This window comes from Hevea brasiliensis, unplaced genomic scaffold, assembly GCF_030052815.1.
Source record: "Hevea brasiliensis isolate MT/VB/25A 57/8 unplaced genomic scaffold, ASM3005281v1 Scaf289, whole genome shotgun sequence".
NCBI classification, from domain to species: domain Eukaryota; kingdom Viridiplantae; phylum Streptophyta; class Magnoliopsida; order Malpighiales; family Euphorbiaceae; genus Hevea; species Hevea brasiliensis.
In genome coordinates, this window is record NW_026614794.1 from 1 (window position 1) to 72089 (window position 72089).

The 72089-nt window shown below is 33.5% G+C and overlaps 1 protein-coding gene across 2 annotated transcripts; it reads right to left on the reverse strand.

The window, feature by feature from the left end:
• Window positions 1–6241: 6241 nt before the first annotated feature.
• LOC110657266 (LEAF RUST 10 DISEASE-RESISTANCE LOCUS RECEPTOR-LIKE PROTEIN KINASE-like 2.4) lies at window positions 6242–26241 on the reverse strand. Of its 2 annotated transcripts, none has more exons than XM_058141963.1 (5): window positions 25426–26241; window positions 19783–19860; window positions 17639–17665; window positions 7849–7899; window positions 6242–7500 (listed from the first exon to the last, which is right to left on the reverse strand). In XM_058141963.1, exons 1-5 carry the CDS (start codon window positions 26186–26188, stop codon window positions 6359–6361), a joined length of 2061 nt encoding a protein of 686 aa, XP_057997946.1. In that variant the 5' UTR covers window positions 26189–26241; the 3' UTR covers window positions 6242–6358. The 2 variants fall into 2 exon arrangements, with proteins under 2 accessions (XP_057997946.1, XP_057997945.1); XM_058141962.1 differs by having other exon boundaries at window positions 19783–19866.
• Window positions 26242–72089: the final 45848 nt, after the last annotated feature.

Genomic DNA, 72089 nt, shown 5'->3' on the forward strand with positions numbered 1-72089 from the left:
TTTATAAGGGTTTGGAGAGGGAGAGGGAGAAGGTTCTAAAGTGTAAAGGAACTTGGGTTATAGAAAATATCTAAAGTTCTATCCCCTTTTATACTTCTATCTCTCCATGTTTGGCAACCAAAGTTAAGTTCTTTGGTAGCCAAAGGTGCCTTATTACTAAATACTCTAAAGTCCCTACTCAGTTACAATTTCAGTTAGTGTTTTAGTTACTCTTTTACCTTGTCATTAGTGAAACTAGGTTCCTAGTGTAACATCCTAAGAATTTCGAGCTCTGAATAGTGCTATTTTTGATTTGTGAATAGTATTATTCAAAGCCAACTCGAGGACTAAAAATGAGATAGAAATTAATCAAGATGAGCAAAATAAAAACCGAAGTGACTATTGGGTTATGGACTTAATTGGTATTATTGAAAAAGATGGGCCATAACCCGATGAAGGGCATTTTGGTCAATTCACTTGAAGAGTTGACTTTTGACCGAAATGTCAATTAAATTAAGTGAGATTGATGTATTAGAATGAGATTTAATTAATTAAAAGAAGTATGAAAATTTAATGGGGACATAGAAGGAATTATTAAATTGTAATAATTATAATTAAAATTATAATTATAATTAATTTGGATATTTTGTATATAAGACAAAATTTATTAATTAAAGTAAAAATCTCATTTAAATACATCATCCTCTCATCATCTTCATCATCTTCTCCTTCTTTTTTCATTGTGTTATCCCTTTCTCTCTCTCCATCCTCTATTGATGCTTAATTCCAAGCTTCAAAATCTGTGAAATCTTCCATATATTTTCTACAAAATCAGGAAAAACCCTTGAATTAAGCCCTAATTTGAAGAAAGCAAATAAGGAATACAAGGAATTTGGAAGATTTGTGAAGAGGGAAAGTTAACCAATTGAGGTAAGTGATGATTCAAGTTTAATTAGTTGTAAATTTATGGATTTCAAGTTTAATTGTGGAAGTTTTTATGGAAATTGATTGAAATTATGTATGTTACAAAGGAAGAGAATTTAGGTTATGGAGGAAGGAGTTAGGGTTTTGAGTTTTGATGTGATTAACTTGATTTCTAGTCTTGAATGAAGTAGTAAACATGGTTTATGAACTAGAAATTGATGAAAATTAGAAGATGGGAGTTAGGGTTTTTATGCAATTAGGGTTTTCATGGTAGAAAGCTTACTTAATGCTATTATGGTTATAATATAATTATTGGATGTGCATTTTTTGAGAAATAGTAATTATTTGATGAAGAAATTGAAAGAATTGATGTTGTGCATTAAGAGTTGAATCTGGACAGCTTTAGTCCAGTGAGGTTAAATGTTCATAACTTGAGCTTCATAACTCCAATTGATGTGAAACCAATGGGAAATGAAAGCTAAGATAATATACTAAAACTTTCATGAAAACACTTGCCCTGAAACTGATCAGAAGATATCTAAATTAGGGCTAGAATTCGACAATGCAAAATTGGAACCTTGCAAACTGACCAAATAAATGGTACGTACTAAATTGAGCATAACTCACTCTACAAAACTCCAAATTGAGTAATTCTTGAACTTGATTAATCCTGAGACATAGGGGAATAATTCATGTGGGGACCATGATGCTAAATTATTATTGTAACCTATTCAAATTTGCTTGACAAAGTGAGTCCAGAATGCCTGGATTCTGGAATATACCTGAAACCTGAAAATTTGTCACCTGAACAATTTTTGCAAAATGACCATAACTCAAGCTACACAAATGCAAATTGAATGATTCCAAAGCCGAAATAAACCTAAGACATAGACCTAGAATTTCTATGTTTTGAGCCGGACCAAATTCTTAGGGCAAAGTGGTTGAAATTTTAGAGAAATTAGGAATTGCAAAACTAGAATTCCTGCAATTAAGCAATTTAGCCCTGTGATCTCCGTGTAGTAAATAGGGCATATCTTCCTTTGTACATCTCTAATTGAGGTGCGATTTAGAAATTTAAGATAAAGGCCTAAAACTTTGCTTTAGAGACCTTGTACAAATTCTAGGAGTAAAGTGCTAGGATATTGAGTGCAATTTCAGGTAAAAATCTAGAAAACCTGAAAAATCTTAGGATAAGTCACCCAGGAATAGTACATGGTATTTTGGCTATAACTAATGACCTAGACCTCCAAATTCAGTGATTCAAAATGATAATTAAAGCTAAGGCATAGAGGAACAACTTTTATGAAGATCAATTTGACTAATTATGATTGGAACTAGATTGAAATTGAGTTCTAAGGACATGCTCAAATTCTGCCCTGTAATTTGGAATAGTTAGAATGTGTAGTTATTTTAGAAATTCACTAGGAATTTATTTGATTAGTTATTGATGACAGTTAGAACAAGTATTGAGACTATTGAAATTGTGCATTTCAGTGGAAAAGAGAAAAAGGGGAAATAAGTCAAAGAAAGGAGACTAAGATAAGGTTTGTGCATAACTCTAATTTTCTTGTGTTTTAAAATTTCAAATGTGAAATTCTTTTGCCTTTGAGAATTATTTATGTTGTTTTGAGAATCTTTTTAATCTTGAAAAGAATTTATTATTGTGATGAAAAGGCAAACATTTGATCATTTATTTTATTGTAGCACGGGAGTGGCCGGATGTATGTGATTTAGAAGTGTTTGTGAAATTGATGTATTGTCAATCATATATGATTATTTGTGATAATTTGAAATATTCATTTGTGTGAATGGAAATTGTTTTAAAATTTTTTTAAAATGACAATTGGCATGATAAACTTTAATTGCTTCCCTCATTTTATGAGGTTGAGATTGGATATGTTCCTCCTCCACGTGAGGGGTTGAGTTGGTTATATTATCCTCCCTCCTTGGCTTATCAGTTGAGGTTGAGATCAGATGGGTGCACTCATATTTGCTAGCTAGCTTTGCTTCCCTCATTAGTTTTGACTAGATGGGGTTGAAATAGCTTTATCGTGGTATACAATATGGCATTGATCGAAAATTTTATGTCATTGCTTAAACTGTGAGATGTTGGCAACACTGGTTATTCTAAATGTGTTGTTGAAAATAAATGATTTGTTGATGATTGTTAATATTGTTATTTCCATATTTCATTGAAAATTTGAACATATTAAATACTTGGCTATGGTTTAAACATCTTATGTTTTATGTGGTTTTACAAATTAATGGTTATGCACCACTGAGTATTTGTACTCAGCAATAATTTTTATGATGTCGCAGGTAGAGGAAAGGAAAAGACTGTCGAGGGAAAGTAATAGAAGTCATATTCTTTTTGGCAAGCAGGGTATACTTCTAGGTTACCCTTTTGAAATTTGTTTCTGATATAAATTTGGACTATATGTATGTAAGAATCATTTGAGCAGTTATATAAAAGCGATGTAATATTATTTTATTGATATCAAATGAATGTAAATTTGTAAGAATATATTTCTTTGGGTTATGAATGAAGAAAAACATTTGATGAAATGTTGATTTGATGAATTTGTGATATACAATTATTGCTACAGGTTTTGTTTAACATGTTTAAAATTTTTTAGTAATTGAATTTTTAGCTGTCATCACGCTGAATTTTTATCAAATTTTCTTTAAGTTTTAAAAATGCTTATTTTTTTTTCTTAATTAATTTCAAGGTATTTTTCTTAAACCTTAGAGAAACTGTTAAACCTTTTATCGACAATTTTAATTAGAAATTGAATTTGAAATCGTTAAATCCCTTATAATATATTTAATGGATTATCAGTAGAGGGTGTTTTGGTAATTCATTAGGCATATTTTGGGAACATGTCATATCTTATGAAGGGTTAAGGTGTGACACCTAGTCACCCAATCTAGAGAGGACATTTTGTTCCATCAAGGAATATTTTGATATACATATTCATTAGTCAAGTAGATAGTTTTTAATTCAATAATTTAAATAATAATAGGATTAATGTGTGTTTTTAGTAGTTAATACAGAATTCTCATGGAAATGATACTATACTCATCATTTTATCACTCAAGCAATTTCGTATACGTGCAAATTGGCTATCAACTATGTTGAGAGTTGTTACTCTTGTACGTTATGAAGGGGACTAGGAATAAAATTTGCATATTCTAAAGGATTGGAAATTGATAAAATTTAGGAGCAACACATTGTGAATTATTTTATATAAATGTTGTTATGGATATAAGTAAAGAGTAGAGGACGGATGGGCATTAAATGAATTGCCCATAAAAAATTTGATGAATGGCTTGCTGATCCCTAGATGACAATGGAGTATACTATCAGTGGTATAGCTGGAGAATAATTTGTTTGTAGTAATTAATATAGATTATCCTGAGAATATATTTAATAATTTATCAATTCCATGAAATGTTGTGCTCGCTTATGAACTATAGATTTATAGTTGCAAATATGTAGCAGAGGAAACATTGAATTGCATTAATGGTTGATAAGATTAATTTTATAGATATTATGTGTATCATTTAATTAATATATGCTCACAAGTTGAATGCTCACCCATTCAATTATTTTTCCCAGATTTTTGAATGATGTTGATTTCCACACATAAGCTACATATTAGAATATTTTACAAAATATTGGCTAAATAATTTCAGCTTGTGTAAGTATTAAATAAGCAACTAAATTTATTGGATAATGTGAGAATAATTTGGTAGATGATCATATCGCCCACAAAAATGATAAAAGTTGTTTTGTCACCATTTTGATGAAATATTTTGGGATTGAATTTCTTGTGTTTTATACAAAAGCTAAGAATTTTTTTAATTAAAATTGGCATTGATCTATTAATATTGCAGAGGAAATTTCAGTGAAAATTATGCTATAAAACGATTATTATGGGTTTTAATAACCTTAAACTTACCTAAATTTTAGTGTCAATGTATGATCCCTTAAATGGATTGTGATAGTTTTATCCATTACTTGACTTATTTTTTGACCACGCCACTCCAATAAAGAGCCAGCTAATAAGCACTTAAATATAAACTGTTTGGAATAGGTATAGGTTTATCTCTTCAGATTTGTATTTGTTAGGAAAAAATATGAGATTCTCTCTCAAATATTAGGGTCTAGCTCTTCCTATTAGTTTTGTTTTCTTCCCCTCAGCAAAGTTTTATTTTGACTTTGACTCTTTGGCAATTTAAAATATAATATGGATCGTTGAGTCATTTTAGTTAGAGACTTTGGATCTTTAAGTATGAGTAATGATCTTCTAGTCATAGAGCTGATAATGTGAATTATTCCTCTATTAATATTTAGTTATTTAAACTGCGAAATATAGAGATAGCAAGTTTCAAAAATTACAATATTGCATAAGATTTTTTTGATCGTCCAAAAAAAATGACTAGTTACTACTCAAAAGATTATTCTCTTCTCTCCAGATCATTTCTGAATAAAAATTTTTAATTATTTATGTTTGTATTTTTTTTTTTGTCTATTATGAGAAAGTTATGTTGTGCTTAAGTTATTATGTCTATTAATGAATTTCTAAATTTTTTATCTCAAAAGAAAAGAAAAAATAAATTATGCATTTTTATTATTTGCAATATTAGTAAAAATAAATTATTATTTTTTCTATATTTTCTATACTTTCAAGAAGTACTTAGGTAGTCGTGCTATTTTTTTCTTGATAGTTAATTGCTCAATGTTATTGATTTGTTATAAAGGAAAAGTTTTAGTAAAACAAAATTAGCTATTATTAGTAGTAAAATAGAAATCATCTTATTAATATAATTTGTAGGTTTTAAATTTACATAATTATAATCCCTTAAATTGAATAATTTATTATTAATGTTATAGTTTAAGTTAAAATTAATAAAATTAAAAGAATATGATAAATTTAGGAAAATACGAAGTCAAGATTTTTTATGAGTTATATTAATTGTTATAAAGATTAGAATATTTAACTTTAGCTCCAAAAAAATCATATCGTGTCATTCCCTAAAAAGCTTTATCACTTAAAACAAAATATTTTATCAAATAATCATCTTAATAATTTAATTATCATTAAGAACACTTTGCTTAGATTTCTCCAAGGTAAATTCAATCAGGCACCTAACAATATTATGTTCTTATATTGTTATGTATATTACAAATTAATATAAATTATGAAGTCAGAATGAACAATTCAATAAAACTTTGGAAATTTCACAGCCATGTACATGTAGAAAAGAAAAGAGAAAAAAAGTTCATATATATGAGAATTTTGAAATAAACATTCTCCATTGAGATTTAATGTAATATAATAAAGGGAGCTATATATCACTCTCATTTCAAATACAAATAAAATATAAATATCAATAAAATTTTGTTTTGCTAATAAAATTCTATTGCTAATATTTATGAAAAATACACAATTCAACGTCCATTCAACATCCAACTAATAGAATTTAAATAACTCTGTGGTATATTGGTTAACTCTTTGCTTGCTTTGATTTCAAAATCTTCTTTTGGCATCTCTTGTGGATAGAAAGTAGGTTTTGGAGGCATTTCTATGCATTCAATTTCACTTTCAAGCATTTCTACAACTTTGTTCATTGAAGGACGATCACTAGGCTTCAATTGAATACACCACAATGCTACTACAATCATCTTTTTTGTTATTTTCCTTTCCTCTTCTGTCGCATCTCCAATTTCTATGTCCTTTCCTTCATTGAATTGGTCATAAACCCATGAAGGATAGTATATTTGGCTCCAATGCTCATCAGATGCATTGAAATTCTTCCTTCTACCAGCCATTTCCATCAATAACTTTCCAAAACTATAGACATCTGCTTTGTAAGAGATGCTTCCAATACTTTTATATATCAACTCCGGAGCCATGTAACCTAATGTTCCTCTTGCCGCTGTGAGAGACACAATACTATTATCTGTTGGATATAACTTTGCCAATCCAAAATCTGAAACTTTTGGAATGAAATTTTCATCAAGAAGAATGTTGTGTGGTTTGATATCGAAATGCAAAATTTGCATGTTACAACCTCGATGTAGATATTCAATGCCACGAGCTACTCCGAGAGAAATATCATACATTTTCTCAATGCTTATTGTAGTGCCAACATCATGAGAAAATATATACTTATCTAGAGATCCGTTAGGCATGAATTCATATATAAGAGCTCGTTTAGATCCTTCAACACAAAATCCAATGAGCCTCACTATATTCACATGATGAATTCTTCCAATTGTAGCCACTTCATTGATGAATTCTTGACCATTAGCTTTAGATTTGCCCAACATTTTTATTGCTGCAAAATAGCCACTACGAAGTTTTCCTTTATATACAGAGCCATAACCTCCTTCACCCAACTTGTATTTGAAACAATTGGTAATCTTTTTAATATCTGAGTAAGTATATCTAACAGGCATAAGATTATTATGACTTTGCAAAAATTCTTCAACTATGCCATATTCAGATAAATGCCTCCTTCTCCATCTATTAATAAAAAATAGGATAGTCCAAATAACCCCACCCAGGAATAAGGGACCACGATACAACACTGTGCAGAAAAATATATAAAACAAAAGTGAGTGGAAACATCAATTGTTACAATTTAGCTATTAGCATCTTGTTCAAAGGAAGATGAGCATTAATTGTACTTATTTTCATGCATATTGGGCTTATTTATAAGAGTATGTATAGCATAAATAAATTTCATTAAATTTTAGATTTCATTTGATAAATGAAGATTAAAAATGAAGACATATTTTTTGATGATTTAAAATGAATGGTTATTTGAATGTCACATTATATTCTATTTGAATATAAATTTAAATCCGCCTTCAATTCATGGCATAATATAATAGAAAAATTCTTCAATTGTCAGTAGAGAAATTGAACATCTTACCAAAAAGAAGAACAACATAATGAAGGAGGGCCAGTACACAACCCTTAAAATCTGTACGAAGGAAAATAATGTAATAAGTAATACATATAAAGGTATTATTATTCTTAATTAATCATGACTAATTTTAATTAAATGAACATAATTACAATTAATCTTAATTATACTAAATTAAAATTAAAAAGATGAAATTATAAAAACACAAACAAATTTGGAATTTCAGGCCTTGTTGTTTCTTACGCCATTATGAATTTGTACTTTGTTACTTATCATCATCACAACCTTTATCTACTATTGAAGTAACAAGCTGACAAAAAAATTAAAATAGAGAGAAGCAAGTTTTCCCTATTTTTTTTAGAAGATGTGGCATATGAGCATAGCTATGATAGGGTGAAGTGGAACTTCTTAAGTTTGATTATGGAGAAAATGAGTTTTGATTCGTATTAGGTGGAACTGGTTATGTCATATATTTCTTCGATGCAGTATCTTGTCTCACATGGAAGGCAGGAATTTGGTCCTGTTTGTCGAGAAAGGGTGCTGAGACAAGGTGACCTGCTATCGCCATATCTCTTCCTCTTATGCCCTGAGGGTCTGTCCTCTTTATTAAGAAAATTTTAGGATCAACAGTTAATACATAGTTGTTGAGTTTTTAGGAGAGCTCCTTTGGTTTCACATCTTTTTCTCGCCGATGATAGCCTACTATTTCTTAAGGCTAACAAGGAGGAATATGGCAGAATCAAAGAGTGTCTAAATCTTTATAAGGCAACATTGGGTCAAATTATCAATTACCAAAAATCTTCAGTCACTTCACTATATTATTGGTAATAAGGCAGATGTGTGTCAAGGGAGAAGAAGGATGATTATGGAATGAATCTTGGACTCTTATCATGTATTGGTAGAAATAAAAAAGAGATTTTTGAGTTCATAAAGGATCGGGGTGGAAGCGGCTCTAGGGCTTTCAATAGTAGGTAAAGAAGTGCTATTGAAACAGTTGCTCAAGTAATTCCAAACTTTTGTCACAAGTGTGTTTAAGACCCCTGTGATGGTATTGAAAAAATGACGATTAGTTTTTGGTGGGGCATTGGAGGGAATCAATCTTCGGGCATCGGGTTGACGTTGTGGGATAGGTTATGCAGGAGCAAGAATTTTGGTGGAATTGGTTTTAGAAGTTCAAACAAATTTAATATTACTCTACTTGGCAAGCAAGCATGGAGACTTATGCCGCATCCTAATTCTTAAGTAGCAAAATTGTTTTCAGCTAGATACTATCCCAATCATTCTTTCTTTAATGTTCATTTAGGTACCAACCCTTGCTATGTATGGATAAGTGTGTTAGCTGCGCAGGACCTGTTGAAGAAGAATTGTTTTTGGCGTGTGGGTGATGGGAAGGATATTAGAATTTGGGTAGACCCTTAGCTCCCTAATTTAAATGGACCTTGCATTGAAAGAAATAAGTTAAAGGAGTAGGTTGATATTACAGTTCAGAATATGATGAAGATTTATCAATTAGGCTAGGATGAGGAAGTTAGTATTAAATTTTTTTTCGCAAAGAGATACTAATTTGATTATGCACATTGCGCTAGACCTAAACGTTAGAAGGGACGTGCTAGTTTGGATAGAAGATAGGAAAGGCATGTATACAGTGAAAAATGGATACTGGAAGTTGCATAATATGGGTGATTCATCTATTCCTTCAGTTTGAGAGGTGTGGAGAAAGATGTGGAAGTATCAAGTACCCTTGAAAGTTAAGAATTTCATTTGGAAATCAAGTTCAAATTTGCTTCTTACTTTGTCGAATTTGAGGGCTAGAAGAGTGGATGTCAATGATTTGTCCCCTTTCTATAATGTAGATAATAAAACTATAGAACATGTGCTCTCCATATGCCATATGCCCAAGATTGTTTGAGAGCTTCTAGTGTTGGGTTTTGGGGAGGGAATGTCTAATATGTCATGGATTGGTTAAAGGACTTGTTTAAGGCCTCATCTCCAGGAGAGAGTTACATTTCTTTATAGCTAGCCCAGAGTATTTGGGAAAGTAGGAACAAGTTGGTTTAGAGGCAATCTAATCTTACTTCGAATCAAGTGGTCTCAAATTTTACTCGCTTACTTTTGCAGTGGAAGGATGCTCAACAATTATAGTCCATGAGTTCCCAAATATCCAAGTTAGTGCATTAGGTAAGGTGGCAGCTGCCTCAATCTAATAGAATTAAAAATAACTTTGATATTGCCTGTTATGTTCAGAGTGGGCCTTGGTTGGATCATCGAAGATGCAGTTGGGCATTTGGTAGCAACAAAAATGAGGCCCTCAATTGGTAATAATAATATGATCTCTTTGTAGGCAAAGGCTCTAAGCTTCGTGGAAACTCTAAGTTGGGTCAAATCTAGTTGTTAGAGAGCAATAAATTTTGAATCAAATTCTTTGTTGCTTGTCCAAGCAATCTCCAAACAGGAGCAAGATTTTTATTATGTTGGTTTTTTATTAAATTAGTAAGTTGGATTAAATTTTATGTTAGGTTACATATGTTTAATGGAAAGAATGCAAGTAAATTGTGAAGCTACATAATTTATTGTATGAGTTGTTGCTTATAGTGGTGATTAAAGTTTGGCTTTTTGATATAGACAAGGATTTTTGTAGTAAGCAAGTATTCAAATTTAAGGATCCATTGGATTATTTATGTTCCCAATGATATATTCTTGCGTATCAAATAATTATTTAGCTGCCAATTGATTTTTTATTTGTTTTATCGATAAGGTGGCTTGATATTTATTAGGTGCAATGCTTATTAGCTTTTAAATTCATACTATGCCAAAACTAATAAAATCTATTCATATTAAATATATGGAGTAAAATTATGAAACTTGTGGAGCTATGGAATTGATTGAATATATGGCATAAATGGAGAATGATTGTAATAACCCACACCTAGGGTAGTCAAAATCCATAACCAGAGAGGGAATGTCTCACAAAATTTCAAGGAGAAGAAGGCTTGAAAGAAGTGGGGAGTTAGAAGAAAGAAGGAAAAAAGAGGGATTTAAGTGTACTAAGATGGTCCAGGCAACTTCAATCGCTGAAGTTGCTAAGGACAGAATATAAAACTTGAAGGGTTTAGTGTCCCACAAACCCTCTCCCTCATTTTCTCCACTTCTCTCCCTTTTTTCTCCCTCTCCCTTTGCTCTCTCTATCCCCTAGCCCTAATAAATTCTACTCTAGTGATGTTGTGGCGTGCTTCTTTGGATCATCAAATGATGGATATCGGGTCCTTGGGTTGCCTAAAACCAAAGAACAAGGTGATGTTTGGTGGCTATCGAACAGCCACTCTGACACTTAAGTCAGTAATGGGATTTTGGAATAGTAGTAATGAAATGGTGAATTATTTAGAGAGTATGTTAAAATGTACCTAAGTAGATATTTGAAACCTATTTATACTGTGGTGAGAGACAGTCAATGTGAATCACGGCTAGATATCTCTTGCAAACTCCTTATCTGTATGTAACGACACATACATTCATCAGTGCACTTAACTCCAGCTAAACGTTATGGAACCATGTTGCCCATGTCATTCCAATCTCATACCAAGAGCACCTATCTCTTATGCTATTGATTTATCACAGTCTGATCTCACATGAATAGAAGATACATTTTTGCTCTGGATCGCCTCGGACACAGCTGTTACAGATCGATCCATGGAAATCGAGCATGGATATGGCTGCTCCAACTCAAAGAGTTTAGTTCAAATTTTGGGGCTAAACTATATTACCTAGCCCCATTCATGAAAGAGAATCACCTTCAAGCCTTTAATAAGGATAGAGACACTCTTTCCTCTCTCATATCAAGTGATTTGAAGAACAAGTGGAAGGAATCCTCTTTTTAACCCTAACTAGAAGAGGTAAGCCCTAGTCTCCTTTCTCTTAAGTTATTTGAAGTTTTAGGCTTAGTATTTGTAAAGAAAGTTGGTGTAGGTTTTGGTTAAGGATGTTTTAGGGTTTAGTATAAAGGTTATGAAATTTGTTTATAAATCTAAAGAATTATGCAAATAAATAATGTTCTTAGTTGTTTTAAATTAAAATTATCTAATGAACCTAGACTTAGAAAGTTAGTACTCATATTATGATTTAAAGGTTGAAACCTTAAACTTTTACACTATGGGTGACAAATTCTAGGTAAACCCAAGTCCGGCAGCCGAACCATCAATGTTTGGCAACTGATTCATGTGAACAATCATGTAAATAATGCACGGTCAACTTCGGCCGTCGAAGCTTAAGACTTTGGCAGCTAAACATGCCTTGATTAAAAAACCTAAGTCTAATCAATTATGATTAAATCCTAAACTAAAACATCTCTAACTCTTTCTTGTAGGTTGGAAAATAGGACACAAAACCTAGATAATTGGACTATGGAGCAATTAGAAGCTCTAATTGAAGCATTGAGCTACTAAACATGGAATTAGGTTTCTGTAGGCCCAAGAAGGGCTTTGTGATATAAATGTGGGATTGAGGTCTTGTGTTGAGTTGATTTGCAAGGAAGGTAGGTTTAGTTACAAGGGAGACTCTACCGAATTTCTGAAAAGATAATTAATTTCATTAAGTTAATTCTGTAAATACAGTTACTAGATGACTAGTGCCTAATAAACTATTAGCATATTTTTGTAGGTCAATCTAGCCAACATTGTTAACCGTTAACTAGTACTGTGAGTAGAACTTACTTAAAATTTTTAACTATTTTATTACATTTCATGCACATTCATGCATCATTAAAGTCATGACACACACATAAATATATATATATATATATATATATATATATATATATATATATATATATATATATAATCCATATCATGAAGATGTTGCATAATTAATTATGATGTGTAGGTAGTTTATGGATGACCCACTGGTTCTCATTAGGAAAGAAAAGCAAAGGAAATGCATGCATGCTAAATGGACTCGTAGACTCCTTGAGGACAATGGGCATACTCCAAGATGGGGGTGTGAGATCTATATGCTTATAAAGGAAAAGGGATGTCGGGTAAGAAAATTTTGTGTCTCTGACATCCAAGTATTACAGATAGCAAGATCCACTTCAAGTAAGTCATGACTTCTGTGTCTCTAGTATCCATTATGTGTTATATTAAGAGAAAGTCCTAAGAAGCTTCTTTAATGGGCCAGGCACATTGGACTAATGATTATGATGTGGTTGGGGAACCATTGGTGACATAAGTATGTTGTTGTGAATTATTTGTGTTGTGGTAACATCATTTGGCTATTGCATTTACATCTGCCTGATTATAACTGTCTTATTTTATGTTTTCTTTCCTAAGTATACTTCTACTCACTAAGCCCCTAACTCACTCCCTTTTTCTCTCTTTAATAAGCATAGAATATACAATCGTCAATTTTGGTTAGCTAAGTTCCAGAGGCAACCGCCTCAATTTTGCTTAAATGTAGAGGTACAATTTGTGGAACTCTATTTTGGAATGACATGTAAGTTTTATTATTTTGACATTGTGCTTAATATTTTGTAATATAAAAGAAATTGTGATTATGTTTTATATTGAACAAAATATTCATATAAACTATATGGATTTAAAGTGAGATTTTGATGTAAAATAGGCTTGGGTTTTGATGGCCTTATGCCTTTTAGTGCCCTAGCGCTAGTAATGGTCCGGATTTGGGTTGTTACAACGGTAGACATAATTTACATATTGTGTAGGTTATGAATGGGCATTTTATTAGTACTTGATGTGTTGCTTTGTGAGGCACTTTGGAGCAATGTTAAAATTGGGAAAACATCTAGTTTATGTTGGAAAGTTGTTGAATTTTCTCTAGAATCTATAAGGCACATTTCATGCATTATAGGCATCCTTGTAGCATTCTACAATTCTAGTATCGTTCCTAAACTCCTATTTCCTACTATATTGTTTGTAGGAGATCTAGATCCAGATGAAGAACCTAGAGATACCTTTAAATACTAGTTTGCTTCCTCTTTGATTTATTTTGTTTTTGTACCAAGTAAGTGGATAAATTTATAACATTCGATATTTTCTGAAATATGTATACATTATGTATGCTATGTTTTATGTAGAAAATTGGAAAAAATAATGGTATATTTATTTATTTAATAAAATAAGACTAAGATTAGCATAACTAAATAAACGACTTGAATACACTTTTGCACCCAACTCAACAATGGTTCAATCGGAGAAAGGCAACATGCCTTAAATTTCTAAAGGGAATGCATTTCAATGATTTTAAGAAGTTAAATTTAGCATGCCTAGCTAAACAAGGGTGGTGTCTTATTTCAAATCCTATAAGCTTGTGGGCAAAAGTGATTAAAGGATTATATTTTTTTCCCCATTCCATGTTCTGGCAAGCTTTAAATCTTAGAGAACTTTTTGAGTTTGGCAAAGTTTTCTAGCAGGGAGAGATGTTCTAAAGGGGGATATTCGTTATAATATTAGGAATGGGAGTATCACTTTTAGGATTACCTTTGGATTTCATCAATCCCAAACTTCAAATCCAACCCAGACCATTGTCCTTTAACCACTAATTTGGTTGCAAATATGATAGACCATGATAGATTAGAATGGAAATCAAATCTTGTTTCGGATTTGCTCAATCTATGGGTGGCTAAAGCTATTTTATATATTTCGATGGCATTTTCAGAATTTTGGTTAGTACTAGTTAGTGTGATCGAGCTATAGACTTCTAGCTAGCAAATTCTCGACAGCACCACTAAATAGGCTATGCACTCTTCTAGCTCAGATTTGGAAGAAATTGGAGCCTCCTAATTATGCCAAAAATAAATGTTTTACTTAGAAGGCCATGCTAAATGCTTTGTCAGTCTGAGACAATTTGATTAAGAGAGGGGTATCTGTAAACCCAGCTTGCCCAATCTACAGTGTGGAGAAGGAATCTATTGAGCATACTTTGTTCTAGTGTAACAATGCTAGAGCAACATGGTTCATGAGTTCTTATGCTTACAAACCCAATTCGATTGGCTTTTCTTCCTTCTCTAGATGGTGGACCACGTTAGTGTGCACAAGAGATAATGGTTGGTAATATGCACCAAGATTCTCCAAACTCCACTGCCATTACAAGCTTGTATATTTGGAAGAAGGGGAATAGAGCTATTTTCAATTGTTGTGAACCCAATCCTCTGGCCACTTTCCATCATACATCCAAAATCTTGGCTAAATTCTATTTGGTTGCCCCTGTAAATGACCTAATTAGATTTGATTCTCTACCTGTTATGTTGTAATAACTACCATAGATTTAGTTCCCTATTTGCTTAAGTAGAATTTTCTCATGTTAGTAGAAAGGGTGACTCTACTACTTATTGCCTAACTAAGCTTAATTTTAAAAATCAGCTTCTTTGTAATTGGCTCAATACCATCCTTGAATCGTTCAGTTCTATCTATTGTATTGATGCCCTCAAGGCCTTGCATTGCAATTTTGCAATATTAAAAAAAAAGTTCAAGTAGCTTTAAATTTTTATATACTAAAAAATTCCTTCTAACTTTAGATAATTACAATTTTTCCACTATAAATATACAATTTTTTTTCTCATATCTAGCTGAAGGATTGTGTGAACGTTAGACACTAGATAGAGAGAAAAACAATTAAGGAAATCGGAGGAGAAAGGGCAATGAATTAGCCCAAATTCAGTGTTTTCTTTTCTTTTGGAGAAGAGATATAAGTAGATTATTAAGGTTGTGTGACTTCTTAGTAGTAGAAAGTAGTCAAAGAAAACTTCTTAAATGACTATAAAGAACTAATAAAATGAAGGAAGGATCAAGATTTTAAAAGCTTGATCTAGCCAAATCAACCCAAGTTGGAAAGGATGGAGGCCATCTTTAGAGTTTGTTGACCAAGGCGCAATAAGTGGTAGTGTCAAATCCACAAATTGCTATCGAATGCAATAACAGGTGTCAACCATGCTCCAGGATACAATAGAGCACTTAGTGGCAACAACAATATTGATTTCTTTCATTAATGTCTTCAAACTTAGAGGTGAGCATAATTCAGCTTAAAAAAAAACGATTGAATTGAATCAAATTAGAAATTTAGTTTGGTTTGTTTGGTAATTCATTTTAATCGATTTTAATTTTTTATAATTATTTAAAATAAAATAAGTAATTACTTAAATATAAAATTTAGATGTATGGACTATTTTGCTAATAAAACTAAAACTTCAAGGATTAAATTATTTAAAATTGAAAAGTAGCTAATGGCATGGACTAATTTGTTAACATAATTTAAATTTAAGGACTAAATTGTTACCAAAAAACAAACTAGGGACTAACTTGTGAGTTTTACCATACCTCAAGGAGTCAGTTGTAAATTACCCCTTTTTTTTATATATATAACGTTAACCCTTCATTAAATCTTAGATGTCCATTTTCAAATGATCTCAACCGTTGAAATCATGATGTAAATTCATAACTTTCACTCCTAAACCATAGCCTTCCTCCTCCTTTTCCACTCATCTTCTTCAACATCTTCATTTATCTTCCCTTCTTTTTCTCTCTCAATTTCTTCCCTTCTTCAGTGTCTTAAAAATTCTTTAATGTATTATTGTCCTCTTTCGAATTCATTCTTCCCTTCTTTTTATCCTTCTCCATTCTTATTACAGTGTGGTGATTATTGAAACCTTAGAGAACTAACTGATCAAAGAATAAGATGGGAACCTAGGCAAAGATATATTCTCCATCAGATTCTAGATTCGTGAGACAAGTAGTGCCTAAGCATGGAATTATGTAAGCATGGAATTATGTACAACATAAGAAAGAAGTGCCTAGGAATTATTTACAACATGTTGCTCATTATATTCTTCTTCTTATTCCTCTTCTTCTTCCTTCAGATTTTGGATTCATGAGACAAGTAGCGCCACAACATTAAAAAGAAGACATAAAAAAGAAGTGCTTGAGAGTTATTTACACTATGTTGTTCATTATATTTGTTATTTATATAGCTTGAATTTTGGATATATTTTTCATGGACTTAAATTGTGACCTGATGCGAAAGCTTCGCTTTGTGACCCAATTAGAATAAAAAGTGAAGTTCGTGATGATATGGACGAGTATTAATATTGTATTTTTTGCCTACCACAGTAATATTTTTAAAAATTTGGGAAATACACTAGAGTGAGGGTTTGAGCGTTCTGAGTGATTGTGTATTGCTCTTTTTATCATGGTGAAATTTTTTTTTCTTGTTTTGCTTGTGAACGTTGACTTTACAATCAAAGTAGATAAATTTTGTGTTCATTCTTCTTCTCTTCTATTTACTGTGTGATTGTGTGATTGTGTGTCTATTATTATTATTATTATTATTATTATTATTATTATTGAACCCAATATGTAAACATGTTAAAAAAAAAAAACTAATAGTATACTTATGATTATATATTCGTTTTAGATATTTTGGTTATAACATTATTTTAAAGGGAAGTTTTAACTAAATAAATAATAAATTATTTTTTCTTAACAATAATTTTTGCATTTTATCATCAAATAGGTAAAGTATATTTCAAAATAATAATTTAGCGATTACTATTTTCTAAAGCAACAATAACATAAATGCAACAATAATACTAAACAAATCCTCACTACTAATGTTCGATAAGTCCTAACTATTAATGTTAAACATTGCGTTTTCACTGCTCTCTAATCTATATAGTTTATAAGTTTATTGATTCCTATCTATTATTATCATCCTAAATAAAACGATTATTTGCGAGTTAAAAGCCATTATATAAATAAATAAACAAAGCAGATTAAAAAGAAAAATTACTCACCCAAATCAGCATAGAGAGCCGGTTGCCCTATATCGACAAAAACAACTTCTATGTTAGCGATAAACCCTAACAAAAATGCCAGATGAACTACAATATGGTTATCTAATAAATTTCAGAATTTTTCAAGAATTTGTATGGCATGAAAAGTCAAAACATTATTTGAAATTCTATATTTCTAGTTTGAGTTAAATTAAGGTACAACTTTAAAATATATATATATATATATATATACACACACACACGTACATACATACTCTGACACTCAAACCCACTAATCATCATGACCAAAACAACCAAAATTTAAGAATTTTGTAAATTCTTTTCCATAAAAATCACCCTATAAACCTACAAATTATACACAGTTGAGCAAATTTGTAAATAAAATTTCAATTTATCTTATTAGAATAAAAAAATAAAATAAAATAAGTTTGGTTTCATTTTTACATAACAAATTTTTTTCAATATGTTTCAATTTGATTCAGTATGATTCTCTTTGATTGAGTTTACACTTCATTACAGTCACTTCCATCATTAACATATTTACTTTTTTTTTTTCTTTCATTAAGTAGATTTTTCTTCATTGTTTTCTTTTCCCCGATTTACAAGGAATTGATTTCTTTGTATATTTATCTTTTTATATCATTTTCATTATAAGAGCGAAAACATAAAAATAATTTAAGAGCTATGCAAAACGGATCATATTTAATGTTTTATTAGATTTATATTATTTTGTAAGGTTAGATTATAATTTTTTCCATATCAACTATTGATTGTATCAATTATTGATTGCAGAAATTCTCTTTTATATTAAAAAAAAGGAACAATTCAATTTATCGATCTCGCTTGACTTTTTTTTTGTTGAATTGTTGAAATCCATTAATTGATGATTAATTGATTTGTTTTTTTAATTTTTATTTGCAGATCTCGATTAACTTAATAATTTATTTTTTAATAAATTTAATCCAATTATATTAATTTATTCATAATTAAATTTTACTAAAAATTTTTTTAATAATTATTATAAAGTAAATGTAAATATATACATTTATGCTTTTTTTAAAATTAATTATATGATGTGTTCAAGTTAACATATAAATTTATCAAATATATATATATATATATATATGCACACGCACGTATTGAAAAGTATTTCTCAAACTCTCAATTTTCATCTTTACTATTTGCATGTTAGTTAAATAAATGAATTTGAGTTTAAATTACATTGTAAATTATGGGTGGATTCTGATTATTTATGGGACTTCAATAATTATAGTGTTTGATTTGTTTACTTACTTTCAACTTTTAGCTTAAGATATAATATATGAATCAAATTAAAAATAAATAGTTAATTATTTGATAAAATTATTTAAAAATAACTTTTAAATAGTTTAAATGTTTAGTTAAATGGGGTTTAAAAATAATTTAATTTATTAAAATTATCAAAAAAAAGATATATAATAGAGTATTTTAGTTATTAAAGCATAGATAAAATGTTGATATTTCTGAAAATTATTAGAATATTATAATATTTTACTTGATTAAAAATTAGTTTTAAAATAAATAGACAAGTTATAAATAAGATATTATTACTTATGATTTAAACGCTAATTTACTTATCAGTTAGTTTTATCAATTTATAAGTTAAACCAAATACTATTTAAAATATTTTTTAATTTGAATTGTGATGTTGTGTGATATAAATTATAGAGTTGATTTTTAATTTTATAAATTATTTAGACCGAGAATAAATTTAAAAATTATGAATACTTTAAATTAAAAAAAATTTACAGGTTAAATTAAAAAAAAATAAATTAAAATAAAAAGCTACCTCTACGTAGAACAATCATCCATCACACAGCTCGCAAAAGGACAACTTTCAATATTCTTAAAGGATTGGTGTGATTGTGTCACAGATCAGGAGATTAAAAAAAACAAAAAAAAAAAAAAAAAAAAAAAAAACAACTAGCTTAAAACTGTTTAATTTTCATGGATTTACTGAAATTTTAAAAACTTTAAAAAAATTGTTATTCAGCTTTTTTATTTTAAAAATTTGTTTTGTCTATTTTTAAGCTTTTATTTAGGAAACTGTATACTGATAATCTGCAAATACTTCCACGCAAAGTAGATAAGTAATAAGTTCTCACATTTGAGTCGCCTGAGTAGACGACCAAGTGCACTTTCTTCCAGTTTAACAAGAAGAGGACGTAGATTACTAGGCCGTCCTGAAAAATAAAAATAAAAATAAAAAATCTTGAATAATGGATAAATTGTAATGCCTAAAGACAGATAAATTGTAAAAATAATAATAATAATAATAATAATAATAATAATAATAATAATGGATGATTTAATAACATTAATTATGCTCTTAGATGCATTAATTAAGGTCAGGTTAATTTTGTGACTTGCTTCCAAAATTTCTCTTGTGTTCGATCTAACATCAAAACACTAAGATTACGTTTGATAGAACGTAATATGATGTAATGTAAGTATCTATGTAATGCAATTAAAACTATAATGTAATATAATTATCATTACATTCCTCTGTTTTGTTGTAAAATAAAAATATAAATAGCGTAATATAATAATAATTTTTATTTTAATATTTAATTTATTTATAGTATTAATAATAAGTGATAATTATTGTTATAATTGATAGTCGAGTGGTAGTGGTAGTTAAGTAGTGGTGTTTGTGGCAACAACAGTACTTAAATGGTAGTGGTGGTAGCGAGGTGAGATAGTAGTGGTGGTAGTGGCCAATTAGTGGTAAAGATGACAACAACTAAATGGTGATAATCATGATCAAGTGATAGTGATAGCAATAGTGATAATAAGATAGTGGTTGTAGTGGTGGTGGTTGTGGTGATAGAGTAGAAATAATGGTAATAGTAACAGTGATGGCCTAATAATGGTAGTGATAGTATAGACAATAGATAAAAAAATCAAAATAAGTAATTATGACTATATCTATTTTTCTCTATAATGATCATTACGTTGTCTTAAGTATAATTAATTACGTTACATAATTGTCATTTCACTATATCAATTTTTTTTTACCAAACAATGTAATTAACTATACAATATAATCATGATTATATTACAATTTTATTATGCCATATTAAACATGGCCTATCATTAATTGAATTCACACAATTTTATGATATGATCTCATATTTAATTTTAATATTTTAATTTAATTTAATCAAATTCTTGTAAAATTTGAGATTGAATAGTTAATCACCATTTTCATCAAATTAGAATATCATTAATACAATAATTTTTTAATTAAAACACACAATAGAAGTACAGAAATTAGAAAAAATATATCTAAATTTTAAATATCAAACATAATTTAGAAATTTTTATTTTGTATATCTTCAATAAGTCTTCTAGACATTGGATGTTATATTAGACCAAAACTCATATAGTTTACTTACTAATCATATTTTAATAGCAAATTTTATAAGAATTTGATCAAATCAAATCAAAATATAATCCTTTGTTGGGGGGCTTAGCTTCCAAAATTAGAAGATATTTAGAGCCTGTTCGGTTATAGAGCCAAGATTTATTTTTAGGGATCAACGTAACAATTAATATGTATTTATATTGATAAATTTTGTTATTCATAAAAATGCATGCGATATATTAAATATAAAAAATAAATAACATAAAGATATTAATATTAATTTGTATGTAATTATATCAATAAGATAAGAAAAAAATTTTAAAAAAATTAAAATAAGAGTATTCAATTTTTTTTTCTTTTAAAAAATGCATTTATTATAGTGAAATTTTTCATGTAAAACTTGAGATTGAATTTTTATATTTCATAAATTACCTAATATGCATCATAATATCAAATAAATCATATATCCTCATGTCAATTTATTTTACTAATTTGCTTCAAATTATAAAGTCATTGAACATAGTTTTCAAATATAAATAAAAAAAAATAAAAAAAAAACTAAATTCTAACCTAATGTCTAAAAATTAACTAAAAATGGTTTCACAATTTAGATTTTTTTTTATCACTTCATAATTTATGCATTAGATATTGAGAGGGATATTATGTTAGCAATTCAAGAAAATTAATAGAATTATTTCAAAATTTAATAAAATTAAATTTATAAAATGCCATATGAATATAAACATAAAAATAGATGGATATCTTAAATTAGAAATTAAAAAGAGAAAGATAATATTGAAGAGTTAATAAAATTAAAAAGACAAAAAAAAGAAAGACCCTGAAATTGAAAGCTTGGATTTGAAAAGTCAAGTTTCTATTTTTTTTTAATTAAAAAATGTGTAGCTTTTTGTGAGAGAGGATAAACTTCAGATTTCCTTTCAAAGTTTTTACTTTAAAAATAAAGATAAGATAAATTTTTTTTAATGAATTATTCAATTATAGATTATAATACAAATGAAACTTATTTGACCCACTCAAATTATAACTTATAATTAAAATAAAAGTAATATTTTAGAAAAAAACATTATAAATTTAAATAGGTAAATAATTTATACAGAGTTGCTCAAACTATAGGGGAATTAAACTCATGAGCCATAATATGAAGTTGTGGGAGAGAGTTGTGGAGCATCGACTAGGTCATGATACTTCTATCTCTCTCAATCAATTTGGTTTCATGCCCGGTCGTTCAACTATGGAAGCGATCTTTCTCATTAGAAACTTGATGGAGAAATATAGAGATGTGAAGAAAGATTTACATATGGTTTTTATTGATTTGGAGAAGGCTTATGATAGTATTTCAAGAGATGTCTTATGGAACGTGTTAGAACAAAAGAGGATATCTATTAGGTACATACAAGTGTTGAAAGATATGTATGAAGGAGCAACTACTATTGTGAGCACAGTGGAAGGGGACACAAGAAATTTTCCGATCTCAATTGGATTACACCAAGGATCAGCCATAAGCCCTTACCTTTTTACATTAGTTTTAGATGAATTGACAAAACATATACAAGAGAGTATTCCTTAGTGCATGATGTTTGCGGATGATATTGTTCTGATAGATGAGACACGAGAAGGAGTCAATAAAAAGCTAGAGCTTTGGAGAAATACTCTAGAGTCAAAGGATTTTAAGTTAAGTAGAACGAAAACAAAATACATACATTGCAAGTTCAGTAAAGGCCAAATTGGTGATAGGGAAGGAGTTAGTTTGAATGGAGTGGTACTATCACAAAGTAATCACTTTAAATATCTAGGCTGAATCCTTCAAGTAGATGGGGGATGTAAGGAGGATGTTAGTCATAGGATTAAAGCCGGATGGTTGAAGTGGAGACGTGCCACGGGAGTTTTATGTGATCGTAAGATTCCCAATAAGTTAAAAGAAAAATTTTACCGTACAGCCATACGACTAGCTATGTTACATGGTAGTGAGTGTTGGGCATTGAAAGAGTCGTATGCGTCTAAGATAAGAGTTGCAGAGATGAGAATGTTAAGGTGGATGAGTGGCCATACTAGACTAGATAAAGTCCATAATGAGAGTATTAGAGAAAAGGTAGGAGTGGTACCAATTGAAGATAAGTTGAGAGAAGGGAAATTGAGGTGGTTTGGTAATGTGACGCGTAGACATACGAAGACTCCAGTTAGACAAGTAGAGCATATTAGGTTAGAGGATAAAAAGAAAAAAAGGGGCAGACCTAAATTGACTTGGAGGAGAGTAGTACAACATGACCTAGAAGCATTACACATTTCTGAGGATTTAACCCAAAATCGTTTAAAGTGGAGAAAGCGAATCTATATAGCCGACCCCAAATTTTTTGGATAAAGGCTTAGTTGAGTTGAGTTTGAGTTGAAAAGTAAAAAAAAATATAAAAAACATATTCAATTTTTAATAAGAAAATAATTTTTTTAATTTAAAAATTAAACAATTCATATTTTCATTAATAAAAATAAGGGAAAAATATATATAAAAAAAAAATATCATGCGGTCTCACGCTATGACAAATAAGGGATTATGGTTTAGTTTTTGTCAATTTGATATCTTATATTTTTTTTCTATTAGCAAATGTGACATAAATAATTAATTATCTTTAAATGACATTAATGTGACAAAATATGTGGTGCTTTTACGGCAATATATGACAAATGTGGTGTTTACTTGCTATTTCAGCGTCACTTGTTCGCCATTTTAGCATCATTTAATAGTAACTAATAATTTAAACCATATTTATTAATGGAGAAAAACATGGAGTATCAAATTGATAAAAATTAAATTATGATATCTCATGTGCCAAAGAGCAAAACCATAAGATATTTATTTTACTTTTCTTCAAAAATTATTATAAAATATATTTAAAAACGTTACATTTTAAAAATTTTTAATACGTGATATTTATTTGTTTTATAATAATATAATTAATTTCTATCATTGTACATAGATATTAATTTAAATAATTATTTAATTTTAATTATAAAAAAGTTATAATAGTATAATTTTAATTATAGAAAATTCTTTGTTTTCTATTTGAAATAATGCAAACGATGAAAACAAATTCAAACTTAATTAATTTTTGAAAAATTAAAAAATTAGTTTTTTACCTGTTTACTCATGGAAAATTAGAGTAATTTTTTAAAAAAATTTCTAAGAAAACTGAAAAATAAAGTTTTATATTCACATATGCCGGCTTTCCAAATTGAGAGCTGGAAAAATAATTTTCCAAAACAATTTTACATTATTTTCCCTTGTTTTCTTTTATAACAAAGATTTTATTTTTTAACTTTTTGAGAAAAATTATGCTATAAATATTAAAAAATTGAATAATTATTTAGAAAAATATTTATTTATAATGGTAAAAAATTAATCAGATTATTATAAAATAAATAAATAACAGACGTTAAAAATTTAAAATACAAGTTTTAAATAAGTTTTGCAATGATTTATTTTTTTAATTATAAAAGATATAAATAATTTTTTAAAATTTTTTAAATTAGAAAATTATTTTCTATTATTTACAGGTAAAAATATTTTTCATATTTTCCCTTATTTTTTATAAAAAATAAGAAAATGAAAAAGGGACAACAGAAAGCTGTTTTCCATAAATAAACAAATCCAATTTTTATTTTAAAAACTGACACATGGTAATGCAAAACTACATTTTCAAATTTTTTTAGAATTAAAAAAAAAACTACTTTAATTTTGTTTATCTTTTTTTTTTAAATATTATTATATATATATTATTTTATTTTATTTTTTTAACTTTTAAAACATTTCGAAAATGTGTCAATTAAAAATATTTTCTCGATCAAAGAAAAAAAAATTAAAGAAAATAACTTCTTTTAAAAAGAAAAAGTTATTTTGTAAACGTTGATCAACTTATTAAAATATAAAAAATATATATATATATATATATATGATATAAATATATATTAATAATTTAATTTTATAATTAAATAATAAAAAATATTTGTATAAAAAATATTTTTTTTAAAAATAATTTTTAATAAAAAATATTTTTCATATATTAATTAACTTTTTAAAAAAATAATAATAAAGGGCAAGCCTTAAGTGAACAGTTCCTTGCATTTTTAGGTCTCCCTTTTCAGAGGCTAAAGCTTAAATACTAGACCTAAGTTTGCAAGGACCAAAACCGAGGCTACTTGCGCGGCTGGACTCCCATCCGCTAAGTACAACCTTATCAATATAACTATCCCACAAATTTTGTCCAACCTCACCAAGTTGTAGGTGTAATCGGGACCATCTAGCCTTCTAATTGAAAAAACAAGAGTACTAAAAATAATAATAATAATAATAATTGAAACAACTTACCCGTTGTAGAATGGCAGCTGCGGATGATGGTGGCAGCATCAAGCTTGCAAAGGTTTTCTGAGTTATCCAAACAGCATCCCCCCAAAAACCATGAAAGCTCAAACCCATATGCCAAACTACGGTGAACATCTGCATAGGAAACGTTCTTTGCATCTTTTGGCAACAAAGACGTAATATAGATTCGCTCGATACGGCAAGAATCCTTCAAATCCATTGCATCATCAGACCCAACTTTAACATAACCTTTCATTTCCAAATTAGGAGAGGAAGAAGAGGAATTGTAAATAATATTGCAAGGAGAAGTATCCACATAAACTTCAGAAATTACTGGCTTTGGACAAGTTACGAAAACCAAGTCCTGATATAGATAGTCCTTATAAGATTCAACATACGAATCGTACGACGAGGAAAAAGAATTTCTGGTTGTTGATGGATAAGGAGGTAGAGAGCAGTAGTCATCGTTTTGCACATCGAAATAAGCCAGTCGTATTGTGAAGTTTTTGTAATTGATTTCCTTGACATAATATTTTGCTGAAGATAAGTACACTACAGGAACGTTATTCTCGCAAGCAAGTTCGTACTCTTTCCGGCCACAGTTTGCAGAATCAGTTTTCAATCGGAAAGGGTAGTCTATGTTGGAGATGTGGCCACAAGAGGAAGAAGGGCACGAATTGTTGCTTATAGCATGACAGGTGTGGTTTTGTTGGACTAGAAAGACAAGGATAACACATCCCGCAAAGAGGAGCTTAGCACTAGTTAACATTTTCAGAAGGGAGAGAGAGAGTTGCTGGTGAGGATGAATAATTGTAGGAAGAAAATGCCCTGTATCTGATTAATTAAAGGAATATGAAAGGACTGATACAAAATATATCAAAGCAAAAAGACAAAGTCAACGATGCAAATTCCACATTGATTACAGGGACAGTTCCCAGTTGGAAATTGATGACAATTCAACACAAATAGCAAAGCGCCAAGCAGCGGGTATTGATTTGGTCTCGGCATCGAATCAATTGCGTCTCTTTTCAGATTTGAAATTATTGCGGTGACTATCACTAGAATAAATTATTTATTAAAAAAAATTAATTAAATTTTTATAAAATTATATTTAATTTTTATTTTTTCAAAATAATTTTTTAAAATTAAAAATAATTAAATTCTTTTATTATAAACATAAGAATTAGCAAATAAAAAATTAATTGAATTGAATTTTTATAATTTTATAATTTTAAATAATCTAAATAGATGAAAGAATTTTTTTTAATTTAAAAATTTTCATTTTTTAAAAAATAAAAACTATATAAAAATAATATGAGTATATAACAATTGAATTTATTTTTTTTATAAATGATTTTTTTTTCTAATGAATCCAATATGAATCATGATATTTCAAATTGAATACGTAACAACTTAGCTTTTTGAAATAATAAATTTTTATATAAATTATATTATTATTAGTATTATTTTATTAATATTTGAATTATATTATTATTGTTTTAAATAATTTTTCTAAATTTTATTATAGTATAATATTATTTTATTAATTTAAAAAAAAAAAAAACGTACATGTAAAATGCATGCAATGGCCAGGCACTCCTTGATTCTCTTTCCCTCGATAGAACCATCGCCCCTTTGCACTACTTTTTCCTTCGACAGTCCACCTAACCCATTGCCAAAGAAACCACACCCCTATCCAGTGCATGCGGATAAAACTTGAGGATCCGATATTGACTATGATAGGCAGCAGGAGCATACGAAAATGAAGGAGAGAGAGAAAGATGAGACATTGTTGCCTTCTCCAACTGATTATGACCATGATTCCACTAGCATTAGACTCCCCTCCATCTGGGCACTCTTTTCCAACCAGTCATACCCTTGATGTTGTCAAAAAAGTGAGATCATCAATGAGGTTCCCACTACCTTTTGTGGTGTTTTTTGGCCAAACAATGGTGGACTAGTAGACTACGAGATCTTTATCCCCATTCCTCAAGCTTCATTTTGGCATCAACCACACATTGATTGAACACCAAATGATTGAAATTAAATTGATCAATTTTTTGGTAATTGGAGAAAGTACCTTTGGATTGGTGAAATCCCACTAGCACTTGGTATTGCATTTTTTGCCAAACCACAGCAATTGACAAACCGCCTTGATACTATAGCCATTAAAACAGTACCCAAGGGCAAGTAACAGATAGATGAATAACGGGTAATGATGCCAAATCTGTCACGACCCAACCTATGGGCCGGACCGGCACTAGGACCTGGGCCAACCTAAAGCCCCCGAGGCCCGTAGTAAGCCTAACCATTCATCAGCCCAACTCTAAGGCCCAATTTCAAGAAATCAACCTGACAGAGTCCGGCCATAAAATGGACCTACCAATGGGGAGTTTTTGACTCACCCGACCTGTAAACACAATAAATACTCAATTGGGGAGCTCAGCTCACCCTCCACATACTCATCAGCATAAAAATAAATGGGAGCTCAGCTCCCTCATCCAATCCATCAAACATGTATAGAATATTAAGTTTACAGGTCCAAAATAATAATTTAGTTTACAGACCCAAATCAAATAAACATTTCTAACACATGCGGAAATTCTAAGATTTAACAAGTTTATACAAACATTAATAATCGACCTGCGAGGAAGAAAGCAGGTTAACCTCAAAAATATCCTCCTGTGGCCTGGAAATATATTGAACAGGAGTGAGCGTTCGACTCAGAAAGTAAAATATCAATTTTAACCATAATCTCTATAACTATCTAAAACTAATACACCCTGTAGAGTGAAATGCAACAACAGCAATAATTGCACATCATAACAGCAAAAAGGTAATTTGGAGCACTCACGCACCCAGCAATATCAATCATATATATATGGGGTGATCCCTATCTGACTCTCTTAATTCCAAGCGTGCTGAAGAACTCATTTCGGACTTCCACTTAATAACCAAATCGGGGTCCCAGTGAAGAACTCAAGCCATGTCTACCCGAAGGGCCGGTCCCGAAGATCTCAAGCGTGTCTACCCGTCCTATCCATAGTCCACACCACATCACACGCACGCCAACGCACGCACACTGCTCCAAATTACCACAACAACATACATGGCACTTTCACAGTTATGAATGCAACATAAATCGTGCCTAAAGTTTATCTACATAGATATATGCATATAAGTGATACATGGGCATGCTTGAACATATAATAATAGTGAAATTACAATTAAAATTAATATTTTACTCACAGACTTGACAACGGTCACTGTGGCGGCTGGGCGGAGGAAGAAGGCTGTCCCGGCTCACTTGACAATTACATTACAATTATTTAATACAAATGACTCCATACAAATCAAGAAAAGACCAAGTACGTCCTAAGTCATGCCGAAAATCCGGCAGAGTCTCCCCTATACCTAGGACCTACCCAACCTGCAAAATGGCTCAAAACACACTTCTATATTCACAATCCATATATCCACAACTCAATCACATCACACAGCCCCTCTTGGACCCATCAAATCAGTCATCCATCACAATATGTAAAATTTCAATTTAGTCCTTATAATTGATCATTTTTGCAAAAATTACCCAAACAAGCTCTAAAAATTCTAAAACTTTGCCCCGCGGTCCTTAGCAATATTACTAGGCTATTGCAAAAAGAATCATAATTTTCTGAGCTACCACGAATATTTTATAGATTTTTAATCCTATTTAAGTATTAGAAAATTACGAAAAAGCAAGGTTTGGGTTTACCTTTGCCTATTCCGACTCCGAGGACGCGTTCGGGACATCTGACAATGGGGGGGTAGCCAAAATATCGGTCCAATTCGGAGACTTTTCCGGTAACGGATCTGTCTGGCCGAAAATTCACAGACCGGGTCAACTGTCGAATTTCCGTGAATTGAGGATACCTACACGAAGCCCACAACACGGGGGTTAGTACATAAATTTTTCAGAATTTTTCTAAGCTCATTTAATGCTCGGAAAAACACTGCGAAGTTCCGTGGGACCCACCGAAAAACGGTGTTGAAAAATTTTCAAATTTATATCCTCGCGAAGCTCTCGATAAGTGGAGCGCTCTGGTACTCTCGGTTTTCTCGTGGGGTTTACGGTTTGTGAGAAATCTAGCCCGAAAATCAAAATGGGCTAAAACTTCCCGGGCAAAAATTGGACAAACCGCTCGATGGATTTCGGTGTTCTTGGTGTCTATGAAAAACTCTCGACAAGTAGATGAATTTAGACACAAGACTCGGTCCAATTGGTGGCCGGATCGGCCGAATTTTGGCTGGGAAAGTGAACGGTCGCGCGAGTGCTGCGCGTTGCTTCCGAGCCGTTTTCGCGTTCGGCTGCGGCGGTAGTGGGAAGAGGCGGCGCCGCGAGGTGGGGCGGCAGGGGAGGTGGCGGCGCGGCAAGGGGAGGAGGGAGGAGAGAGAAAAGAGAGAGAGAAGGGGAAGAGATCGGACGCGCGTGGGGAAGGGAAGAAGAAAAAGAAAAAGGCCGGTCCGATTCGACCGGTCCGATCCGGTCCGGTTTGATTAGGCCGGTTCGATTTAGGATACAAAATTTTGAATTTTTACTCTGCCTCGGGACCGAAAACGAGGTCCAAAAATTCCGAAAAAATTTCAGAAAACTCAGAAAAATTTGTAGATTCCAAATATATTTTTAGTTTTGCCACGTGGTCTTTAAATTAATTTTTAAAAATCATCAAAGTTTATATTTTCGGAAAATCGAACCCAATTTTTAAAATCCGAAAAATCTCAAAAAAATTTCCTAAAATTTAAATAAAATTAAAATACCAAAAATGCTCATAAAATAATAAAATTTAAAATTTTGGGGTGTTACATTCTTCCCCCCTTACAGAAAATTCGTCCTCGAATTTTACACAAGGCAGAATAAAGCACATGATTATACATTGAACAAATAAGGGTACTTGCTACGCATGTCCCATTCTGACTCCCAGGTGCACTCTTCCACCGACTGACTCCTCCACAAAACCTTAACCATAGGGATCTGTTTGGATCTTAGTTGTCTCACTTGGTAGTCCACTATGGCTACAGGTTGCTCCTCAAATGTCAAGTTCTCTTTTAGGTCTATTACATCTGGCTGTAGTACATGAGAAGGATCTGGAATGTATTTCCTGAGCATGGAGATGTGAAACACAGGATGAACGTGAGAAAGGTTGGGTGGTAGCTCCAACCGGTAGGCAACTGCTCCCACTCTATCAGTAACCTCAAAAGGTCCAATATACCGAGGTGCCAACTTGCCCTTCTTTCCAAATCTCATCACTCCCTTCATCGGAGAAACCTTCAGGAATACATAGTCGCCTACTGCAAACTCCACATTCCTCCGTGCAAGTGCATAACTCTTCTGCCTACTAAAAGCTGTTTTCAATCGTTCCCTGATTAAAGGAACTATCTCTGATGTGTACTGCACTAGGTCTACATCATGCACCTTTGCTTCTCCCATTTCCATCCAACACAGTGGAGACCTACACTTTCTTCCATATAGTGCCTCATAGGGTGCCATCCCTATGCTGGAATGGTAACTGTTGTTATAGGCAAACTCCACCAAAGCTAGTTGATCATCCCATTGACCTCCAAAATCCAAAACACTCATGAGAAGCTTGTCTTCCAGTGTTTGGATTGTCCTTCAGTCTGTCCATCCATGCGAGGGTGGAAAGCCGTACTAAAGTTCAACTGTGTGCCAAGTGCCTCCTGCAACTTTCTCCAAAACCGAAAAGTGAACTGGGGCCCTCTGTCAGATATTATGGAAGCTAGAACTCCATGCAATCTGACTATCTCTCGAATGTAAAGTCGGGCGTACTGTGCCACAGAATATGTAGTCTTCACAGGCAAGAAGTGAGCTGATTTGGTTAGACGGTCCACAATTACCCATATCGAATCATATCCTCGCGTGGTACGAGGCAACCCAGTCACAAAATCCATAGTGATCATTTCCCACTTCCATTCTGGGATAGAGAGCTCTTGCAGCTTCCCTGACGGTCTCTGGTGTTCAAACTTCACCTTCTGACAAGTCAAGCACTTGGACACAAAGTCTGCTATGTCTCTCTTCATGCCATTCCACCAATAGCTATCCTTCACATCATGGTACATCTTGGTGGAGCCTGGGTGGACATTGTATAGGGTATAGTGTGCCTCTTGCATGATTTCATTTCTGAGATTGTCCACATCGGGCACACATATCCTAGGACCATGCACTAGGGCGCCATCATTGGCAAATCCAAACTCACCACCTTCACCTTGCTGTACTCTTTCTATGGTCTTCATCAATTGTTGGTCTCTGTGCTGGGAAACTCTAACTCTGTCCCTCAAGTCTGGCCTCACTGAAAAATGAGCCAACAATACCCCCTCATCTGAAAGATCTAGGATTAAACCTTGATCCATCAACTCATGTACTTCCTGAATCAACGGTCTCTTCTCTGCTGAAATGTGCGCCAAGCTACCAGAAGATTTTCTGCTCAAAGCATCTGCTACTACATTGGCCTTCCCAGGGTGGTACTGGATGGTGCAATCATAGTCTTTCAGAAGCTCCATCCATCTCCTCTGTCTCAAGTTTAAATCTCTCTGTTGGAAGATGTACTTCAAACTCTTGTGGTCGGTGTATATCTCGTACACTTCACCATACAGTTAGTGTCTCCAGTTTTTAGTGCAAAGATTACTGGCTATTTCCAAATCATGGGTGGGGTAGTTACGCTCATGCCTCTTCAAGCGCCTTGAAGCATAAGCCACTACTTTTCCATTCTGCATCAAAACACACCCTAGGCCAACTTTGGAGGCGTCACAGTACACGGTGTATCCTTCACCACTCGTAGGTAGTGTCAACACAGGGGTGGTGGTTAGACACTCCTTAATCTTCTGGAAACTCCTCTCACAGTCATCTGTCCAAATGAATGGAACATTCTTCCGAGTTAATTTAGTTAAGGGAGCCGCTATCCTGGAAAAATCTTGCACAAAACGCCTATAGTAGCTAGCTAAACCCAGAAAACTTTGCACCTCAGTGACTGTTGTAGGCCTAAGCCAATCGATTCTGACTTCAATTTTCTTGGGATCCACTTGAATCGTCACTAGAAACCACGTGTCCCAAGAATGAGATGCTTTCTAGCCAAAATTCACATTTTGAAAATTTGGCATATAGCTGGTGCTCCCTCAAAGTCTGTAACACCATTCTCAAGTGCCACACGTGTTCTTCCTTGGTCCGAGAGTATACCAAAATGTCATTTATGAATACAATGACAAAACGGTCCAAAAATGGCTTGAACACCCTGTTCATCAAGTCCATGAAGGCTGCTGGTGCATTAGTGAGTCCAAAAGACATCACCAAGAACTCATAATGACCATATCTTGTCCTGAATAACGTTTTGTACACGTCCTCATTCACGATTCTCAATCGATGGTAGCGATCGCAGGTCTATCTTGGAAAAGAATCTAGCCCCTTGGAGCTGATCAAACAGATCGTTGATCCGAGGAAGTGGATACTTGTTCTTCACAGTCACCTTGTTCAGCTGTCTATAGTCAATGCACAACCTCAATGACCCATCCTTCTTTCTCACAAATAGAACAGGAGCACCCCAGGGTGAAGTGCTCGGACGTATGAAACCTTTGTCCAACAGCTCCTGTAGTTGCTCCTTTAACTCTTTCAATTCTGCTGGGGCCATCCTGTAAGGTGGCATTGATATGGGGTTGCACCCGGAACAACATCAATGCAGAACTCTATTCTTCTTTCTGGTGGCAACCCTGGAAGCACTTCAGGGAAGACATCCATGAATTCTCTAACAACAGGAACATTTTCCATGTTGGCACCTTCTACAAATGTATCTCTCACCAATGCCAAATACCCTTGGCATCCACGCCTCAACATTTTTCTAGCATTAATTGTTGACACCAAATTATATGGAGCCACGCTCCTGTCACCATCAAAGTTAAACTCTTCCACACCAGATATGTGGAAATGCACCTTTTCGTTCCTGCAGTCTAAGGTGGCATAATGAATTGCCAACCAATCCATCCCCAAGATTACATCGAAATCAATCACTAGTAGAGGAACCAAGTTTGCTGGGAGGATCTTTCCATCCACTACTACTGGGCTACCCGGAAAAATCATATCTACATCTATGTTGTCACTAAGTGGGGTAGCTACCGACAAAGGACATTGTAAGGTTGTAGGGTTTCTACCCAACCTCATGGCAAACACAGGGGAGACAAATAAGTGCGTAGCACCCGGATCTTTTAAAACACGAGCCTCATAGGAATAGACCAGAAGAATACCTGCCACAACTGCATTTGAAGCTTGAGAATCCTGGTGGGTCAGGGTGAAAACCCGAGCTTGACCCCTACCCTGAGTGGCAGAACCCTGATACTGACTTCTACCTCCTGATCTGCCTCCAAATCCACGTCTCCCTTGTCCTCGGCCCTGTTGGCCACTGAACTGACTGCCTGCCATGCTGGAAGCACCCGGATACAACTGGCAAGGAACATTTGTAACAGAACCTTGTGACCCCATCTGTGGCTTACTGAACATGGGGCATTCCCTAGCAAAGTGACCTGGTTGGCCACACCTGAAGCATACTCCTGAACTCATCATACAAGGTCCTGAATGTCCTCTTCCACACTGTGCACAAGGTGCCAAGGAGGATCCTGAACCAGACCTAGAACTGCTGTACCCTGAACTGTGACCACTGCTGGATCCATACCCTAGTCTGAACCCTCGAGATTTGTGTCTAAATCCACTCCTCTTATTTCTGCTTTTTCCTCTGTAATTAGTTTGGCCACCACTATCCGTAGTACCCATGTGTGGAACACCAAGAACCCTCGCTCTGTTTTCTTTGCCCTTCCTGTCATCCACGATAACTAATCTCAATCATGCGGCTCGATCAACTACCACGTCAAAAGACTGATCAGACATCATGGCCAGGTTTGCATACCTCCTGTCAAGCCCCTTTAGGAATCTCTTCACCTTCATAGTTTCTGTAGCTACTGCTGTAGGGGCATATCTGCTCAATTCTAGAAATTCTGTAGCATATTCATCTACAGACCTGCCATTCTGTCTTAAGGCCTCAAAGGCCCACTGCTTCTGATCTCTGAAGCTTTCTGGCACAAACCGATTGATGAACAGTTCCACAAACTGAGTCCACGACAAACCCTCCATCCGAGGTAATATGTAGTCATTCATCCATTGTCTAGGCATAGGCCCCATGACATGCTGCATACACTCTATTAGTCTCCTATCAGTCAACTGTAATTCTGTTCCTGCCTGTCTGCAGGAATCCAAAAACCGATATGCATCATCAGACACATCGTAAGTACCAGGCACCAATTTCTTGAAATTTATTATCTGTTTGTAAGGTTCCCCTCTTGGTGCGGTGGACTGCTGCTGCTGTGGGGGGTGGACCATATACTGCGCCATCATGTCGATGGTTCTCTGCAATCCAGCTAGAGTAGCTGCCATGGGGTCCATGGGACCCTGTGCCATGAAAGACCGATCTGACCGCTGGCTGCTCTTCTACTTGAGCAGCTCTAGGCCTCCTATCCCGCCTCCTCGGGGCAGGCGCCTCATCCTGTGCCGACACCTCGTCAGGCACATCTGGTTCTGGTGCAGTGGCAGCTCTCCTGCTTCTACGCATTTTCCTAAAATTCAGTAGCATTAGCCCACAAAATTCAAAACTGCACATTACACAGCTCTATAGACTCATATTTATATACAATATATGGAGCAGAAACTAGAAGCAAAGATGACAATGCAAGACGAATGTGAACCCTATTTTTCCGCATGTGACTCCTAGTAGACTCTTCCCAATACTTTAGACAAACATTCCCTAAGAATCTGGAGCCTAAGCTCTGATACTACAATTGTCACGACCCAACCTATGGGCCGGACCGGCACTAGGACCTGGGCCAGCCTAAAGCCCCCGAGGCCCTTAGTAAGCCTAACTATTCATCAGCCCAACTCTAAGGCCCATTTGGGCCCAATTTCAAGAAATCAACCGAACAGAGTCCGGCCATAAAATGGACCTACCAACGGGGAGTTTTTGACTCACCCGACCTGTAAACACAATAAATACTCAATTGGGGAGCTCAGCTCACCCTCCACATACTCATCAGCATAAAAATAAATGGGAGCTCAGCTCCCTCATCCAATCCATTAAACATGCATAGAATATTAAGTTACAGGTCCAAAATAATAATTTAGTTTACAGACCCAAATCAAATAAACATTTCTAACACATGCGGAAATTCTAAGATTTAACAAGTTTATACAAATATTAATAATCGACCTGCGAGGAAGAAAGCAGGTTAACCTCAAAAATATCCTCCTGTGGCCTGGAAAAATATTGAACAGGAGTGAGCGTTCGACTCAGAGAGTAAAATATCAATTTTAACCATAATCTCTATAACTATCTAAAACTAATGCACCCTGTAGAGTGAAATGCAACAACAGCAATAATTGCACATCATAACAGCAAAAAGGTAATTTGGAGCACTCACGCACCCAGCAATATCAATCATATATATATGGGATCGATCCCTATCTGACTCTCTTAATTCCAACTGTGCCAGCGAAGAACTCAGCTCGGACTTCCACTTAATAACCAAATCGGGGTCCCAGCGAAGAACTCAAGCCGTGTCTACCCCGAAGGACCGGGTCCCAACGAAGATCTCAAGCCGTGTCTACCCGTCCTATCCATAGTCCACACCACATCACACGCACGCCAACGCACGCACACTGCTCCAAATTACCACAACAACATACATGGCACTTTCACAGTTATGAATGCAACATAAATCGTGCCTAAAGTTTATCTACATAGATATATGCATATAAGTGATGCATGGGCATGCTTGAACATATAATAATAGTGAAATTACAATCAAAATTAATTATTTACTCACAGACTTGACAACGGTCACTGTGGCGGTTGGGCGAAGGAAGAAGGCTGTCCCAGTTCACCTGACAATTACATTACAATTATTGAATACAAATGACTCCATACAAATCAAGAAAAGACCAAGTACGTCCTAAGTCGTGCCGAAAATCCGGCAAAGTCTCCCCTATACCTAGGACCTACCCAACCTGCAAAATGGCTCAAAACACACTTCTATATTCACAATCCATATATCCACAACTCAATCACATCACACAGCCCCTCCTGGGCCCATCAAATCAGTCATCCATCACAATATGTAAAATTTCAATTTAGTCCTTATAATTGATCATTTTTGCAAAAACTACCCAAACAAGCTCTAAAAATTCTAAAACTTTGCCCCGCGGTCCTTAGCAATATTACTAGGCTATTGCAAAAAGAATCATAATTTTCTGAGCTACTACGAATATTTTATGGATTTTTAATCCTATTTAAGCACTAGAAAATTACGAAAAAGCAAGGTTCGGGTTTACCTTTGCCGATTCCGACTCCGGGGACGCGTTCGGGACGTCTGACAATGGGGGGGTAGCCAAAACCTCGGTCCAATTCGGAGACTTTTCCGTAGCAGTGCATGCGCGGAAATTCACCAGATCAACTATCGAATTTCCGCGAATTGAGGATACCTACACGAAGCCCACAACACGAAGGTTAGTACATAAATTTTTCAGAATTTTTCTAAGCTCATTTAATGCTCGGAAAAACACTGCAAAGTTTCGTGGGACCCACCGAAAAACGATGTTGGAAAATTTTGAAATTTATATCCCCGCGAAGCTCTCGACGAGTGGAGCGCTCTAGTACTCTTGGTTTTCTCGTGGGGTTTACGGTTTGTGAGAAATCTAGCCCGAAAGTCAAAATGGGCTAAAACTTCCCGAGCAAAAATTGGACAAATCGCTCGATGGATTTCGGTGTTCTTGGTGTCTATGGAAAGCTCTCGACGAGTAGATGAATTTAGACACAAGACCCGGTCCAATTGGTGGCCGGATTTTGGCCGGGAAGGTGAACGATCGCATGGCTGCTGCGTTATACAGGCCGTTTCAGCGTTCAGGCGCGCGGCCATGGGGAGAAAGGCGGCGCGGCAAGGGGAGGAGGTAGGAGAGAGAAAAGAGAGAGAGAAGGGGAGGAGGTCGGACGCGCGCGGGGAAGGGAAGAAGAAAAAGAAAAAGGTCGGTCCGATCCGGTCCGGTTCGATTCGGCCGGTTCGATTCAGGATACAAAATTTTGAATTTTTACTCTGCCTCGGGACCGAAAACGAGGTCCAAAAATTCTGAAAAAATTCCAAAAAACTCAGAAAAATTTGTAGATTCCAAATATATTTTTAGTTTTGCCACGTGGTCTTTAAATTAATTTTTAAAAATCATCAAAGTTTATATTTTCGAAAAATCGAACCCGATTTTTAAAATCCGAAAAATCTCAAAAAAATTTCCTAAAATTTAAATAAAATTAAAATACCAAAAATGCTCATAAAATAATAAAATTTAAAATTTTGGGGTGTTACAAAATCTAGGTCTGAGCTACTGCAAGTCACTAGAATATTTGCCCTTGACACTCGAATAAAAGTTACTTGCCTAAGCATATCCCTAGATGCTCATATCACATGAAAAGATAAGGATCTTGAGATAATAGCTGCAGTGATAGTCCTAACATCCATAAGAATCTCAAAAAAGTAGACTCCAAAGTCTCAATCAATCACAAACTCCTAATCCTAAGAAGAATCTACATCAAACCCTATATAAAGGCCATTAGGTATGCATGTGAATCTCTAATCAATTCTATCCATTTACAGTTCAGTTCAGTCCAATCTCTGACTTAAGCATCGGAGCAGTAGTTAACTAACTCACCCTATGTTTTCCATTGTTATCTTGTAGATTCAATACTCAAAACCATCATTCTATACCTACAAAAAAAAAAAAAAAAAAAGAAGAATAACATCATTAGTGCCGTTTGTGGGAAAGATTACCTAAAAAAAAAAATTTCCTATCGATAAACAAATTATGTGACTGTTATTTTTCTCCATTAAATTTACCATGGCTTTAGAAGTGTCACCATTCATTGATCCACCACTACTACCTTTCAATCCTCCCACCGGTAATGGCACCATCAATGGCGCTATAATTGCAAACAATACTCCATCATAACTTTTCATGACTCTTAAACAAATGATGCAACACAGCACGAATTTGGAAGCAAAGAACATAAGTTTAAAGAACCAGAACATATAACTTTAAAATTCAAAAGCTCTTGAGAATAGTGCAATTCCAGATCCTATTAATGCCCAGCAATCAAAAGGCAAAGAAATGGCAATATTGAAGTTAATTCAACCAGAGTTGTAACACCCTCACTATAGCAATTACGTATATTCTACTGTTCCGATGACCGGTGTTGGTCCGAACAGCTAAAACGTCTGAAAAAATAATTAGACTAGAGTGAGGAGTCATAAATAACTCAAATATTAATAAGAAAAATTTAGAAAAAATTTTAGAAATAAAATACAACCAAGTTAAATGAGTCGGTGCCCTAGCGATGGGTAACCTAGTGAGAAGTTGCAGTTCTCGCAACTAGGAGCCCTAGACCCAGGAGAAAATTCATAAAATAATTTTTGAGACTCCAGAGAAGAGTCATTGAGGTTTCTATGGCATTAGAATGCCAAGAAAAGGCTTAGAAAAAAATTTCAATCAGTACAGACAATTTTGGCCCGTTAAGCCAAATGGATGGCATTTTGGTCATTTCGCCTTCAGAGACAAATTTTGACCGACTTGTCCAGTTAAGTAAATAATTATTATGATCTAAAATGTGAATAAATGTTGTTAAAAATTGAATTGAAAATGAGTAGAAAAGAAAAATGAAAAAAAATTAGAAATTATGACATCACATGATGTCATTAACATGCCCCCACCCAATCACAACTTGACAAACTAATTAAAAGGGATAAAAACTAATTAAAAAGAGACAAAATGAAAGACCAATCTGCACTCCCATCTTCATCCTTTGGGCAGCCAAAACGTAGAGAGAGAGAGGAGAGGGTTTCCACCATAGTTCAAGCTTCCAAGCTTGGGAACCTTGCTTATTTTGCATAAAAAACCCTAGATCCCTTCAATAAAAATTATCCCCACACCTTGTAGGAGTGTTTGGCAGCCAAGAAATGCCAAGAAAGTGAAGTTTAAACTTGAGAGAATTCTGCTCAAAAAAAGGTTAGTGCTAACTCTTACATTTTTCTTTTTATTTCATGTTAGGAAGTTCAAGTGAGTGAGAAATTGTTAAGAAATTGAATAAAACACTTATGTAGGAGTATGTATGAATTGTGGCAGCCAAGAGAGGGTTAGGGTTTTGATGGTTTAATTTCAATTAAGTTTGTATATTAATGTCAATTAATGTATACATATGAATTGGAGTTGAATGGAGTTGAATCTTTTTGAGTTTGTATGAGAATGAGATTTGATCAATTAGGGTTAGTATGAAAATTGGAGATATTGTGTTTGAATGGTTAATTGGAGTTCTAATGGTCAATTAGTGACCATTTGATGAAGTTTGACCCTAAATTGAAAGTAATTGTGGCCTTGAAATTAAAAGTGGTATGCTGCCCCCATTGTGCCAGAATACTAGACTTGAGTCCAGTGTATTCCTAGGGTCATAAATTGAGCTATGTTACTCCAATTGGTTCAAGGCCAATTGGACATGAAACTAGACACATAATGGCACAACTTTTGTGAAGAAAGCCTGCCCAGAAAACCAAACCAAGTTGACCTAAAAATTGCCCTAATTCGGGTGACCTGCAGTCTGCCTGGGCAAAATGACCAAATGAACAGTATTTAGTCATTTGGTCATAACTCAGTGTAGAAAGGTCCAATTGACCTGAAATTTTACTAGCAGAAAGATGAGACATAGGCCTAAAACTTTTATGAATAACACAAATCCAAATTCTGACCATAACCTAGTCAAATTGCCAACCAAACTTAGGTTACCAAATCTGGCAGAACCAAATTGCCTAGAAAATCTGGGTATAAGTCACTCCGGCCAGTTATGGTAAAATGACCATAACTTGAGCTACAAAACTCTAAATGGAGTGATTCAAAAATGAAATTAAAGAAGACACAATAAGGAACAACTTTGATGAAGAAAGGTTAGCCTAGTTTCCACTCTAAAATTGTCCAATGGAACAGTAAACTTAGGTAATAAAAACTGAAAATTTAAAAATGCATCTAGGGGACTTTAAATTGCAATTGGCAATTAATACTAGCAAATGTAAAACTCAAAATGTGGGATCTTGGTATAATTAGAATTAATATATCCATCAAGTATGAAAAAGTCAACATTTTGGTTGACTAGTAAGGTGAATAGTAATCAAAATGATTAGTAAATTAAGATGAAGACCTAGAACCAATTCTAAGCTTAAATGCTTAGAATTGTATGACAAATGTGGACTATGCATCCTAGTCAAAATTGTTAAAAAGAAATTAAGGCCATAAATTTGAAATCCATGAAATGTTCATGAATTACTTGAAACATGAAAAATAAGTCACCTAATTGATGTAAATAGATAGTTAGGGCTTATATGCCCATCACAAATGGAATTCATAAAATATTAGTGACTCAACTTGAAATATAAAATTTGTAATTACATAAGTAGATTTTTGAATGTATAAATGAGAAAGGAAAAATGTTTTGAATACAATGGTACATGTGAACCATTGTTTAAAATTGTGATCGTATAAATGATCAAATGAATGTATGAATTATAATTGAAATTTATCATGGAATAATGAAGTCATAAAACACAATATATTAATATTTAATGATATTATGTGCCCTTGTATTACCTAGACACGTGTGTCAGATTGGATAGATTGGCATGCCAATAGGGTATTGTTTTAGCAGTACTGCGAAAGGCTTTATGCCTGTATTCATGGCTTTATGCCCGTATTCAAGGCATTTCTCTTGGAATTTAAAATTATTGCAAGTTGATTTAGGGTTTGCTCAAATATGGAATTTTGTGTTGTGGCTTGAATTTGATGATGTTGAGGTTGATTGTTGACTATTAGAAGTATTATAAATGTGAATTTAAGTTTGGAAGTTGGGTGAAATTGAAAATTGGGAGTGCTTCTCTTATGCAGGAAATTTGGACCTATGAGTCCAGGGTATTGTTTGACCTATAACTGAGGTTGTGTGACTCCAATTGGTATGAGGCTAATTGGAGGTGAAACTAGACACATAATGGCACAACTTTGGTGAAGAAACCATGCCCAGAAAACCAAACCAACTTGACCAAAAGTTTGCCCTAATCTGGGTGACCTGCAATCTGCCTGGGCAAAATGACCAAATAAACAGTATTTGGTCATTTGGCCATAACTCAATGTAGCATGGTCCAATTGACCTGAAATTTTACCAGAAACAAGTTGAGATATAGACCAACAACTTTCATGAAGAAACCTGACCCAAATTATGACCATAACCTAGTCAAATTGCCAACCAAACTTGAGTTACCAAATCTAGCAGAAACAATTTTACCCAGAATTTTGGGTTCTGCCCAATCCGGCCAGTCATGGTTTTTAGGCCATAACTTGAGTTACAAAACTCCAAATAGAGTGATTCAAAAAAGGAAATTCAACTAGACAAAATGAGGAACAACTTTCATGTTGATCAGTTTGCCAAATTCCCACTACAAAATTGACCAATGGAACAGTAAAGACAAGGCATGAAAACTGAAAATTCTGCCCAATTAACATTAAGCTTGGAAATAGTATTGGCAACCAATTCCAGCAAATTTTGAATGCAAAATGTGGTATCTTGGAGAACTTAGGTTCAATAAATTTATTATGTATTAAAAAGTCAACAATTTGAGTGAATAGTATTATGAATAGTAATACAAAGACACAAAGTATAATAACTAAATTGGTAGAGGAAATTAAGGTATGAAATTTGGAATCCATGAAACATTCATGGATTACTTGGAATAGAAATAGTAATTTACCTAAATGACTTAATAAACATTTAAGTTATGTGGGTATATGATTAAGATTTGTATTCCCCTTACTAGTAGGTCTAATAAAACATAAGTAATACCACTTGAATATGAAATGAAATTAAACTAGATGGATTGTTGAGTATAAATAGGATGAGGTTTACATTAGGATTTATGTTTCCATTACAAATAAGATAATAACACCTTGTATGAGTTATGAATTCATATAAATATTATAATGAATAAATGAATTACATGAAAATATAAATGAAACATTAGTTCTATTTATAAGAGAAAGGAAGAATGTTTTGAGTACAATGGTATATGAACACCATTGTTGTGAATTGTGATCAATATGAATGATGTAAGAAATGTATGAATAGTATGATGAATGTATAAATTATGAAATTTATTATGAAATAATAAAGTCATAAAACACAATATATTAATATTTAATGATATTATGTGCCCTTGTATTGCCTAGAGACATGTGTCAGATTGGATAAATTGGCATGCCAATAGGGTATTGTTTTAGCAGTACTGCGAAAGGCTTTATGCCTGTATTCATGGCTTTATACCCGTATTCATGGCTTTATGCCAATATTCATGGCTTTATGCCAACATTCATGGCTTTTATGCTCCATTATGTGTTATCATGGCTTTTTAGCCATACTGACTGCATACGTGGTTGACGTTCTGCGTCCCATAGTATGACGGCCCGAGGCACTGCGGTGTCCAGTGCCAACGACCCGTTATCCAGTTTAGTCAGCCTATCATAGGTTACTTGGGCAGTGAAATTTATTGAGATAAGTTAAGAATATTAGCAATTAAAAATATTAGAAATTAAATAAAATAAATGAGTAAGATGTCTTAAAATAAATTAGAGTAGTTATTTATTAGAAAGAATCGAAATGAACTGGACCAATATTAAAATTTACTTATTATGAGATAATCTGAGACAACCTAGTTAGTATAGAGAAAATGCTAAAAGATTAGCAAAGAAAATTATAACATAAATGAATATTGCAAATGTGACTTATATAATAATATAAGCATAAATTTATTATTTTCAGATTATTTTTCTTTGTACATTATTATTGTACATTGGTGAAATAAACACTTTCAAAGAAGATTAAATTAGGATAAAACATATTAAATTATAGAAACTGCATGTGAAGTATAAATAAATCTTAATTATTTGAATTATGTTTTATTTCTATCTTTATTTGTATATTATTTCCTTGTTATATTATTGCACCACTAAGCAGCAATGCTTAGCGCGATGGAATTGTTTCCTTCAGTAGTCTTCAAGCTAGAAGCCAATGGGCGTTTGGTAGGAATTTTGGGAGTTTTGATCTGCAAAGTGTCAAAGTTTGTCACCTCCTCAGCAATGCATGTAGATAGGGCCCATATAGATCATATTTTATATTCTGTATAAAATGCTTAGATATTGTATTGTAATGTATATTATGAACAGGTAATTAATAGGAATGCTATGTAAATTAATTAATTAGCTTTTTCATATGTAATTAATTTATATATTATGTAAATTATGAAATTTTGTAATTATTTTGTAAATTATGTAAATTAAGGAAATTTGAAAATTTTGCTTATGTAATTTGAGAATGTTTACATATGAATTAAGTATGAATGGAAATGTATGGAAATGATTATGAAATTGAAATGTATGGATGAGATTTGAAATATGAGAAAATTATGAGAATGATTGATGAGATAATTATGATTAGCATGGATAAGATTTTATTTTAGAAATATTGTTGAATTTCAAATAGGTGAATATTGAAATACGCCAAACGATAATAAAATAGGGGAAACTCCGCTGGTTTCTCCGTCGAAAAATAATTGAGATTAAATTAAATGAATTCAAAATTATTTAAAAAAAAATAAAGTAAGATAAGTTAGGGTGCTCCGGCACCGATTGTAGCATGCCTTGCTCGGCTATACTGTAGTCGGGTGAGGGGTGTTACAAGAGTAGCTATCGACTGGGAAAAGTCAAAGCACCTCCTAAATTTTAGCCCAATTATAATCCTAATAATGACTTTGGTATGGGTGATTACTCCTCCTAATCAGATGCAATTTTGGCAGAACCTTTCCCACCAAAGTTCAAACTATCTTCTTTGGACAAGTATGATAGCAAGTCCTGTTTGAGGAGTCACCTGGCTAATTTCAAAACAACCATACAATTGTAGAATGTGAATGACCTCATCTCGTGTAGAGTTTTTCCATCCACCCTAATTAGACGCACCTAGAAGTGGTATTAACATCTCACTCCCAATTTAATCACAAATTTCCAACACTTGGTGACTAAGTTTAAATAAAAATTCATCACATGCATTCCACCTAAAAAGCTATCAAATGATTTGTAGAAAGTCCAACATAAAGAAAACAAGTCACTTAGAAGCTATGTGAACCATTTTAATAATGAGGCCATCCAAGTCGAGCATCTAACTCATGAGACCGCGTGTGACGCAATTAAGAAGGGGGTCAAACAATGTTAAATTTGTTGATTTCCTAATAAAAAAATCTACCTTGAAATTACTATCAGCTCATGGAGCATGCCTAAAAGTATATATGGTTGGATGGTGAGAAACAATCATTGAAATTAGATAAAGAGGTTAGGGTTTAGGAGAAGAAGACTAGCCTGGACAACATTGAAAAAAAAAAAAAGTAGTCCCACCCGTGACAGGGACAAAAGGTGAGACAAGTTCAGGAATTATATACCTTTAAGTGAGTATCGGTCTAAAGTGCTCATGTGGATTTAGAAGAATGGACAATTAATCAAATACCCAAAGAGGTTAAATCCAAGGACTGCAGAAAGTAAGGATCAGAATAAGTTTTGTAGAATTAATTATGATTTGGCCATAACACTAATGATTGTAGACAGTTACAAGATAAAATTAAGAGATTGGTCAGGGATGGCACCTTGAGGCATTTCACATGTAATACACGAACATATGCTAGGTTAAATTTACCTTGGATGTGTATGATAAACTTGGCCTCCGAAAGAAAGATTTGTTAAAAGTTCCATATCCTTTAATGAGTTTGGGTGATAAATCCATTACTGTACTTGACACTAACAATATGACCATCTTTATTAGGGATGAACAATTCAAAGAAAGATATATATTGAGTTTGCGTTGGTTGACATTCCTTTTTCACACAAAGTTGTGGACACTTACCTTTTTAACTCCTTTGAATACATGCTATATAAAGGTAGTAAAGAGCCCTATAATGAAGAATGTAAGGATTTAGAGGCATTTTGTGACACACTTTAAGGACATTTAGAATAATTGAAAATTATTCAAAAAATAATAAAGTGGAAAATAAGGTTAAAATGTTTTACAAAATTGACTTAGACCAAGACCTAGAGCTTGAGCCATTTGATCAGGCCATAGACCAAAGTGTTCAATATCCTTAAAGGGCCAAGGAAGCAATAGATTAGACTTGATTAATGACCAAGCACACTAAGCCTCACCACCAAGCCTAATTTAGATAGGATAATTAAAATAAAATATTTATTTTGATTAAATTGGACTTTATTATCTTCAAAATTAATTAAAAAGATAAATAAAATAATTTTTTTCAGCCATTATCTAAGGCTAATTAAAATTCAGAGATAAAGGTAGGGAGAAAGTAATTTAATTTCTATTAAACATGATAAACCTAATCTTATCACACTAGCCTAAGTTTTCCTATAAATATCCATCCTAAAAGATTTTTAATCAACTTTTAATTTGCTAAGCACTTTGGGAAGAATCTAATTAAATTAATTAGAACACTCCTAAAGTCCCATTGAAGCCACTATTCAGCTGCTACCCTTTAGCAAAAACTAGCCCTAGTTGATTACTATATTAAGTTCACTTTGGATGCCCTTTACCTCCAATTGCATTCTCATTATTTCATATTTATTTTCCACCAATCCAAGGAGTCTTTGGGTGTCCTAGAAGACCTCTGATCCAATAATTGAAGCACCAAAATAAGGTAAATTTGATTGGGCACTAAAATAACTCTTATATGCATTTATTTTGTATTTTATATTGTTTCTTGTAAATATCATTGTAAGAATCATTTTTCACATCTAGAAATATTTTATTCGATTTTCAAAGGTGTTTACTTTAACTTTTATTTTTCGAACCATCTCAAAATCAATTTTCTAGAATTAGTTATGATTTTTCTAATTTTCAACCTGATTGAACCTGATTCTGCATAGACTCATTTTTTGTTTAATCTGTTTCTAGGGTTATTCTTAGTCAATTAATTTGATTCTTTTTTTTAAACTTAACCTTAATATGTTAGCTTTTAAAATCCATGTTTTTTAATTTGAATGATCTCATACATTTTAGCATGCGTAATTATTTTATTTTTTGTGGTTAGATCTATTCTATTTGTGAAAATTGTGTCTTATTTGATGTTTTCATGCAAATCCATATTGCTTTGATTGGTTTCTTTTTCCCCAGGACTAAATATGGCATGTTAACTTTTATTTCGTAAAATATCATGTCATTTTATGTGGTTTTGCTATTTTTAATATATTTTTCAATTTTACAGTGTAGAATCAAGTTAATTGCATTTATATTGTATTTTATCATTTTATGCATACAACATATGAACTCAAATTGCAAGTTTCCATTTTCCATGTTTTATTTTGGCATGTCAAGGTTATGTGACAATTTTTGTGCAATTTGTATGATTTATTTTCTATTTTTTTTCTCAATTTTTCATTATTTCTATCTAGATATGGAAATTTCTAGATTTTTGCATATTTTAGTTGAATTAGGTCTCTTTCATAATTTTATCCATTATCCACATTTTTTTCTTAATTTTTGGTGTTTATTGTGTTGTTTGGACCTACAATGATTATATTTTAAAATTGAAGACATTTGGTTTGGCCAAAATTCTTAATTAAATCCTAATTTGAGTAGGTTTCTTTAAATTTTGACTTTTACATTGACTTTTATTTTTTTTTGTTTTATTGAATTAATTTTTTATGTTTATTTAATCATTTATGTTTTATATTATTTTGAGCAAATGCGTGACAAACAAAAATAAATAAACCCAAGGCCAAAAGGAGAAACCCAAAACCGAATAGCAATGGAAGAAAGAAAATTGGACTCTTTGATGGATTTGGCCCAATTCAAGATGAAACTCTAAGGCCTCTTGTATGAAGTTAACAGGTCTAAGGCCTTGTCATAATCTTAAAATTATTTTTATTTATTTTTTTATTATGGGTTATAAAAGGCCATTTTAAAGTTTTACTTTTATTCTCCTCTCTCTTTCTTTAGTTTAGGATTTTAATTTTATTTTAATCATCTTGAATGTTTTCAAATGAACTTTTGACATAAAAGATGCATATAGGGTAATTTGGTAAGTTAAAAAGATAATATGTATGCAAGACTTAGATTAGATAATTCTTTCTACTTGTTGTGTGAATGTGAATGAGTTTGTATGGAATCAATTTAGTTAAATATGCATGTATGGCAAGATGGTAAAATGGGTAACATCACTAAATTTAGAAACCTAAAATGATTAGGAATTATATATGTTCCTTGATATAAATGTATGAATAAAATGTGATTGTAATAACTTAGCTTGCATAAATGTATGTTAAGGGACTTAATAAAGAAATAATAAGATAGGCTTTAGCAATCATTAGCAGAGGCTAGCTCTTATTCTAAGGTAAGTCTAAGCAGAGAGAGTGCCTAACACCTTTTCTCTCTCGTACCCACTATCTCGAACCTAGGCTATTAGGCTCATGCTAAAAAAAGGGTAGTACACCTCAACAAGGGGCAAATTGCCCCTCATGTCCCTTCATACGACTTTGTCCCGGTTATTACTTATGTGATGACTCCTTTCCTCTGCCTTAATGGTGTCAATGTCCAAGCATCATGGTAGTGTTATCAGAAGATGATGTTAAACTAGGTTTAAGGGTCCCATAAATGCAATGTTAGAATGGCTAATACTGAGTAACCATGGCATTTTCATAAACATAGTGTAACGCCCTCACCATAGGTAGTCCGTACATTTTACTGTGTCGATGACTAATGTTTGTTCGGACAGTCAGAATCTATGGAACTACACTTAAACTATAGTGAGGAGGCATAAATTGATGGAATAAATATTAAAAAAATATAGGAAAAATTTAGAGGAAATAAAATAAAAACTTTGAGAATTTATTAATTGGTATAAAATAATAAAAATAACCCGCTATGCACTTTGAAAGGCATTTTGGTCATTTCACCCTCAGAGGTGAATTTTGACCTAAATGTCAAATTAAAATTTAGAGAATAAAATAATTAACATAAATTAAAATTTATGAAATAAATTAGGAAAATGAGAAGAGAAAAGAAAAGAAAAGCTAATGACATTTTAAAAATTTCAAGTACACAAAAATAAAAATATAAATAGACACATAAGACAAACCCCCACCAACCTTCATCTTCTTCCTCCACTTCTTCTCTCTCCCTCTCTCTTGGAGTCGGTCCCTCAAATCCACCATTTTATCTTAAGCTTCAAGCTTGATTCCCACCCCATTTCCTCACTAAAACCTTTAGCACCCTTCACTAAAAATACTCCCCACTCCATAAGGAAGCTTTAGACATACATAAGAAGAAGAAAAGTGGAAGTTTGAAGTTGGGTCACAAGAGGTTAGTGCTTTTCTTCCCTCACTTTTCTTTTAATCCTTGAAAATGGCTTGAGATAAGTAGAAATTTTAAGAAATTTAAAAGAAATCCATAAACCCATGATGTCCCTATTTCTGGCAACCATGAAATGTGTTGGGCTTTGACGTGTTCAAATGATGTAAATGAGTTTAAAGGTGATGATTGATATAAGTATATGTATGAGAAGTGAAAGGGAGTGAATTGATTAAGTTTGAAACTTTGAAACTAGGGTTTGTGTACATGACTTGAGGATTGTTGTGTAATTATTGAGATTGACTTGGTTGAGACTATTTGTTGCCAAATTGAAGTGCTATATATGCAAATTGAAGTAAGGAAGTTAGAGAAAATTGAATATTTGGGAGTGCCATTTTCTGCAGGTTGGGACTTAATGAGTCCAGTGTGTTTGTTGAACCATAACTGAAATTATGTGACTCCAATTGGTATAAGGCCAATTAGAGGTGAAACTAGACCCAAAATAGCCCATTTTCTATGAAGAAACCATGCCCAAATTTTGTCCAAAACTTGACTTAAACACTACCCAAATTAGGATGACCCTGCACAAAACCTAGAAAATGACCAAATGAACAGTACATATTCAATTAGTCATAACTCCCTCTATACTGGTCCAAATGACTTAAATTTGATACCATTGCAAAGTTTAGATATAGGGCTATAATTTTCATGAAGACTACTGAACCCAGAAATACCAAAAACCAAACCAAATTGCTGGCCCAAGTTGGGTCACAAAATTGCCCAGAATTAGGTTGTCCAGAAACTGTTGGACATAAACTTACCCGACCAGTTTTGGAAAAATGGCCATAACTTGGTCTACAAGAATTCAAATATAGTGAAACCAGTGGCAAAATGTCCACAAGATATAGACCTACAAAATTAGTATTTTGACCAAAACCCAGAAATCAAGAGAACTAGGTCAAATAGTTAGAACAAGTCACTGCATCAAAACCTGGAATCTGACCAAACTTCACTTAACCCCAGAATAGCCTTTTAGTCATAACTCCCACTAGAAAAATCCAATTGGGATGAGCCATACCTTTTCAGAAACCTAAGAGACAGGGCTACAACTTTGTTTTAGGAACTTCCTCAAATTAGGAATTTAAGAACCTCAAAAAGTGAACTGAAATCACTAACCTGAATTGATCACCTATTGGCACAGGGTACATGAGCCCAGGTTAGTTAATTAGCCATAAATAATTCCACAAAACCTGAAAAATTGTGATACAAATTTCTCGATGATCATAAGACATAGGGAAACAATTTTTATGAAGATCACCGTACCTAAAAGTGACTACAACATGTTCCATTAATTAGGTAAACTCTAAGTCCAACAGCTGCCTAGTTAAGAAACTAGAATATGGAAATGAGTCAGTTATGGTTATTTGACCATAACTTGAATTATAAGAATCAAATTGACATGATTCAATATGAAAAATAAAGAGAATACATAGAGGAACAACTTCCATGAAGGAAGTGTGGCCAAACAGTAGCTACAAACTGATCATATGGATAGGCAAAAGTAAGACACAAAAACTGAACAAAAAAAGGGTCCATGAGATAAATTATCTTATGGTAGGGAATTTAACCCTAACAAGTTATTAAACACTAAACCACATGAAAGAGGTATGTGGGACCTATTTTCCCACTATAAAGTGATATGAATATTCAAATAAATATGTAATAATGTGTAATTGCCTATAGTATACCTAGACTTATTTATCTAGTTTGGATCGATTGGTATACCAATTAGGGACTACAGATAGCAGTACTGCCTATTGAGAAAATTATAAATTGATAATATATATATGGTATGATTATTCTATAGGCTATATGCCTACTTACTGGCCATTGTACCTAACTTTATTTCTGACTTTTTAAGCCTGACAGTTGGCCTCGTGCTTGACAGCTGGTCTCGTGCCTAACAGATATATACAAGGTAGACATATGGCTATCTAACCCGTATACTCCCATGTATCCAGCTTTTATAGTCTGTTATAGGTTTCTTGGGCATTGATAATGATTAATTAAGACTTAATATACAATAAGTAAACAGAAAAGATATCGATAATTTTAATTATTTTCAAAGTGCAATAAAAATGTAAAAGACCCAGAAAATTATGAATTTCTATTATTATTTCAATTATTAGTTATTGTTATTATAAATTATGCATCACTAAGTGTTATGCTTAGCATGTTAGTTTTCCATCTCGTAGGTACTGGAGATCAGCAGCCACCACAATAGTATTTGGACAGAGCTCCTACCAGATCTACCACCGTTTAGAGTCACCTCACCAGTCTTTTGTATTTTGGTAGGGCCCATGTATAGACTAGTATTTTGGTTCATTATGTCTAATCATGATGTAATTATTAGTTTATGATGTATTTCATTTTAGACTTATAATCAAACTTTGAGATTGAAATGAAAACTTATAATTTATTATCTATGAATTTCTATATGAATACAATAGATGATACCTTTTAGAGATCTCATAAATATTGTAAATGATATGATACAATAGAATATGATTTGAAAATGTGTGAAATGAATATGAACATGTTAACAGGTGATTAGTAGAACCCACCAGATGCTAATAAAATAGAGGAGGCTCTATCCGGGTCTCCACAGAAATAAGTTATATAAAAAAAAAAAAATTTCTACACATGAATTACCTGTTTTAAAGGAAATTAAAATTCACAATGGATATGATAAGACAAGATAGGGTAATCTGGCACTGAATGTGGCACTTTTTGCTCGGCTATACAGTAGATGAGTAAGGGGCGTCACATTTTAGTGGTATCTGAGCAAAGGTTTAGGCAGTCCTAGACCTAGATAGTTAGAAATAAATAGAGTGCATCACATGCATGGGCCTTTAAATAGAGTCGAGGTGACACTAATGCAGATCTATTCTTTATCTATTTTATAAGATCGATGGCATCTGATCCTTCAGAGCATGGACCTCTAGGACCGATAGAGGAGGAGGTAAAGAGTCACGCACCCGCACCTGCTCCTAGTAGGGAGCGAAGCAGTAGAGTCGAGTCATCCCGTGGTACTGCAAGGAGAGCACAGCAGGCCTTCTTGGAACAGATGACTCAATTGCTTCGTCAGGTCACCGGAGCTATACTACAGCCACCTCCACCTCCACAGCCATAGCCACCACCACGACCACCTATACAGCCACCACCACCCCCACTACCACAACCTGTATACAGATCCCCACTAGAGAAACTATGGAAGTATGGGGCAGTTGACTTCAGGGGTAAGAAGGAGGATGATCCAGCTACCGCAGAGTATTAGCTGGAGAGGACAGAGAGGGTATTGCAGCAGTTGCATTGCACCCTAGAGCAGCAGTTGGAGTGTGCTCTATCACTAATATAGGAGGATGCTTATAGATTCTGGGTGACAATATCGAGAGTGGTACAGCCTACACAAATCACTTTGGAATTCTTTCTAGCTGAATTCAGAAAGAAATACATCAGTTATGTATTTAAAGTCCAGAAGGAGAGAATTTCTGGCACTGAGATAGAGGTAGCTTATAGTCTCCAAATATGAGTGGGAATTCATGAGACTTAGCGGATATGCATTGGAGTTGATGCCCACAAAAACTGATAAATACAGAAGGTTTGAAGACGGACTGAATGACAACATTAGGTTGATAGTGACATCTCACCACTTCACCGATTTCTCTTTATTGGTAGCATCAGCCCTTGATGTGGAGAGAGTCAGAAATGAAGAGCAGTCCAAAAAGGACAGGCAACGTAAGAGGGGTTCTAGATCTGGTCAGTCTAGTTTAGCAAACACGAGTAGTAAGAGGCCCAACGAGTCTCAGGGTCAGACTCAGGGTCGAGGTAAGAAGCAGAGATCCCGATTTGCCCTAAGGAGAGGAAGAGGACAGTCTGGTTGTAACGATCGGGCTCCAACCACTAGAGGAATTGTCTGCTTTGGCGATAAGCCTCACGGTTTTGGCCCATAGGTGAAATGGAGAACTTCCCAGGAGGTCACCCATCCTAGGATTTCTCTCAAGCGAGCACGCTTAATCCTGGAGTTCTTCTAACTCTCCAGGCCATTTCACCAAAAGGCGCCTCTAGTGATTAGTTTCCCCATTTTATATATCATTACTTTTTGAATCCAAGATCATCTCCGTGCTTTGCCGATGTGAGATTTTCCTAAGAGACCTTTCTGCCCCCCTCTCGGGACTCAATGTCCTCACTGAGGTTTGCCCCACCATCGCCCAAGAGGACACGCGAGCGGCTCTGATACCAATTGTAATGATCGAGAACCAACCACTAGAGGAATTGTCCGCTTTGGCCATAAGCCTCACGGTTTTGTCCCATAGATGGAATGGAGAACTTCCCAGGAGGTCACCCATCCTAGGATTTCTCTCAAGCGAGCACGCTTAACCTTGGAGTTCTTCCAACTCTCTAGGCCATTCCACCAAAAGGCGCCTCTAGTGATTAGTTCCCCATTTTATATATCATTACTTTTTGAACCTAATACCATCTTCGTGCTTTGCCGATGTGGGATTTGCCTAAGGGACCTTTAAAGGCGCCTCTAGTGATTAGTTCCCACATCAGCAAAGCACGAAGATGGTCTTGGGTTCAAAGAACTTCCCAACACCCATCCTAGGATTTCTCTCAAGCGAGCATGCTTAACCTTGGAGTTCTTTTAACTCTCTAGGCCATTCCACCAAAAGGTGCCTCTAGTGATTAATTCCCCCATTTTATATATCATTACTTTTTGAACCCAAGACCATCTCCATGCTTTGTCGATGTGGGATTTGCCTAAGGGACCTTTAAAGGCGCCTCTAGTGATTAGTTTTTCCATTTTATATATTATTACGTTTTGAACCCAAAACCATCTTCGTGCTTTGCTGATGTGGGAACTAATCACTAAAGGCGCCTTTAAAGGTCCCTTAGGCAAATCCCATATCGACAAAGCATGAAGATGGTCCTGGGTTTAAAAAGTAATGATATATAAAATGGGTGAACTAATCACTAGAGGCGCCTTTTAGTGGAATGGCCTGGAGAGTTAGAAGAACTCCAGGGTTAAGCGTGCTCGCTTGAGAGAAATCCTAGGATGGGTGACCTCCTGGGAAGTTCTCTATTCCACCTATGAGACAAAATCGTGAGGCTTATGGCCAAAGCGGACAATTCCTCTAGTGGTTAGTCCCCGATCGTTACAATTAGTATCAGAGCAACTCACGTGTCCTCTTGGGCGATGGTAGGGCAAACCTTAGTGAGGACGCTGAGTCTCGAAAGGGGGGGAGAAAGGTTCCTTAGGCAAATCCCACATCGATAAAGCATATGGATGGTCTTGGGTTCAAAAAGTAATGATATATAAAATGGGGGAACTAATCACTAGAGGCACCTTTTGGTGGAATGGCCTGGAGAGTTGGAAGAACTCCAGGGTTAAGCGTGCTCGCTTGAGAGAAATCCTAGGATGGGTGACCTCCTGGAAAGTTGTCCATTCCACCTATGGGACAAAACCGTGAGGCTTATGACCAAAGCGGACAATTCCTCTAGTGGTTGGAGCTCGATCGTTACATTGGTGCATCAGTGGGTAGTTCTCTGGGTTCAGCTACACGGGGATCAGCCCCACTACCCACTTATACACATTGTGGGAGGCCCCACAGAGGAGAGTGTAGATTGTTGACTAGTGGATGTTTCAGATGTGGGTCTATGGATCACTTCCTAAAGGATTGTCCACAGAAGAATGGTAGTGTTCCCACTGCTCCACCCTAGATGGAGAGGTCTGCCCCAGCAGCACAGAGGGGTAAAAGACCTGCGAAGCCTGATACAGCTGGTATATCATAGAGACCTACTGCAAAGACAGTTCAGAGACAAGAGACTAGGGTAGCACCTCTTGCTTATGCTATGAGAGCTCGAGATGAGCCAGAGCCAGCTGATGTCATTAGAGGTACATTTTCTCTTTATGATTTGTTAGTATGTGCATTGATTGATCTAGGTTCCACACATTCATATATGTATATCACACCGCTAGTTGATAGAGGGGTACAAGTAGAGGAGTTAGAGGAGGACATACAAGTTACAAACCCTTTAGGCCATAGTGTCATGGTGAAAAAGGTCTACAAGGGTTGTCCTCTGAGGATACAGGGTTATGAGTTTCCAGCTGACTTGATTGAGCTATCATTCCATGAGTTCGATGTGATATTGGGTATGGATTGGTTATCATGTCATCAGGCAATGGTAGATTGTCGGCTAAAGAGGATGTCACTACAAACAGTAGAAGGGAATGAGATTACAGTTGTGGGTGAAGGAACGGGTTGTCTTTCTACTATCATATCAGCCACAGCAGCCAGAAGAATGATAAGAAAGGGCTATGAGGCTTTCTTAGCACATGTGATTGACACCAGGAAGACTAGCCCAAGCATACAGTAGATCCCCACAGTATGTGCATTTCCGGATGTGTTTCTGGAAGAGTAGCTGGGTTTGCCACCTGATAGAGAAGTGGAGTTTGCTATAAAGGTTATGCTGGGTACTGCACTGATGTCCATTGCTCCATATAGGATGGCACCCATTGAACTGAGAGAGTTGAAAGTTTAGTTACATGAGCTACTAGATAAGGGTTCCATACGCCCTAGTGTGTCACCCTGGGGAGAACCAATGCTATTTATGAAGAAGAAGGACGGTACCCTTCGGGCTATGTATAGACTACCAGTAGCTAAATAAGGAGGCTATGAAAAACAAATACCCTTTACCTAGGGTACTTGACCTATTTGATCAGTTAAGGGGAGCTGGAGTATTCTCCAAGATAAATCTCAGATCCGGCTATCACCAATTGGGAGTGAAGGAGACAGATATTCCTAAAACTGCTTTTAGGACCCGATATGGACACTATGAGTTTCTAGTGATGCCATTTGGGCTGACAAATGCACCAGCAGCTTTTATGGACCTAATGAACCGCATCTTTCATCCCTACTTGTGAATTACTATTTTAAAGGAAATAAAAATTCACAATGTATATGATAAGACAAGATAGGGTACTCCGGCATTGAATGTGGCACTTTTTGCTCGGCTATATAGTAGACGGGTAAGGGCCGTCACACTTAGAGGTGCTATGTTTGTAGCTTCCAGCAGTTGGAGGGGTAGCTGTTGTCCGGGGTAGTAAAAAAACAACCTAAGAATGTTATAAATAGTCGACCAAGTCAATCTCCCAACTCTTTTTGAAATTGAGTTGTTAGAGAAATTAGAGGACAAGATAAATGTTGAGCCTACTAATGAAATGAATGAGATAGAATTAGACAAAGAGAGGAAAATCATACTTGGGTCAACACTTGAGGGGCCGATAAGGATGCAGTGATCCAAGTATTGAAATCCAAAATGATGATTTTTGCCTGGATACTAGAGGATGTGAAGGGTGTAGAACCAAAAATTATGACACACAAGCTTAATGTTAACCCAACAATTATGCATGTATAGCAGAAGAAAAGGAGATTTGCCTTTGACAGATGGAACGTGATTACTAATGAAGAGGCCAAGTTAAAGAAGGCTAGCTGATTAAAGAAGATCAATACCCAAATTGGGTAGCGATGTTGTCCTAGTAAAAAAGGCCAAGGGAAAGTGGAGGATATGTATTGACTTCATTAATTTGAACAGTGCTTGTCTAAAGGATCGTTACCCCTTCCCAATAATGGACCACTTAGTGGATGCTACAATAGGACATGCAATCTGCTCATCGGTGGATGCCATCCCCTACTATCATCAAATTCTTATGGAACTAAATTATTTTGAAAAAAGGGCCTTCATTACTGACAAAGGCATGTTTTGTTATAAGGTGATGCCTTTTGGACTTAAATGTAGAGGCAACTAACCAAAGGCTAGTCAACGAAATGTTTAAAAAACTAATAGGGAAAAAGTTGAGGAGTATGTTGATGACATGATAATCAAAAGCAAAAAGTTAGAGGATCATGCATGTGACATTGCAGAAGCCTTTGATATCCTAGATGGGGTTGGTATGAAACTCAACAAAAAAAATTCACCTTTAGGATTAAAGTAGGAAAATTCTTGAGGTACTTGGTATTGAAAAGTGAGATTAAGGCAAACCTAGAGAAGATTAAGGCAATAATAGCGATTTAGCCTCCAAAAACCATCAAGGAAATATAAAGGCTTAACGGGCGAGTAATTGCCCTTGGGCAATTTATGTCATGCTCTGCCAAAAGGTGCCTTCCATTCTCTATAGCTCTAAAAGCAAAAAGAAAGTTGAAGTGTGGCGAGGATTGTCAAATAACCTTTAAAGAGCTTAGAACTTTCCTAACTCAACCACCTCACCTAGATACTCCAATAGTAGGTGAGACTCTATATTTATACTTATCTATCAATAATGAAACTATTAGCTCTGTGTTGGTTAGGGAAGAGCAAGGAAAGTAATATCTTATCTACTACACAAGCTAATTATTGAAAGGAGGGGAGTGTAATTACCTAGACCTGGAAAAGCAGACTATTACTGTAGTCAGTATTGGAAAAAAGCTTAGACCATATGTTAAAGCCCATACTATTGAAGTGCGAAGCAATTATCCATTTAAAAAAAATCTTGCATCATCTAGAAGCCACCAGGTGAGTAATGAATGGGCTATTTATCTTAGGTCATATGATATTTGGTATAGTCCCAGACCAACCCTAAAGGCTCAAGTGCTCTCAAACTTTGTTGTTGAGCTTAACCTAGTTACACTACTAGAATAAGATCCCAAATAGGAGAGGAAGTTTCGGGTAGATGGAGCTACTTCGGATGGAGCAGGAATTGGGATAGTCCTCCAAGGACCATATAAGGAAAAACTCCAGTATGCAACCAAGTTAGCATTTAGAGCCATAAACAATGTGGTCGAGTATGAAGCTCTTCTTATGTCACTGAGAAAGAAGTAAGAGCCATGCACATGATAATTCATTCTGATTCTCCGCTTGTTATCAATTAGTGTCAAGGTAATTTTCAAGTTAAGTATTAGAATCTGAGCAAATATGAAGTCTAAGTTCATAAATTCTTAACTGATGTCCAAGCAAAAAAGGCAAGGTTGTTATAGTTCAAATCCCAAGGGAAGAGAATTCTAAAGCAAATAACCTTGCCAAACTCGCTGTTGTAGGCTAGCAACACCTAACTCACCTGATTCCTTTTGAGGAAATCAAATGTCCAATTGTGGATCATGAGGAAGCTATCCTTATTGACATTAGTGGAACCTGGATGAGCCTATTATTCTACTACGTTACTGAGGGAACTCTCCCTCAAGACCCAATGGAGGCAGGTAAAATTGTCAAAAAGGCATTAGGCTATGGCATTATTAATGGCTAGTTTTATAGCAGGTCATACTTGCAGCCCTGGCTTAAATGCATTACTCCTGAAGAAGGCATCCAAACTGTTAAGGAGATACATGAAGGATTAGCATAAGCCATGAAGGTGCTCAGACAATTACCAAAAAGGCATTACACCAAGGGCTTTACTGGTAACTGTTATAAAATATGATAAGAAACTAGTTCAAGCATGCATCAAATGCCAGGAGTTTAAACATATCCCTCGCTAGCTAGTAGAAAAATTAAAGGCCATAGGCAGTCCATGGCATTTTTATCAATGGGGGATAGACATTATAGGCCCTTTCCTATAACCCTCAAGAAAACATAGGCATGTGATAGTGGCAATTGATCACTTCATAAAATGGGCAGAAGTTAAAGCAACACCTAGAATCACCATAAAGAAGGCCATTACATTTGTGAAGAATAACACCTTGGTTAGGTTCGATGTCCCCAATGTCATATCACCAATAATGGAACCCAATTTGAGTTTAAAAAATTTAAAAGTTTTTGTTCTGAGTTTAAAATCAACCTTCTTTATGTTAGTATACCATCCTCAATCCATTGCGATGATTGAGGTGATAAACAGAACCATTATATAAGGGCTTAAGAAGTGCTCAGACAAAGTAAAGAGGAAATGGCCTGATGTGTTACCAAGCATCTTATGGGCATACTGAACAGCACTAAGATCTAGAATGAGCGAGACATCTTTCTCTTTGACTTATGGGGTTGAAACAGTTATCCCAACTGAGTTTCATGCCCTAACTACTCAAGTTGAAAACTTAAAAGCTTTTACTAATGAAGAAGACCTTAGATTCAACCTTGATCAATTAGAAACTCAAAGGGAATAGGCATTTATGTACATGGAAGCACATAGGTGAAGAATGACTAGGATGTTCAATTCAAAAGTCAAGCGCTAAGCATTTTTATGTTGGAGACTTTGTCATGAAAAGAGCTTGCTTAGAGAAAGGTATAGTTAGAACAAGTAAGCTTGGTTAGAACTAGAAAGGCCCTTACTCGGTCACCAAAGTCATTCGTCTAGAAGCCTATTGATTCTTATAATAATAAAAATAATAAATAAAAATAAAAAATATCATTTTTTTTAAATTTTCTAGTCAAAATAAAGGTTATACCTATGAACCAATCCCATACTATGAAATAAGCAAAAGGAAAGAGCAATAGACTAGTAATATCTAGTTTGTTTTTAGTGTAGTAGTGGATAAAAAAGATTGATGTAAAGGAAAATTTGAAGTTGTGAGCTAGCAGACATGAATGGCAAATAGTTTCTTCGGGCTTGGAATATTTCCAACCTTAAAAAGTATTATCAATAGGCTAAATTACTCTCTCACAACTTATGTAAACTACCCTTTTATCAATAAAGATAATACTTATTTTCTACAACATTGTTTATTCATCATGCTAATGCACTTAAATGAATATATAAGGTATAAATCTGCCCAAGTGGCATAGACATAGCCATCTAAGGCATAAGTCTGCCCAAATGGCATATATACAATCATCTAAAGCATAAGTGCATAGAAGTGGCATAGAAATAGCTATGTAAGGCATAAGTCCGCCTAAGTAACATAGACACAACCATCTAAGGTATAAGTCTACCTAAGTCGCATAGACACAGTCATTCAAGGCATAAATCTGCATAAGTGGCATAGACAAAGCAATCAAAAGTATAAGACCATCCAAGTGGCATAGGCAAAGATCACATAATCATCATTAACACATCAACTAAAAGCTTAAGTTTGCCTGGCTAGATTTTATAAAAGATCGCCTTAATATTCATAAGTGATTACTCAGTAACTGCACCAAGCACATGAATGAGGTAATTTCTGTTATATATGTTTACTCAGACATTGGTCCTGGAAAAACCTAAGTATCTCTTTTACTAGGTTACTTGGACATTGGTCATGAAAAAGCTTATCCCATTTATTATGTTGCTTGAACATTAGTCCTAAAAAATTTCTCTTTTTAATTTATAGGTTACCCGGACTTTGGTCCAGTCAATGATTGAATTATCTATGAATTATCATCTTTTGCTCATATTCTAACCCAAATAAGTAGGCACTCGAGCATTGACCAAAAATACTTGGAAGGGAGAAAAGAAAAGAAATTAATTAATAAAGCTCAAAGTAAGTAAAATATAAATACAAGATTCAGGGGTCATTTGCCTTTGTTTGAACTCTAACAGCAAGAACGGTCTTATCACCACCCTCCTTCTCTCCATCCCCTTTTTCCTCCCCTTCCCCATCTTCTTTAGGAAATTCAATTTGACCTAGAATAATTTCCTTAATCAATGCACAGCTGACATTTTGAAACTTCAGAAATGATGGTCGTTTGAAAGGCTATGTACAAATCAACCAACTTTTCATTAGAGGACCCAACTTCTTTCTCAAGCTCCTGGATTTGCTGGGTTGGCCTTCCTATTTCAATTCAGTGGCTCTCTTCTACATTTGAAAGCTTGTTAGTTAGCTCACACACTTCTCTGTCAAAATTGTCCAGGTCAAACTATAATGTTTTGATCTGCTTCTCTGCTCCTTTAATAGCCATTTCCAAAGCGTTGCATTTAATTTGAAGCTCGCCATAAGAGTCCCTAAGTCCTTGCTGGTGCTATTAGACTAATTTATTAGTTGACACATCCTTTAGACTGAAACTCATGGCACAGAGAATGAGCTTTTGATCATCCTCTAGTTCAAGGCATGCCTGGTCACTAGGAAAGGTCAATTTTTTACCTAGAAGCTTAGCCAGATACATGCTCTTGGCCACTTGTCTTTGTCTCCTTAAGATGGCATATAGGCCCCTTTCAATAAAGGATGCAGCAGCATTAGACAAAGTAGGAGGAAGAGTATTTTCTCGAATATCTTCAGTAACCACTAGAATAAGAGGTGGTGTTGCCTTTTTACTTTTTTCACTTTTCTTTTTCAATGGCTCGGTACTTGGCCCACCACCTTGTTCATTTCTCTTCTAAGCAAAGATTTCTAGGAGATAGTTAAAGCCACCCTTAGCCATTACTGCAAAGAGAAGACGAAATTAGTTAAGTATAATTGGGATTATGAGAATAATTTTGGGTTTACCCCCACACTTAACCTCGTTGCCTCGCCAACTCAAGGTTCAGCATCAGTAGCCAAAGGGAAAGTATCAGAAGGTTCAGTGTAATTACAAATAAGCACTTCAATTTCATACTTATGGTTTTGTAAGCCTTCTCTAATTCACTAATAGTGGCATACTCATTCTTGCTGAAAATAGGCTTCCCTTTGTAGTTTTTAGGTTTTGGTATCCAAGTCAGTGAGAATCGCACCCAGCTTTTATATTTATTAAGTGTGAGCATGAAAAATCTCCCTTCCATCTCTTTAAAGATTAAGGGATTTTGATAAATAAAGTAAAGCCTATCTTCGTTGTGAAGTAGAAAAATTCATTTATTTCCTGAGAGAAGAATTTGTGAAAGTAATGGAATACCTTGGCAATAGCAATTAGGTTTTCTCTCGGCACAAAGTTAGAAATGCCACCACAATTCTTCAACTATTAGGATGTAGCTGTGAGAGGACAACATTATAAAATTGTAGGATTTCTACAAAATAGGGATCCAGCCGGAATCTCACACCCACCTATAAATGCTCTTTGTATATCATTTGTGAGTTGTCCCATGGTACAATGTCATTCGCCCTCAGGTGCTCTCTTGGTTGATAGGCGACTATGTAAGAAGGCAGTTTGTACTCCCTTTGAATATCATGAATTTTGTTCCCTTGATTATTTATAAGTGCCTACCCCAAGCACACTTTGAATCGGCCTCTTACCCTGGCAACTATATCTCATAGGTACAATTGTTTACCTTGAGATCCCTTATTCACTCAGCACCACAGGATCATTGCTTGCCTCGATCATCACAACGTCCTTGGTAGCCACCAATGCCACCTAGGTTTCTGGCATGATAGTTACCATGAGGGCCACTACCCTTCAAGCATTAACATTGCATGAGGACAGGTAGATAGGTCAAAGAAGGAGCTTGTCTTAGAGGTATCTCATGAAGGGTCAATTCTCTTAGGAAGTGGGGTTCCAAAACTCATTTGGAAACATGAAAAGCAAAGGGCAAGAAGGATAAAATCACAAACAAAATAAGGTTTTACCTTAAAATGCAGGAAAAAAAAGTGCTCTCCAGTGAGTAGTTGGAAACTCTAGTGAACTCTGCGGGAAATTCTATCAGCAAAAGAGAGTAGCAGGGAAGGAAAAAGGAAATAAGAAATGCAAATGGTTGCAAAATGAGTAAAAGAATTCATCCCTACGCTTATATAAGGAAAGTAATCAATGCCAAATACTCTCAAAACCCTAACTGTTGCACTGACATGATTAATGCACAAATCTATAGGTGACAGTTCATGTCAAATTCTTCACTTCTCACTAGTTAAATGCATACTCGAAAAAAAAAAAAAAAAAAAAAGCTCAAGTAGAAAGCAACCAAGCCTAAAAAGACTCAGATACTCATGAGGGGACTAATGAGACTATAGCCATTAAAATAGTACTTAAAGGCAAGTAACGAATAGCAAAGTAACAGGTAATGATGCCCAATTTGAGTTTGAGCTATTGCAAGTCGCTAAAACATTTGCTTTTGACACTTGAACAGGAGTTCCTTGCCCTAACATACCCCTGGATGCTCGGATCACATAAAAAGATAAGTATCCTAAGATAATTGCCATGGTTACAATCCTAAAATCCAGAGGAATCTCAAACAAAGTGGACTCCAAAGTCTTAATCAGTCACAAACTCCTAATCTTAATAAGAACATACACCAAAACCTATATAAAGGCCATTAGGTATGCACGTGAATCTCTAATCATTCCTACCCATTTACAATTCAATTCTCATTATTGACTAAAGTATCAGAATAGTGGTTAATTAACACACCCGGTGTTTTTCATTGATGTCTTGCAAGTCCAATACCTAAATCCATCATCCTATACATGCAAAAGAGGAGAACAACATCACGCCTCAGAAGATAGTTAAGCTTAAAGATGTTCCTACCATTTTTGGATGTTTTAGACGCATTCTAAGTAGCAAAATTGATAAAGGTAAACCAAAACTTAAATTAAGTAAAATAAGTTGAAATAATTATAGGAGAATGTAAGAGTTGAGCGTGAGGAAGCTAAACAAATGAATAGTTGATTCAGTCTCATCACCAAGTCATTTGCATTTCCTTTTTGGCTCTGAAATAATTTATAGGTAATATTATTAATACTTATATTTAATTTTTACTTAATTTTAAAAAAATCAAGAATTCATGTTTTCTTAAAAAAAAATTTGTATGGAAGTTTTGCAAAAAAAATTTCGATCAATTTTTATTTTTATGACCTAATCTTTTTTCTATCATATTAAAACGTAATCATTATAATGTATGGATTCATTTTCAATGATTATTAACATAATTACAAAAAAAATAGTAAATTAAATATAATATTTTACAATTGCGTTAGGTATAAATATTAGTTTATATATAAAACTGGTAAAGAGAGGGAACATTAGAATTGTCAAAAATACATACAATGATTTGATATTATAATAATAAAGGATTAAATTTAATTGGCTATTGAAAATTAATTTGTTTTAAATTTTTATTATTTAAATTAATTTTGAAGTTTATATAAATTTAAAATTCTTAGTTCTATTTATACTTAAAATTCTATTTAATTAAATTTTTATTATAACTGAAAATAAAATTTTATAAAATATAATTAATGTTTAACTAAAAAAATGTAAATTTTGGTCTAATTTTTTAACTATATCACTTCTTGCCATGAGAAAACTTTATGTGGCTAAAGCATTTAACTACGACTATTTCCACTTTTAGCTATGGTATTCCATGGTTGCAAGCGTCAAATATTGTAGTGTGAACCCATTTATGTGATCGTATATACAATAACAATGGAGAATAATAATGGTCCTCCATTCGAATTTTATGTTTTTATAGAAAAATAAACTTTTCTTCAAGAAAATAACATACGAATACAAGTATATTATGATTACAAGTTCATGAAAGATTACCATAATTTTTTTTCTACAAAATAACTGGCTTGTGTTAAAGTGCATATGTGAAATGAAATTGATAAAAATATAATTGGTAAATAGAAAAAAAATGAGAATTGAAATATTATAATTCAATATGAATTTTAATGTAATTGGACTTTAATTTTAAATTTAATTAGTGAGAAAAAACTTTAAAAATTTTTTCTCTTCTCTAATCACATTTATTACCTAAAAGGATTAACTTAGATTTGTTTTACTTGCATTTCTCTTTATTTTCAATTTATTAATAATTTATTTCTTTTTCATATTAGTTAGAACTTTTATACTAAATTTAGTCCAGCACATTACTAAACCGATTAAATTATAAAAAATAATTAAACATATAAGTAAAAAAAATATTCATCTAATTATCCATCCTATTAAGATTAAAAGAAAAAAAGATATACAAGTAAATATAATATATTTTATTGCATATACAAAAACTAAACCATAAATACGTATAATGAATACAAAAAAGGTGCAGGATACTTAAAAAAATACTAGATGAAAGTAAAAGGGGGAGAATAGTGGAACAAACAAAATATCCAATGGTAATTTGGTACAATGAAGGACAAAATTCAATTGATTATTGAAAATTAATATATTTTAAACAAAATATAAATATTTTAAAATTAAAAAAAAATAGTGAAACCCTAAACTAATTAATAGATTGAGAAGGAGTATTTTACTTCTTACTAAAGTTGATCTGTGTATTCTTTTTTATGTTAAAAATTAACCTAAAAACTTAAAAACTAATTGGTTTTTATCATTTAATAAATTATATTAGTATTTTTTATAAAAAAAAATAATGAGATATATAAAATTATTAAACTTTTATTATAATTAGTTTACAATAGATAAGAGATTACTGATGTTATTTATAAAAGTAACATAATATATGTGTTGCTAATAATAGTACAAGAAGATGGTTTAATCCCAAGTTACTATATAAATATATCTAAATAGTAGAACCAAATAAATCCTAAACTATATATATATAATTGTACTAAAGAGGATAATTTGAAAATATATATGTAGTCTACCATATTTAAGACTAATTAATAAAAAATTTAAGATTCTTGCAACAAAATAATATGTCGTTATAAATATCAATTATAAATATCAAAGTTGCAACAAAATAATTTGTCGTTATAAATACCAATTATAAATATCAAAGTTACAACCATTTCACTATTACGAGGAATTGTATTCATCATTAGGTTTGTCAATCTTGTCCTCTTAAGTTTAAAGTGACTAAAAAGGGTCTAATCACCATAGCTAATTATTTATTATGAAAATAGTAATTTGTCACTTTAAATAAGCTTATTGTGATAATTTATTTGTAATGACAGAAGGAAATTATTATCACTATAACCAGTATTTTGTCACAATTGATTTACATTTAAGGACAAAATGATAAGTGTTATTTTTATGTGGCTTGAATTTTGGATATGTCTTCATGGATTTGAATTATGAACCGACCCGAAAGTTTCTTGCTGCATCCTGATTGAGAGTTCTGCGTGATTATATTTTGCTCTTTTTCATTATAGTAGAAATTTTCTCTCATCTTACCCGTGAGCATAGACTTTAAGATCGAACCACTTAAATCCTATATTCTTCTTCTTCTCTTTTCTTATACTATGCAATTGTGTGATTGTGTGTGCCTTAGATTTACATGTCTGCTATAATAAACTAGTATTAGAGCTTTGTGTGCACAATCTAGAGTTTACATATGGAATCGTCTTCAACAAAGTATGAGGTAGAGAAGTTTGATGGTAGATCAAGTTTCAGTCTTTGGAAGATTAAAATCAAATCTTCCTTGATCTAGCAAGGTCTGTGGAAGGCAATCAAGGATAACTTTCTAGAATTTATAAAGGAGGCAGACAATGCTGAGCTGAATGAGAGAGCCTTGAGTGTGATTTTCATGAGCATAACTAATAATGTCTTACGTGAGATTACTAGTGAAAGCTCAATGTCTATAGCATGGAAGAAATTGAAGAAGTTGTACTCTACCAAATCACTGACCAATTGTCTATATCTAAAGAAAAGGCTATACAAACTGAGAATGAGCAAAGGTATGCCCATTAAAGAACATCTGGATGAATTTAATTCAATAATTGTGGAACTAAAGAATATTGATATAAATATTGATAGTGAGGATTAGGCCTTTATTGTGTTATGTTCTTTGCGACCCTCCTATGAGGCTTTTGTTGATACTCTGTTACATGGGAAAGATAGTATTTCACTAGATGATGTTAGTAATTTTCTAAAATTAAAGGAGTTGAAAAAGAATTTTCCAGATAATAGAGAATATTTGAGGGGGAAGTTTTGGTGAGTAGGGGAAGAACACAATCAAAGGAGGGTTCTTTTATCAAGAAGAAATCTAAGGCCAAATCTAAGTCAAGAATGAAAAAGCTAACTATTTTGAGTGTGGGAGCAAGGTCACTACAGGAGAGACTATCTCAAGTTGAAAAATAAAAAGGGAAAGTAATCAGAAAGTTCTGCAAATGTGGTTTACAAGTTTAGTGATTTTGATGGCATTGACAGTGCTAGGGAAATTTTATCCGTGAGTTCAGATCATGGACAGAATTCCTGGATTCTTAAAACTGGTGCTACTTATAATATGTGTCCACAAAAACAGTAGTTTGTCGCTTACAAATAGATGAGTGGTAAGGTATTTTTAGACAATAATCGTGCATTACTTGTTGAAGGAATTGGTAACATCAGATTGAAGATGTTTGATAGCATTATCAGAACTATGGAGTGTTGGCATGTTTAGGACTAAAGAGGAACCTAATTTCTATTAAGACACTTGAATCTCATGGATTCAGATACCATGTAGAGAATGGAGTTTCTGAAAGTGTGCAAGGTCTTTATGGTACTCACGAAGAGCAGTTTGGTCTTTAGGATAGTACAGTTTTAAGGGAAACTGCAATAGCGTCGAGAAGCACTAATCTGAACCAGACTCAATTGTGGCATCTGTGTTTGGGTCATATGAGTGAAAGAGAGTTATCTGTGTTGAGCAAGTGGGATTTATTGGACAAGCAAAAAACAGAATCTGTGGACTTTTACGAACACCGTGCATTTGGCAAACATACATGAAGTTCAACAAAAAGGCAATGCATAAGATTAGAGGTATGGTGGATTATATACATTCAAATTTATACTCTTCCAATAGCCGTGCTAGGTACTTCATGACTTTGATTGTTAATTACCCTCCGATGTTTGGGTGTATTTCTTAAAAACAAAAAATGGGGCATTTTCAACCTTAGTAAAGTGGAAGACAATAATTGAGAAGCAAACAAAAAAAAAGGTCAAGCGCCTTAGATCTAATAATGGGTTGAAATTTTGCAATCGTGAGTTTAATGCGTTCTGCAACATTGAAGGTATAGTGAGACACTGCACTTGTACAAGGACACCAGAACATAATGGTATTGCAGAGTGCAAGAATAGAACACTTTGTGACAAAAGCATGAAATATAGTCTCACATTCAGGTTTGGGAAAAGATTTATAGGCTGAAGCAATTAATACAGCCTGTTTCTTCATTAATAGATCTCCATCTATAACTATTGAGTGCAAAACTCCTTTTGAGATTTGGTTCGATTCACCTACTGATTGTTCTCAGCTAAGAGTGTTTGGTTGCCCTACTTATGCTTATGTGAGGGATGGTAAACTTGAACCAAAGGCAAGAAAATGCATATTTTTAGGGTATGCATTTAGAGTGAAAGGAGGTTATAGTGTAATAATCTAAAGTCTCTAAGATTAATTATCAACAGTGATGTGATGTTTAATGAGTCTACTTCATTGGATAGCTAGAAGAAGAAGTCAATAGCAAAATCTGATCACGGTGTCAGAGAACAGGTGGAGCTTGAGGTTGATACTTCAGTAGTTCAGTCTAATGATTCAGAGGATGTGGTGCAAGCTACTGATCCACAAGAGGATGCACCTGAGCAATAGCAATAGGAACCATATAGCATTACAACTGGTAGAGAGATAAGACAGATTAGACCCCCGCAGAGATATGTATATGTAGATCTAGTTGTATTTGCCATGTCAGTTGCTGAGACAGTTAATGTGTATGAACCTAGCAATTATAGAGAAGTTGTTTCTTGTTAAATGCAGATCAGTAGATCGATGCTATAGGTGAAGAAATTGAATCTCTTCACAAAAATCAGAGTTGGGAGCTTAAAAACATTACCTAAGGGATAGAAAGTGGTACGCTGTAAATGGGTGTTCAAGAAAAAGGAAGGCACTTTAGGGTTTAAAGCACCTCGATATAAGGCACGGTTAATAGCAAAAGGCTTTACTCAGAGGGAGGATATTGACTTTAATGAAGTTTTTTCTCCATTTGTGAAACATAGTTCTATTAAGGTCTTACTTGCTATAGTTGCTCTTCATGATATAGAGCTCGAGTGACTAGATGTGAATATACATTTTTGCATGATGAGCTGGAGAAGCAAATTTATATGAGTTAGCCTGAAGGAATTGTCATTCCAGATATGGAAAACCATGTTTGCTTGCTTAAGAAATCTTTATATGGTCTAAAATAGTTACTTAGGTAGTGGTACAAAAGATTTGATACATTCATGGTTTATAATTGCTTTATTCATAGTTCATATGACAATTGTGCGTATCATAGAAAGCTTTCGGATAATTCCTTTAATGACATGCTTATTGCTGTTAAAAGCATGTCACATATTAACATTCTGAAAAAGTAGTTGAATGATGAGTTTGAGATGAAGGATTTGGGTACTGTAAAGAAGATATTGAGATTGGAAATTACTAAGGATGGAAATGTTGGGAATAGGGAAAAAAGTTGTAGGAACCTTTTCTAGTCTCAGCAAGCCTATGTTGAGAAAATACTTAAGCATTTTAACGTGAATAATGCTAAGTCTGTGACTGTTTCATTTGCTACCCATTTCAAGTTATCTACAAACATGTCACTAAAAATAGATGAGGAAATGGTGCACATGTCCAGTGTTCCTTATTCGAGTGCTGTTGGTAGCATAATGTATGCTATGGTTCGCACCTAAACTAACATTTCACATGCAATTAATATTGTAAGTAAATACATGGCATGTCCTGGGAAAAAGCACTAGTAGGCAGTGAAATGGGTTCTGAGGTATTTGAAGGGTACTACAGATGCTGGTTTGATATTCGATAGGGCTAAAATGAGTGATTCAATTGTTTGCTGTGTAGATTCAGATTTTTCAGGGGACTTAGACAAGAGGAGATCTCTGATAGGTTATTTGTTTAATCTCTCTAGAAGTGTTATCAGTTGGAAGATAATATTGCAAGCTATAGTTGCTTTGCCCACCAAAAAGGCTAAATGTATGGTTTTAGTAGAGGCAGTAAAGGAAGCTTTATGGTTACAAGGTTTAGTGGGTTATCTTGGGTTAATACAAAATAAGTCAACAGTGTTTTGTGACAGCTAGAATACAATACATCTCACAAAGAATCAGATGTACTATGAGCAAACTAAACACATTAATATCAGATATCACTTCATTTGGGATATTATATCTCAAGGGACTATAGTTGTGCAAAAGTCTGTACACATGATATCCAGTAGATATGATGACTAAGGAAGTCTCAGTTAGTAAGTTTAGGCATTGTTTAGACTTGGTTAGTGTTTGTAGTACTCAGTAATGCCCTTACAAGGGCATATGGCAAGACAAAGTGTTAGAGCTGATTTTGTTAATAATGGAGGGAATTCAAGCCAATGGGAAGAATTGTTACTTTAATGTGGCTTGAATTTTAGATATGTCTTTTATGGATTTAAATTATGACACAACCTGAAATCTTCACGTTGTGCCCCATTGGGAATAAAAGGTAAAGCTTATGGTGGTAGTGGAGAGCACAGGCTAATAGGCTAGGACTCGAAGTCCACCACTGATCTAGTTAGGGGTGCGGTGGCAATGTCCTCTCGGTATGAACCAGTATAAATATTATAATATCATGCTCATTGTGGTAGATTTGTGAGATATTTAGGAAATACACTAGAGTTAGGGTTTGATACTTTTGAGTGATTGTATTTTGCTCTTTTTCATTATAATAAAATTTTTCTCTTAAATAATATATCATGATAAAACTGATTTTGTAAAAATTGTAAATAGTAACTAAATTATTTTCCACAGGTAACATAATTTTATTTATCACAGCCTTTATTTTAGCCACATTTATTTTGTCACATGCTTGTTTATATGACAATATAATTTGTCAAAAAAATTATCAAAAATTATATAATGATAGAAATAATTTTGTAAAAAATGTAATTGGAAGACAAATAATTTTTGGCACAAATATTTTACGTGATAATTTTTTTTAAAAAACAATATAGGCGTGATAAATATTTTTTTGTCATCTCAATACTGAAAAATATTCATGTCTATACTTTTAAATTGTAACGAATTCTTTTCGTGAAAAAAAATATTCAATAATTTATGTAGAAATTGAAATCATGATAAAATATTTTTCACATTTTATGAATAGTGGCAAAGTTATTTTCATCGGAAATAAAAAAAATTGTAATGACAAAAAATTTACATCGTTAATATTGAAACCTTTTTTTTTTATTTTATTTTAAAAGTGATCAAATATCTTTGTCAATAATTTAAAAGAATGACAAAAGTTATTCTATAATAATTTGGTCTAATAATTTTTTAATAAATTTAATTTATTTAATTAAATATATATTTAGTTATTTATAATCATTTTACGTTTAATAAATTAAATCATAAATAATTTCTTTTATTTTTTCCACATTGAAACATGCATCTATCATCACTATCAAACTATGAATGCATATATCATTTTTGGATAAAGATCAAATTATATAAAAACAAAATTTAGTGCATAAATTTCATTAAAATATATAAAATCAACAATATTAAAAAATATAATTCCCTTGATGTATGTTTAAGAACATAAAAGCTAAAGTTAGTCTCTTGATCCATTTTTCATTCTGTAAAATATTAAAATAGCCATGTGTTGATTGTCTCTTATTGATCTATTTTTCATTCATTAAAAAGAAAAAAATAATCTAATTAGTATATATAAACATAGAAAAGGAGAAAAAAAAAATATAACAATAGCTTCCACTTCATGGCTACATAACATTTGTTTTTGCAACACATATCATGAATAAGAATTTATATACTCTTATTTGATTTCAACTAAATGTGATCGATGATGACTGTTAAAATAAATCTAAAAGTAACCTATTGATAAACACAAGAGAAAAAAAAAAAAAAAGGATTGTGCATAAGAAATAAAAATGTATGATTAGAATAAAAAGAAATAAAATTATACCTCTAATATTCAATGATTCAGATCTCATAAGTTGATTTGGTATAAGAGTCAAACTATCAATCACAGTCAATGTGGGTAGTGAGATGCTGCTTAATGCTCTTGGAGATAAGAAATTCTTCTTTTTTTTAACTGGAGGAAATTTCTTTATTATCAATGGTTGATGATAAATTAGTGTTCTTTCTTTCGATGAGGTACCATGATTATTTGCATAACAAAGAAGGATAGATAAGAATGCTAAAACAGAAAATAAATAAATAAATAAAAAGAATGGAGAACTAGTAAAAAAAGCAGCAGATTGGACGTAATAAAGCTCTGTATATTATATAATACATATACTTTTTGAAGTAGGAAAGATATTTAATACAGGAAAGTTACTAGAAAATAGGCAAGGGTTTTAATATTTACAC

Coding starts and splice junctions, on each gene's coding strand:
- LOC110657266 (XM_058141962.1), bottom strand. CDS start 26,188: ATGTTAACTAGTGCTAAGCTCCTCTTTGCGGGATGTGTTATCCTTGTC. Junction 19,867..25,425: donor CAGCTGCCATTCTACAACGG/GTAAGTTGTTTC, acceptor TTTATTTTTATT/TTTCAGGACGGCCTAGTAAT. Junction 7,501..7,848: donor TTATGTTGTTCTTCTTTTTG/GTAAGATGTTCA, acceptor TTTTCTGCACAG/TGTTGTATCGTGGTCCCTTA.